Genomic DNA, 72,089 nt, shown 5'->3' on the forward strand with positions numbered 1-72,089 from the left:
TTCTAAGAAGAAAGTGATTGTTAAAAGAGGATATTGACATTATTGGCTTGTGATTAAAACTTTAGACTATGTTTTGTCCAATCATTTTCTTAAGGTTCTTTAATGTTAAGTCTATAAGAGTTTTAAAAATAAATTTTATTTATCAATTTTTTAGTCATAAAATTCCTTTTAAACTAAATACTCTTTTAAAAATAAAAAAATGTTGAATTTATTGAAAATTAATTATCTCATTATAAAAATACAAATAAAAATATATTAATTAACACGAATCTACTTTAATGATTAAGAAATATATAGAAGTATTAACATATGAACATTTATAATTCTATACTTTAAAAATATAAAATTAGTTTAATAAAAGCATTTAAATATGATTTTAAAATATTATATAATATTGATCAAATAAATTAAAATATTAATTATGAAAGATAACATATTTTAAGCTTTTATAATATTGTTTAAAAAGTTATAAGGTAAAATATAATTAATTTAGTTAAAGTTCAATATGTCAATTATTAAAATAATTCAATAAATAGTATTTCGAGAAAATGTTCACATAAGAACGAAAAAACTTAACTTGAAATCACAAAGATTAGAATTAAAATATAAATTAAATTTATTTAAAAAATAGTATTTAAAATATGAAACTTGCATTTCACTATATTATTTAATCATTTACCAATATACTTGATAAATAGGTAGGTACTTAATATGTTGTCAAGTTCAATTCTTTTACCATATAAATGCAGAAGACTTTGTTCTAAGGGCGAAGACCACATTAATAAGTTTTACAGTTTGAAATAAATAAGTCATCATTCATACATGTAATAGGTGAAACATAAAGAAAAATACATTGAACATGTTATGTTATTTGTTACTATGAAATTATAAATATATTATTATTATGGTATTTTAATAGAAGACTCTGCTAACCTAACCTAGTTATTTAGATTAATTTAGTTGAAGTTTCAGAAAAATATTATAAACTACAAGTTTTAATGATAAAAAATAATTAGTCACTATAATCATAAATTTTAGATACTAATTTATAAATTAAAATTTATTTATAATTAAAATAATTTTTAAATTAGTTAAAATTGGTATCTAAATTTATCACTATATTATTAAAAAAGTTTGTGTCTAAATTTATCCTATCGATATTTTTTGTTTATTGGATATATTGTTTCATTCACTATCGGACTGCTATCGAATCACCCATTAATGTATAATCTCACGTCGGCATGAGGGGGATGTGTTAGAAGTTCCATATCAACTAGAGATAAGGTTAATTTAGAGTATATAAGTGAGTGTAAACCTCACCTTACAAGATATTTGTGTGGAGTTTAGTTAGGCTTAAAGTTCACTTTTTATCAATAATTAATAGTAGTCATTATAATTTAAATTATGTAATTATTTGAAAAGAATTATAATAATGGTAACAATAATAATAACAATGGTAAGACGGATGGAAAAAGTATGTGTAACAAAGGAAAAAAAGTAGTAATGGTCTATATAATAATTATGGAGGCAAGGGTGATGGCAACAACATTGATAATACAGAACAATAATAACAACGTTACCAACAAATGCGAAAAAAATAAGATTTTAAGATTTTAAGTTTGGTGTTTGGAGAGGAGAGTCAACTATAAACTAAATTAAATGTTTTTCAAAAAATATAAAAACAAACAACATAATTATAATTATATTTGGTTTCCCAACTTCGCCTAAAAAAAATATATTCATAACTTCTCTACTATTTCTCTTCAACCAAATACATACTTTTATTCTATTATTTTTAGTCTTTCTTTTCTCGTATATTTTATTTCACTCTAGTGTAATTTCTTTCTTTCAATCAAACTCTCTCTCCACTTAATTGAGCATATTGGTAAGCATCAAAATGCAAATGAATAATCAAAAGTACAATGACTATGATTTGTGTTGCTTGAGCACCAACATGTTTTATCTCTCCCAATAATCTTAACTCAAATTAGGGTTGGAGATAGTCAATGAGAAGCTTTAAATTTTCTTAAATTTAATTAGGGTTTCCATTGCCATGCCACATGCTTCATCATATGTGAGTACTTATGGTTCAAAAGAAAGAAGGAAAAAGTTTTAGGTACCTTTAGTGATAGAATAAAATTGTACAATGCAAGAAGAAGTGGTTGAGATTGAACGAAAATGGAGAGTCATAATGCATAGATATGATGTATGATGGTACACATACAAGTCAATGACCATTTTGCATTTGTTGTGGTCCTTGGCTTTTGATGCATAGTAATTACAATGTGTTTAGTTCTAACAAAATAGGTGAAATGATGTGGAAAAGGTAGAAAAACAAAGTTCTCACTTCTTTTTTTCATTTGTATAAACAAAAGTATAGTTCATCCATATCTAATAATTCACCTCAAATTAATCTTGTTTAAATGGGAATAAAATTTAGTTAAAGATTATTTCTGTCAAAGATTCAACTTAAATAATGTTCTAAGACCAAAAATCTGAATTTTTTTTATTTTATTTTGTTTCTCTTCATTTTAATAACCAGTATTTTTGCTTTATTATATGTTTTTCATCTCTTTTTGAACCACTTAAATAGAATATCATAATAGGTAAATGTAATGACCTCAAATAGAATAAATGCAGAGAAAGAGAAAATAAAATAAATGTATTATTTTCAGTGGTAGTGATGATTATTAGCCCAATCGGTATCAGAAGACTTCGATTTCAATACATGTGAACTCATCTGGTGCAGTTGTTTTCTCTTTTTAATTTGCACCAACTGTTTTTGGGTACAGTTATCATTCATTGTAAAGAAATGTTTTTTTTTAGTATCTTTAATATTTCAGAAAACAGTGCACAATAATACTTTTGTGCACACAATTAACCATATTAATTATTCTACAATTTAAAATAATAAAAAAAAATTCGTGATATATAATTTGAATCTATATTTTTCTTATTAGATTATATATATCTTTTAACATAGAAACTAAAAAGAAAAGTAGTATGTATGAAAGTTAAAAGGGGTCATTTTTAAGTATTGTGGGTAAAGATAAGTTTGTAGGAGTGAATGAGTATTTTTATTTCAAATTTATAATAAAGATTTAATATTTTTTTAGTTTTAGAAAAGAAAAAATTAAAGAAAATTTGGAAAGGAAGAATAAAGAAAGAGAAGGAAACGAAAATCACAGAGAAAGAGATTAATAAGTTGTTATATGTGAGAGGGAATTTTATTTTGACTAATTGTAGTTTTTCAATCTTTCAGCTCTACGGACATAAGAATCGTTTTTATTAGTTTATAGGAGAAAATTTAAGGTAGATAAAGAATGACTTTTTTTTATTTAAAATAAAATTAATTTATTTTTTATTCATTTAAAATATTTTATCTCTCTAAGTTATATATTTTTTTTAAGAACATGCGATAGTGTGATAGTTTGAACATGTGTCATATTCATTGGAAATGGATATAAATAGTCAAATCATATGACTACATTTAACTCTTTAATTTATATAAAACCTAATTATTGGGAACTAATGACCTAATTATAGGGAATGATTTTGAACCTAATCATAGAAATCAATTGATTAATTAAGGAAAATAATTCTTATTCTATTACACCTTCACAATGGGAGGTTTATGGACGTTTAAACTAGTTCAGAAATTATCAAAAAGAATTTGAGTTAGATCTTTGATGAATATATCATCTATCTAGTGGTAAAAAGGTACATAACATGTTACCTTTTCACAAATAAAATGAATATTTATCTTAATATGTTTTGTATATTGATGTTGCACAGGATTTTTGGATAGATAAATGGTACTAACATTATCGTAATACACCAAAGTAGCTAAAGGAAGAAGAAAATTAAGCTCCAAGAGAAGATTACAAAGCCAACAAAATCTATAAACAACATTGGCAACACCCAACATTACAAAAATAGCGTACAACGTCGAATATTTTGGGCTTTTAACGGCGAATTCGCGAACGACATCATATCAGGAGACGTTAAATTTACATCGAGTTTAAAAAATTCGACGTTAAATTAACGTCGAATTTTGTTATTATATGACGTTAACTTAACGTCGAATTTTGTCAATATTCGACGTTAATCAATTTTTTTTGATTTTTTTTATTAATTGTGATCCTTTTTTACAACTCTACAAGACCTGAAAAGAAAAAAAAACAACAAATTTTTATAAAGCATAAACTATGAACGTGTAGTGTAATATCAACAGCCAACAATAATAATCAACAACAAACAAGTTCAATCAAACAACAACAATAAACAAGTTCAATTAAACAACAACAACAAACAAGTTCAACAAACAAGTTCAACAAATAAGTTCTTCAAAACGAAAACGAAAACGAAAAAAGGTGGGTTCGTCGGAATAAAGTTTCATCACAATGAGAGAGAAAGCAAAATGCGCCTATGAAGGATAAGAGCACAAAAATAATCGGTTAAAACAAACAAAAATCATACATAAAGTAATTAATTAACATGCATTTGTATATGAAAGAAAGATTACATGTGATGCTCGTCAAACTTGGTTCGAGAAAAAATTGAGAAGAGAAGAGGGTATCGCGTTCTAAGATAAAGTGAATGAATTTTCAATCTCCCGCTCAAATTTTTATTGAATTCGCTAACCTTTTGACGTCGAATTTAAAAGTCATTCGACGTTTTATATCCTTTTATGTCGAATTACAATTCTAAACGACGTTTAATAATTGCATTTATTTACAAAAATGTCACCGCTCATTTTTAACGTTAGTTATCCAGTGGTTCGACGTTGAACGAGTGACGTTATACGTTGTTTTTGTACTAGTGACCTCTGCCTCTACATTAGAAGAGAAGAGAGTATGTTGGCCTTTTGAAAATCAGAAGATGAGGTGGTCACCAAAAACACACAATAACCAGATGTGGAGCATCTAGTGTCAAAACATTCACTTCAATCAGCATCAGTATAAAAAATATGTTTCTCAATATAGGTTGTATAAAAGTGCAAACCAAACTATAAGGTACCTTGAACATATTGCAAAATGTGTTTCAATGCTTGCATGTGCTCGATGGAGAGGCATGCATGTGATGATAGACCTGTCGAACGACATATGTAGGGATGACAACGGGTCGGGTCGGGCACGGATAGTGCCTACCCGCAACCCAACCTGCAAAACAAATTTGACCCGCAACCTGTTCGCTACCCGCACGGGTACCCACTTAGAAAATACTTGCGGGTATTTTAAAACCTGCGGATACTCACAAAAATTTACAAAAATATATTTTATACATTTTTTAAATAAAGTTTAAATAAAATTACAAAAAATATATATAATATAATATAAAATAAATTAAATATAAATTAAAGTTTAATTTTAATTAAATTTAACCTAATAAAATATAAATTAATTTTATTTTTAATTAAAATTAATTTTAAAAAATAAAATTTAATAATTTTTATTATTTTTTGCAGGTAGTAGGTATCCAATAGGCGGATAGTTTAATACCCATACCCGACCCGTTTAAAAGCGAGTATTAAATTACCCGCTACCCGTTACTCGTGGGTAATAAATATCTACGGGTAGTAACTACCCGCAGCGGATACCCGTATCCGCGGATTTTTTTTCATCCCTAGACATATGAAATGTCAGGACGAGTAAAGGTGAGATACTGTAGGGCATTGGCCAAACTCCAGTACAAAGTGGATCCTCATATGGTGTGTCGAAAGATGTATTGAGCTTCTGCTTTGTGTCAACCAAAGTAGCAAAAGGATTGCAAGAGGTCATGTCAATGTGTGCAATGATGTCACTAGCTTATTTTTTTCTAACTGAGGAACAGGTCACATGCATGTCTTGTCATAACAATCCCGAGAAAATAACTCAAAGGACCAAGATCTTTCGTAGCAAATTTAAAGGCAAGGAGTGTCATGATAGATTTTCGAAGGTCATAGGATGAGATGATGAGAATGATGTTGTCAACATAAGAGGAGGATGTATGTTATATCTTAACCATATTGATAGACCAAGAAAGAGTGGTCTGAAACACTATGCTGGAATCAAATGATAGAAACATAGTCAGCAAAGCACTGATATCAGATGCAAGGCCCTTACTTTAGACTATAAAGAAATTTCTTCATGCAATAAACATGATCAGAGTGAAGGGAATCACAAAAACCGAAAAACTAATGCATAGTCTCATGTATATTTTAAACTTTAATATATTTTAGTCTCTAAACTTGAAAATTGAATAAATAAGTAGTTTTTCTTTAGTTGTTAAACTTTGTTCTAAACTACTATTTTAGTTTAAACGTGTTAAAATGATGTAAATAACTTAATCTACTTGAGACACAATAAGATTAATAAGTTGTTAGGTATGAAATATTATATTTGTTTATTTTTAATGTTTGAAGACTAAAAGATAGAAACAAATTTCAATTTTATATGAAAAATTGAAAGATTAAAAACGTATTTCATATTATTGTAATTTAAATTACTCGTTTCGTTAACCCAAAACATAAATTACGTATTTAAATATATGTTTGGAATGAATTTTAATCATAATATAAATTAAATAAAAAAGTATTATATTTTAAAGAAAAAAGGCTGAGAATGTGATGGAAACTGAACCTTATTAACATACCCCACTTGGATCTTGGAGATACATGATGCAGTGTGAAAGGACCTTGACTCTCTCTCTCACACATAAGTGTCAAGTTCAAAGAGGGGCTTAGGTTTAGGCAAATGTCCCTGTTTTAGGTACTTCATAAATACTGTTTTTTGAATTGCCACTTTCATTTGCTTAAGATATTATTTTGAATAATTTTGTTCTTGGTGTTGCCTTTTTTTCTTATATCAAAATATATTGAATTTAATATTTAAAAATATATTAAAAAAATAGGGATTTATATGTTTGTTATTCAAATAAATTATCTCATCTCTAAATTTTATAAAAAGCATATAAAATATTTTTTAAAAACGACATGAAAGTTGTGCTATAATTAAATGTAATTTGTTAGAATAAAGTTCAAAAATAATATAATTTATAATTTAGTTTGAAAACTAAACACAATTTTTTATACTAGTTTATAAGGAAACCTAAAAGTTAATATATTAAAATAAATATATTTTAAAAACACATCAGATCAAATCCAGAAAAACATTTATATTTAACTTTGAAACCCTCAATGGATAATTGGACTTTGATAGCTTCCAATCGCTTTTAATGAGATTCCAGAAACCTAACAAAATAAACCTAACATTTAGTTTAATTGCCTATATGATCACCAAAATATCCTTGCTTCATTTCCTTTAATTTGGATTTTGTTTTTCTGGTATTGGATAATTTATGTGCTATTAGATATTTTAAGGTTCATGGTGTTTATATTTTATTTTTTTTACAACAAATTTTACTTTGAAAAATATGTGTTAAGTTGGGATAAACTTATTCTGGGTGTAGACCAAATAGCTCAAGATATTAATTTCCAAAATTGAAGCTGCATGAAACTCTATGAAAAAAAAATTGTTACATTTAAAACTCAATTACAATATTTTTTATTTGTTTATGAGTATATGTAACAAACTACATGGATTGAATAAATTTTATTTTTATTAACCAATTTTAATCCATTAAAAGTTGAATCATATTTTATCTAATAAAAATTGAATTAAACTCATCTGTTAACTATTCTATTATGGATATAGATCTCCCATCCGTATCTATAAAAATAAGATTTTTAAAAATAAAAAGTGAAATATTATTATTTAAGAGAATTAAAAATTAAAGTATTTTATGAAGAAAAAAAAAGTGAAAGAAAAAGAAAAGTTGGTAGGGAGAATCACGAGAAGGGTAGGAGTTTGAGAGAGAGGAAAACCCAAAAGTAGAAGAAGAGTTGTGAAGTTCGTGAGTGAGTAGTCACAAGATGGAAAAGCACTAAACACGAGACAAATAACTATTTTCACAAAGTGAAAAAACATTTTATGTGCTTTCAATTACTCTCATCTTCTCTTCCATTATCTCAAACTTCCCCATCATACTACTTCTTCTATCTCCTATTCAAAATAAATCCTTCATTCCAAAATTCATATGTTCTTTATATATAATATCTCATCTCTATATAATATCAACTTTAACATTTTTTTTTTCTTAAGAGTGAATCTCTTTTACACTATTAGTGTAATACTTTAATTATGTTTTTTTTATAGTATAATTGAACAAGTTTATCAATAATTTTTTATTAAGAAGACTTTTAATATTATATCATTTCATAAAATTCATTCAATATGATATATAAGTCAAACTCAAATAAATTATTGATGTCACCTCTAATTAAAAACTTTAAATTAATAAATTTATAATTTTTTTTATATAATATTCAACTTTCTCATTTTTGTTTAATTGAAGATTTAAATTCACGTTTAGATTTTTTACGATCTCTTCTTTAAATATACCTCTCGAACTAATCACAAATATGTCACTAATTATCTTTATTTATAGTGTAATTTATCCTAATAATAAATAAAAATATTATTATTATGATACTCGTGACCGCAATACTTGTATTCAGGACAGAGTGTATCAATAGGAAAAAAATTCATTATTGAGGAAGAGATTATTAAAAATTAAAGTAAGTATAAATCCTACATTGATTAAAAACGAAAAACTTGAGCACTTTACAATAAAGTTGTACTTTTTTGAAAGTGATATTAATAAATTATGTGTCTGATTATTTGTGTATCGTTCATAAATATATTTTGTCTTTCATAAATTCATTTAGACAATCAGAAACCAAAAATAAGATAACATCCTTAATAAACAATCTACCAAATTTGATTTAACGTTGTTGTAGAAATTTGGTTGCAAGAAGAGAAGGGTCCATACGATGCACTGAAATAGGAAAGAGAAAGGATAGGGATGTCGTGGATGTGTGGTGTAAGTGACATGTGAGGTTGTCACATACATACTATTAGGATTGCACACAAACAGGTCCAACACCATAAAGTCGTGGACCGTTTTGCTTGTGAAAATGTCACTTTTTATATCACACAAGAATCTAAATCTTAGGCATGTTGGTTTGGTGGTGTCAATATGTGTGTGAGAGAGAGTCATGGGACTCATAATTTCTATCACAATATCCACAAAAACCCACTAAAGCCTAAAATCCCACTAAAGCCATACAAAAGTGCCTTCATCATTTGCTCATTCCTGTTTCACTTGGCCTTTTGCTCTCTTAGTGGGAACTCATGGTGAACAATATTTTCTAGCCTACCTCTCCTCAAACCCTAGAAATCATTATAAAATATCAATTATCATGCAAAAGATAATGACCCAAAGACTTGTGTGTGTATATATATATATATGTACTAAAAATTTGCATGTGAAAACCAAACCAAAGGGGTGTTGAAACCAGAAATTTCAGTCCCTAAAGAGTCTTCTGAATTTTCTTGTTTCTATATGAACCACACGACTTATACTTATAGATGCGTATCCAAATTCATCATTTGTGTGTGGGGGAGAGTTTCATACTACGGTTTCAATGGTCAATGCTAAACCTCTTCTTCTATGCATCTTTTCTTTTCTTTTTTCTATTTTCATATCTTATTTTATGAAATCCAATTAAGTTTAAAATTTATTATTCAGTTATTTTTTCTGAGAATTTCTTGTTGGGAATCCAAATATAAATTTAAATCTCACGGTAAATAGAAATAAAAAAACAGAACAATATATAAAAATAAAGATCCATTAATTTATTAAGTGGTGTCAATCATTTATATAATTAAGATTGGTGTTTGTATCTATTCTTTGTTGATAAACCTAACATATCTCTTTCTCACTTTTCTACCTTTTTAGTTTCTTTTATATTTTAATTTACTATGGACATGGAACTTGTTACTTTGTTATCTAATCTGTCAGTGTCGTTTTCACGTGTTGAAAGCTACGGCCACACCACGAACACACTTTTTCTTCTATTTCGGTAAGTATCGCTTTAATAATATTCTAATCACCTCAAAGAAAAGCATTTGCAGTTTTAGAAATTGAAGAAAAAATAGGCATTTCATAGACCCGTTTTTAGACCTTCATTTCAGTCTCCTGTAATCAAATTTTACTACCAAAATTTTTTAAAATATTTTTATCCTTACATATAAATGTGTTAATTCAGAAATAGTAGCATACCCAATTTGACCCATAATTTTTTTTTAAATTAACTAATTTTATTAACTTTTTGGGTAGATAAACAAAAAAAAAGTTTAACCAACAAAACTTATAACACTCCATATTTAGATTTTAAAAGTACTTTATTACTTTCTAACAAAACTAACTTTTTTCTATCCTCCATCTATCTCTTTCTTCGTGTTGCATGGCATTTTTGCTTACTAGATTCTCATTGACATTTGAAAACCATTAAAAATGTTGTAATAATAGGAATGTGAAAATGGGGTGTAAGAATTCCGGATTCACTATTACATCAAAGATTTATGTTTTATACGCTCCGGAAGATAAATAGCTTTTGGAACATCCTCTTTTGGATTTTCTTTTGTATTTTGGAATAATTGTTCTAAAATATATTTTTGATTCAAAAATACATTTCGAACTCAGAAATATATTTTGAAATAAGAAAAAACATTTCTAGAATAGATGTTTGGAAGACATTTCAAATCTGGGAAAACATTTTGGAACACTCATTCTGTAATTTTTTTCTATATTCTTGAATAACTATTCCATAAGACATTTTGGATCCGAAAATACCTTCCAAAATAGTCATTTAGAAATATAAAAAATATTCCAAAAGGTTTCAGAATATAAAATTTTGTATTGAGTATTTTGAAATATAAAAAAAAAATCAAAATAAGTGTTTTGAAAGACATTTTCAGATCTCGAAATACCTTCTGAAATATTAACTCTGAAAATTTCTTTCTTACATTCAAAAATGGATATTCCAAAAGGTGTTTTCTAAATCTGGAAATATCATCAGAAATCTAATATGAAAAATATTAAAAATAAGGAGGTACAGAAAATTTTTATTATATTTTTAATGAAGGATAGTTTGGAGAGGGGCTGCAAAAGAAAACTTTTATTTGTTTGATTTGGGCTTCTGGCCCGTAAAGCTTTATTTTTCGGGTGTTTTCAAAAAGTTCATGTTGAATCTCATTTCATTTGTTCAGGAAAACTTGTTGGGCGTTGCTTCCTTCACCACCCCAAATGTTCCCTACACCTTCTCATTATTTTTTTATTCCAAAAATACCATACACCTCCCCCATTATCTTATTGCAACGTGCATAGGCATAACCTAACATGATATCTTTGTCTTCCTTTATCTTTCTAATTCACTTATGGAGTACTTTCATTTTTCCTCAACAATCTCTCTTTCTCTCTTCCCATTGATGGATTCACATGGCAACTCCACAGAACCACACGCTGAAGAACATCAGACAACATATTTGCAATGAGAACTGCAGCAATGACACAACAGTTCCCAACCTGCAGAAGAAATCATCAATTCACAAGATTTTTCAGTTAGCCAAATACTTTATTTCCTAGTCAAAACTTACAAGTTTGCTATTAGCCATAAAATGGTCTAGAAAATGTTATCAAATAATTAGAAAAGATTATGAAAAATTAGAAGTTGTCAGACTCCCAAAGCTCTTAATCACAAAATCCATAAATAAAAAAGGTTTGAATAGCTTGATTGAGTTGACTACATAAGGAAACTCTAAGCTCAACTGAGTGTAGATTTATCTATATGGGGAAAAGGTCTTATACAACAAAAGAGTAAAACTCTTGTATTCAATTACTGTTTAAGAAACAAACGCATATTCACATCCGTCATTCGTTTAAACTGAGGGGTGAAAAAGAAATGAGAAGGTGTGTGTGGTGGTGGAGGGAGTAACTCCCAAACTTGTTATGGAACGCTCCTTCCAAAAAAACTCATTTTATAATATATCTTATATATTTTGTTAGTAAATGGGTTTAAACTTACTCAATTCTACAAAAATAATCTGTAATTTATATATTATGAAATTATTTTATTTTTTGTTAATGTTGGATCTCCAACACACTTTCCTCACATTAAGATAAATACATTTCAAGTATAAGACTTGACATTAATGGATGGTGGTCCAATATCAAGTAAAACAATAGACCTAACAAACAAAAAATTTCGTTAGAATAGACTTTAACTTAGAATTATGATACTATGTTAAAAAGTAAACAGTAAGCTTAACTCAATATTTATCATATTTTGAAAATTTTGTTTTAAAATTTTTATTTTTGAGTACTCTTGTAGTTCTATAACTAGAAATCTTTATTTTAAAAGTTCTATTTCGAAAATTCTATTTTAGAAATCATGTTCTAGAAATTATAGAAAGTTTTTTTATGTAGCATTATCCATACTACTAAGGATTCATTTCAACTCCAATTATTCAAATAAGCCTCAATATGTTAGTAATAAGCTCCCATGAATTTTTCATTATTCATATAAACACGTGATACAACGTTGATTTGACATATAAATATTTTTTTAAGTTTAAAATTTTAAAAACTACAAATAAAATAAAAAAAATCATAAATTGATATGTGGTAGACATTATTCATGACCGTTAATTATTTAGATGATGGTAATAAAATGACCCAATTGAAAAATAATAATATTATGACTAATTTAAATAAATTCAACAAAAATAAAGAATAAATTAGTATTTGAAGTTTATGATAAAGTTAAATTTGATGTTTTTGAAATATTTTGAAGGGAATAATTTATTTGGCCATAAATGCAGTAGGACTATTTGGTCATTCACACATATTGGGAGGTGCACAGATGAAAAGCCCAAAACAAAAAAGAGGCTTTTGTTCCTACACCCCTAAGCAGAAAAGATTAAAAAAAATACACTTTCTTACTACACCAAACCACCATTGTTGCCACATGAAGAAGAAAGACAGAGAGAACAAGTGGGAAAAAAAATCCATTCTGGAAAGCTCTTTTTAAAATGCATTTAATATGTTTCGAAAATTTATTTTACAAAACTTATTCTGAAAGTTTGTTCTGCAATACATTTTATGTTTTCCAAAAGTCCAATTTTCAGAATTCTCATTCGGGAAAACATAATTTTAAAATTTTAAAAAGCTTCTGAAAAAATTTCAAAACAGTTAATTCGGAAGTCACTTTTTACGATTGGGGTACACAAAGAAATTGTGGATGTGCATAAAGAAAAAGCCTAAAAGAAAAGACAATAAGAATGTTAAACGGGTCCTAAACGAATGACGCAAGCGCTGAGAGCAAAACCTTCTTCATCATCGTTTCGCCGACCGTTCCTCAATCCTCTTGCTCACGCGTGTGTGTGTGTATACATATATATACACTCTGTTTCTGCTTTCGCCTTTTCAGTTTCATCAAAAAAATCGAAACAAAAAAACATTGTGAACATCTCCGAAGCATGCCAGGGTTAACGTGCAACGCTTGCAACACGGAATTCAAAGATGACACTGAGCAAAAGCTCCATTACAAGTCCGAGTGGCACCGCTACAATCTCAAACGCAAGGTTCTGTTCTTCTTCTCAACTTTCATAATCGATTTCTTTCTTTATTTTTATGTTTCAATCCAGAAAGATTGAAAGCTTTGAGAATATGCAATGAAATAAGGTTTTCTCTGTTAGGGTTGTTATTTTACTGGCTGAATTCTTTGGAGAGATGTGTCGTGGGTTGTGTTATCTATTTGTTTATTTATTTATTCATTTATTTTTTATTATTTCGTAAATTTTGTTTTGTGTGGGTTGTGTTGTAATATGGAATGTGTTTTCGGTGAGGGTTGGCTTGGGTAAAGCTGCTTCGAATCAGTTGTGTTTAGAACATTTCATGGAGCAATTGTTGTGGTATGTTTATGAGGGTGTTTTAGACTCTGTTTGGATAATATGCTGGAGCACTTATGAGAAGAAAATAAGAAAGTAAAATTAGTTTATTTTTCTTGTAAGTTAAAATCAACTTATGTAATTCTTTATTGGGAGAAGTTAGCTGAGAAAACTGATAGTTAAGTGCTTAGGTTGATTGAGTTTAGGTTCTTGGAGTAGTTTACCAAATTATATGAATAGCGTTGTCAAGCTTGCAAATATATAGCAGATTAGGGTATATTGCAAACGGAGACACACACACACATATATGAGATGTCAAGTTAGAGGAGTAAATTTATCTCAGATTATTAGGATTAAGGAGTTATTTAATAGTCACATGATCACTTGAAAAAGAGATGAGTGTGAGGAAGCAAATTTCAACCATGTAATTGAAATGGGTGATTAAGATTGAAACGAATTAAAATAAATTTAACCATCTATGTGATTGTTGTATGACTAAGATATACTTATATAAAGTATATCTTACCTTAACTATATATAACCCTCCAATAAGTGAGGGGGAGAATTTGGTGAATATTCAATTTACCAGGAAGAGCTTGGTTTGTTTCCTTAAAAATGTTAAATTGAAATTAAATTTTTAATACATATAGGTGGCTGGTGTTCCTGGGGTGACAGAAGCACTATTTCTGGCTAGGCAATCTGTGATTGCTCAAGAGAAGAATAAAGTGAGTGAGACCCCAATGCTGTATACCTGCGGTCTTTGTGGAAAGGATTATAAAAGTTCTAAAGCTCATGCTGAGCACCTTAAATCACGTGGTCATATGATGCGGGCCTCTGAAGGAGCTAGTGATGCAGATGAGAAGGCAATAATTAAGCCACTTCCACAACGTGGTGTGAATAGACCTCCTCCTAGAAGAGAGGTAGATAACTCTGAAAATGAAGAAAGTGAAGATGAATGGGAGGAGGTTGATCCTGAAGATGATTTGGTTGATGGGGCTGCAAAGTCCTTGACTGGTTTGAATGTGAATGAGCAAGGTGAAAATGTTGATATGGATGAAGATGAAGATGACAATGATGAGGATGACTTTGAGTTAGATCCCTCATGTTGCTTTATGTGTGATCAAAAGCACAAAACAATTGAAGACTGCATGGTTCACATGCACAAGCATCACGGATTCTTCATTCCAGATGTTGAGTATTTGAAGGATCCAAAAGGCCTCCTCACATATCTTGGCCTTAGGGTATATTTCTGTTCTACCCCTACAGCACACACATACCAACAAAAAAAAAGTTTGGTTTGGGTTTGGTCGTAATTTCTTCTTTTCATTTTCTAGGTCAAAAGGGACTACGAGTGTCTGTACTGCAATGATCGATGTTATCCTTTCAGCAGCTTAGAAGCAGTCAGGAAACATATGGCAGCAAAAAGCCATTGTAAAGTGCATTTTGGTGATGGTGATGATGAGGAAGAGGTAGAGTTAGAAGAGTTCTATGACTACAGCAGTAGGTTAGTACAGTTCCAGCTGCTTTCATTTCAATCTCACCGTTCTTTGTAAACTATCTCTATAAATATGGCAAGGCTTATACTTCAATCTCCAATGTATATTGTTTTTTGGTTCAGTTATGTGGATGATCAGGGCAAGCAGCTCATTGTATCTGGTGAAACAGCTAACAATGTAGAACTTGTTGGTGGGTCTGAGCTCGTAATCACCAGGAAATCTGGTGATAGAATATCAACCAGAACACTTGGTTCTCGGGAATTTTTGCGTTACTATCGTCAGAAACCCCGACCATCACCAGCAAATAGTATGGCCATTACTGCTGCGTTGGCTTCAAGGTTCACCTTCCAAACATTGTGATCTATTTCTTTGTGATTCAAGCAAATCGTAGTCAGATGATGATGAGCGATTCTTTTTTTGTCTTTAATTTCAGGTACAGGAGCATGGGTTTGACCACTGTCCAATCAAGGGAGCAAATTGTGAGGATGAAAGTGCTGAAGGAAATGAATAGGTCAGGTGTGGAGAATATGCGTTCCAAGATAGCAATGAAGAGTAATGTTATCCGAAACCTGCCAAATAATGTCCCATATTAGTAGTCACTGCTTAATTGGTGCTGTATGGTAGTCATTGCTACCAGTTTTCTTTCTGAAGCAGTTTTAAATTTATTGATCTCATGAATCATCCACAACGAATCCAAAGAAACTAGAGTGATTTGATGTCTTCTAAAGAGAAACAGGAGGTACTCTACATGTTTTTTTGTTGATGTTTTCATCAACATCTGGACCATAAGGACACCTTTAATTGGTGTTATTTTTAGTTTGGGGGTTATAATGTCATTTCAAGGAAACAGTTTATTGGTGATATTTGTAGCCATGAAAACAATAGGACCATATTGAGTGGTAATCCTGTTGGAGTTGCAATTTTCAATTTTGATGGTTGTTTACTTCTCTTTTTCTTGTTTTAGGCTTTGAGAATAATTTAGATAGTGTTTCATTTTCATAAAGCATTTATGTATTTGGTTTCGTTTTTCCAAAATATAAGTTGTGATTTATGACATCAAACCATATGGATTTCAAATAGGAAGAGAAATGATTGTTTGGATTCCAAAATAGAAATGAAAATGTTACCGGGTTTGCTTTAAGATGAGTATTTTTTTCACCTGTGATGCTATACTTTGAAACCAATTAATTGTAGTTAAAGAATGAGAAATTGCTCGGTCACATAGCTGAAGAAGTTTCCTTGATTACTTTAATTTTCTTTTAGTAGTAACATAAATATTCTGTGGTCAATTAACTGCTATTATCTAATTACGTAACAATCAATAATGCTAGTGTAATAAACAATTTTTCATTGAGTGCTACTTGAAAATTTATTTTTACCAAAATAATTTAGTTCGTCCTTTTAAAACACACACACACCAAAATGTAGAAATATTTGCATTGGTTATATTAGAATTTGTTATTTATTACATGTGGTGTATAAATATTATACAAGAAAACCATTTAAAACTTTCAACATGTGAATAATAATGACAAAATATCATTTGCAATGGTTCTCACATGTATTTATTACATATATTTAAATAGGATCGAGTATAAATATTATACTATTCTTATTTATAAATATCAATTATTTACAAAAAAAATTAAAAAAAATAATTTATACTTTATTAAATTTAATTTAATTAAAATTAAAATTAATTTATATTTTGTCAAATTAAATTTTAATTTATATTTAATTTAATTTATATTATATTTTATATATTTTTTATAATTTTATTTAAAATTTTATTTTAAAAATTTATAAAATATATTTTTTAAATATTATTAGTGAGTTTTAAAATAGACTCTTTATCATCTTATCTGTGAAAGAATAAACCAAATGTTACATTATAAATCATATTAATTCCCACACCATTAATAATCCAATATAAAATGTGATTTTAAACAATTAGATGATGTTTTTTTTTTCTTTGCACCCATGGTTTCTTCTTTCACCTCTATGAAAGTATATATGTAAAAGTTGATCATTCTTTTTGTGATGCTCTTTCCTCATCCTCCATCGTCGTTTCTCCAGTCAGAATCTCACATTTTACCCGATACTTTAAGTTTCTGAATTACAAGATCCAAAAATATAAATCTTTAAACTAGAATAACAAAGTGAGAATCTTCATATTTATGGAAACGTGGAGAAAAATCATGAGGTTGCAAAAAGAAATCCCCTAGATTATTTCAACCAAAGATTTTGTATTAAAACACGCCAGAGTATGGAGAACTAATTTTCACCTAAATCAGATATGCTCTTACTTGGCCTATTTGTTTTAAAGTTTATTAGAATTCATTTTTAATAAAATTAATTTTACACCATTAAACATGATTGAGATAATGATTGCAAGTTTAAATTAACCACAATCATAGATTTTACATAGAAATGTAGTGTAAGGAATTGATTCTACAAATCTATAAATGATAGCATTTACAAATCTATCAAAGCTATAGGCAAAGACTACACAATTCTTACATCTGCACAAAAACATTAGAATTGGTTTTGCAAGATATTTTGCATAAAGTTCAAGTAGAACCAAATTGAATCCAAACAGAAACTTCCCATACAACGATTATGCATAATTACAAATGTAATTGCTGACATTTGAAGTGACATGGGCAATTAGTAAATGGGAACTAACATACAATACTTTTTCAGTGACATAGAAGCTAGCATCTGTGTTATTCTTCATATCACAATCAATTTACTATATCCTATATGTACAGCCAAAATAAGATAAAAAAAATTCATTATTCCATAGTTATGCAGCAGAATGCTAGCTAAATCACTGTGGCTGCCTATGAGGAAATTAATAGGCAAATGTATAAAAGAAATGAAACTGAGTATGTGACCACATGCAAGTGTCAAATTTACAGAGTCCTCTAATCACCATATCTCAAGCTAAAAGCAACAACAGAGGAGCTAAATGTATTCTTTGCATGACAAATCACAATCTGATTCATGTCCCCTGAAGTTTTGCTTTCACACACTGTCTGCAAACATTGAGAAAATTCCAAACACATATTTAGAGGTAATAAGTAGAACAAAATCCCTCAGCACCATTGTTGTGCACTTTCAAGACAAGGAAATCTACAATTAGCAGTGTGTTTATGTCATAATCAGGAACTTTCAACAATAACAAAATCTTGAGCAGCCAAAACATACCTAATTGTCATAAAAGCGGGACCGACGTCTATGGGATCTGTGAATAACAAGATTGAGATAAGGATATTGAAATTATAATTCAAAGTTCAAACATCAAAATAAAACACTTAATCTAATACAGTTAGTCAGTCCTTAAGTCATATTGAATAACTGGGAAATGATAACATGTGCAAACATTTGAGTCAGATGAATTTAATCATTAACTATCGAAGAAAGTTGCTTCTAAATCCAACTTTGGAAAAAGAAATATTCAGCCCCATACCATGCTCTTTTTTTAATTCAATAGCAAGTCAAAAACTATCAAAATAGCCTGAAATAGCTAACTAGTACATTAATTTACAACTGTAACATTTGAATGAACCACAAAAACTTAGGTTGCTAACAATGCATAAGATCATGTTTGTTTTTCAATTGAGTAATTACAGGCTTTGCAGTAACGCAAATGAAATACCATTCATTTAGAAAGTTAGAGTATTAAAATGGAAACGTAGAAAATGGTAACTTGTTTAGAATGTTAAGCTTCAGAAGAATTCATCTTTAGCAACGGAAGACTACTTATCATGGTACCAGAAGAAACATTGAAAAGGTTATGCACGCAACTTCACCATAAAGACATGAGTTGTAAAGGTGAACAAAGAAAGAAAAGTCTATACACCTGCGATAACCAGCATTACTCCTTGAAGAGCCACTTGTACTAACAAAATCATCATCAGTCTCTTCTATCCTATAATCTGCATACTCCACAGATGCGACAGAACCTTCATCAGAATTTGAAGTATCATAACTTAAACGGCGATTACTCCTTCTTGTGTGACTGACTCTTGCCCTTCTTCTATTTCTCGATCTTCTGAAGTTATCAAAGTACAGAATACACGAGGTCCACCAGTTGCCCTCATCTCCAGGAAAGTCCTCAAACTCATCTCTAGCATCGTCATCCCCGTACTCGATCACATAATCTCCAAGAACCACCCCTCTGGGAATTTCTGAATGAATAGTACTCAGAACATCTATGATCTCTGATGATTGTTGAAAATTCTCCCAATCAAGTTGGCGTGCAGGATCAACTTTTGATGGGCGTGCATGAGGATGTTCAAGCTGAGCATGTTTTTGCAGCTCCAAGTAACTTCCCATGAATGTACATTGCACCTCATCACAACAGCGCTTCTTCTCATCAAGATGACCACGAGCTTTATCGACAACAATCCACCCAGAAACCTCACCTCTACACAAGGGGCAAGTCAGATTGCATTCATCATTGGATTGCTTAGCATTGATATTTTCAGTATTTTCAGCAGAAGCAGTAGAAGACACCAGAGAGGCTGGCACACCACTTGAATTTTTGAAGCGATCCAAACAATTAGAGTGCAATTGATTTGTGTCACAAACAAAAGCACGACATCCGTTATCATAAGATGAACACTGAAGAAGAACACTATTATGAGGAAAATCCAAACATATAGGACAGACTACATCGTCCCAGTTGATCGTCAACTGAATATCCTCCATGCCTTTTTTAAACCCACAAGACCCAAAACCATATACAGCTCAGTTATAACAAAACCATATTTGTGCTAGTCAATTACATGCTCCTTATTCTTCAAAATCAAAACATGGAGATGAAAACTTGAAAATGTATCAAGAAAACCGTATCCTGGAAAGAGACAAAGACAATATAATTTAGAATGTACAACAAAGGTACTTCGAATTTAGACACCTTTGAATATTTAAGTGCGCAACTGCAAGCAAACACATAAAACCAATCAGAACAACGTTTTGACAAAAAAACGTGTTGAAAGTGCCTGTTAGAAACATTTTACTATTGTCTTCTAGAACGTCTTGTAAAGCTATTTTCTGTTGTACCTGTCAATCATATAGGGTCCTAGGGTGTAGGTTTTCTTATCAACCTTTTCTATTTCAGATTGCATAATTTTCTATATTAATACATCGGCTGAGAGGTATGAATCTCACACAGCTCTTCAATGGCATGTGTTACGTATCCGAATAGGAGACGTAACGAAATCACCCTCTCACACACTCACAACAAGCAAAAGAATAATGAAAGAATGGAATTGAACGAATGAATATCTTTTATTGATGGTAATATCTGAATAAAAAAAAGTAAACAATAATTGGGAGCATAACCTCCCTCACAAGACAATAATGTCTGTCACAAAACTCAATAATCAAAAGCATATCCTTAACCCTAGACTCTAGCTTTATTTATACTAATTATTTCCCGCCCCATCTCTTACTAAATATTTTCCTAGAATATATCTGCATTTAATATAAATATCTCTATAATTAATATAAATATCCCCCGTATATTATCCTAGCATATATCCTTAATTATAAATATCTTATATTGAATATTTCCCTAGGATATATATTTATTTACTCTAATTAACTTATACTGAATATTCTCTCCTATTGTGGCTCCTTTTACTGTAATTAGCTCTCGCCCCCCTAACCGCTGTGCAGTTAAGATGGTGATTCTTCAACCGTTCGGCTCAGGTCCTTCCCTGCTTCCCACCGTTCGGCCTGGTCGCTCCCCGTTGTCCACCGTTCGGCCTGGTCGCTCCCCCTTGTCCACCGTTCGGTCTGACCGTTCCCCTTGTCCACCGTTCGACCTTACCTCTCCATGCCTTCCACCGTTCGGCCTTTACGGTTAATACCGTTTGGCCTCACTTCCCTCCTACCTTTCTTCTCCTTCTCATTACCTCCCACCTTATACCCTAACATTACACCCCGCTGCAAAACAACCTTGTCCTCAAGGTTGGAATCGGGGAGCTTGATCTCATGGCTCCTCATCAATTCAGGTCTGGAGGCTCGGGTGGTGGCCATCCCTCCTCATCTTCCGCCAATATCGTGATTCTCAAGCTCCTGTCTGGACAGTGGTGAGCAGGACCGAACAAACCGCCGCATCTAAGTCACCTTCCTTCTTCCCTCCGTTTCACATATTCCTCATAGGGCAGATTCCTCAAGTTTCTTTCCTTTCGTCCAGAACCCCCACTCTGAGTGATTGCCGCTCGGCTCTCCACAATAGTTACCGTTTGGCTCTGGTTAGGGCAACTGGGCTCCAACCGCGTATCCGAACCGTTCGGTCTCTCCTCAGATTGATTCTTGATCATACTTCCGCTCCCAGCCTTCACACCCCCTTGGATCTCCTCCACGTCCCTCGCCATCCTCATAGCTATCATCAACTCTCGCGGATCAAGTAGTCGTACTTGATTCCGAATTCCATCCTGTAATCCTGCCATGAAGTATCCCATCAGCTGTTCTTTGGCCACTCCTTTTGTCTGCCCCACCAAGATTTCAAAATCTTGGATGTATTCTTCCACTGAGCCTGATTGCTTAATGGTCGCCAGTCTTTCAAAGACTGGTCCCTGATTTCTTCCTCTGAACCGTACCACCATTGCCTCCTTCAGTCATGTCCACGTTCGGTTATCTGTTTGCTCCCTCCAGAAGCTTAACCAGAATCTGGCACTACCTTCCATAGTGATGTAGGCCAGACGCAACTTTTCTTCCTCGGACACCCCCTATAACTCAAAGAATTTATCCACCCTATTGATCCAATTCAGCGGATCACTCCCTTTGAAAATGGGTAACTCTACCGTTCTTCTCCAATTCAGATGTTCCTCCTGGTGTCCAGCACCGTTCGGTCCACTGCCCCTCTCACCGTTTGGTCCATCCTCTCCACTACCATTCGGTCCACCATCATTCGGTCCTCCATCTTTCTCGCCCTCCTCTTCATTCATTTTTCCATTAACGGATCCCTGACTTCCTTCTGAATTCCCATTTAGTTGATGGGTTTGTCCTCCCATCATCCTCATCAACTCTTGCAAATCCTTGCAGATTGCCTCCACCTTCGTCTCCACTCCCTCTATGGACAGTTGCATGCTTTCCTGACTCAACCCCACGTGCTCCAGTTTGATTTCGACTCCACTCATTCTTCCCTCCATGATGTCTCTCACTCCTCTCTGTCACTCCAGCTGGCCTCACACTCCTCTCCTTCGATCCGGCAGGTCGGACCAATTGTTACGTATCCGAGTAGGAGACGTAACGAAATCACCCTCTCACACACTCACAACAAGCAAAAGAATAATGAAAGAATGGAATTGAACGAATGAATATCTTTTATTGATGGTAATATCGGAATAAAAAAAAGTAAACAATAATTGGGAGCATAACCTCCATCAATTATTTGGGAGCATAACCTCCATCAATTACTTGGGAGCATAACCTCCCTCACAAGACAATAATGTCTGTAACAAAACTCAATAATCAAAAGCATACCCTTAACCCTAGACTCTAGCTTTATTTATACTAATTATTTCCCGCCCCATCTCTTACTAAAGATTTCCCTAGAATATATATGCATTTAATATAAATATCTCTAATATAAATATCTCTTACTAAAGATTTCCCCATATATTTATTTACTCTAATTAACTTATACTGAATATTCTCTCCTATTGTGGCTCCTTTTATTGTAATTAGCTCTCGCCCCCCTAACCGCTGTGCAGTTAAGATGGTGATTCTTCAACCGTTCGGCTCAGGTCCTTCCCTGCTTCCCACCGTTCGGCCTGGTCGCTCCCCGTTGTCCACCGTTCGGCCTGGTCGCTCCCCCTTGTCCACCGTTCGGTCTGAATTGTCCACTGTTCGGCCTTACCTCTCCATGCCTTCCACCGTTCGGCCTTTATGGTCAATATCGTTCGGCCTCACTTCCCTCCTACCTTTCTTCTCCTTCTCATTACCTCTCACCTTATACCCTAACAGCATGTCTCTTTGTAAAATACAAACACATGCCAAACACTTTGTTAAAGTGGCAAACTTATAAAACCTTTTTTTGTGATTCCGACACACCTTGGATATAATCCAACAAGGTTCCGACACAAACTCAAAAATTTTTTTGCAGTTGAAAAGAAAGAAACTTATTACTGAGTTCCTATTTGTCCTTTCAACAAAATAAACCGTGTATTTCACATTTTATATTTTGTGTTTCCCCTTCTGGATTTAATTTTGTCTTTAGACGAATCTAACAAAGACGGTGTCTTTTTCAGTGATAGTGGTGATCGAAAGGGGGTGAAACATCTTAAATGAATTAGAACCTTTGTTCACTTTTTCGATTTTAGATGGATGGATTAGATCCATTTTTGTATTAGGAAATAACGTATTTAGATTTTTATATTTGACTAACTCTTTTATAGATGATTTTGAATAATCTTGATTTTCAATTTAAATATGTCATAACAATGTGAAATATGTGTGCATGTGTCGCCATATCCTATGTCTTGGAGATTATAAGTGTTGCAAGTGTTCATGTGTGTGTGCATGCTTCATAGGCTCAGAGTGACCTCCCATGCTTCATTTTTCTCCAAAATTCATTATTCTCAACTTGGAACAGAGTGGTATTGGACTGCTCTGCCTGTCACTCCTAGTCATTATTCGATCCATCATCAAGACGTGTAGGTATAGGTGGACATACTCAATGTTTCTACAATAACATAATGCCAAAAATACTTTTCTTCTAAATTCTCTTGCTCACACGGAGTCAATTTGTCCACACACATCATAGCAAAATGGTAGAGCAGAAAAAAAGAAATTTAGTCATGTATCCATCATTGGAGTGAAGTCATTCTTACCACCATTTTTTTTGATAAATAGAATGTCATCTTCATCCCTTGAAAACAAAATTCCTCATTCCGTTCTTTTTTCCAACTTTTATTTCATGTTTCATCATGTATTCTTGTTCCGGGGCTAGATAAACTTTCTGCAAGAACCATCAAATCTGTTTTTCTTGGTTATTCTTGTCTACGAAAGGGGTGCTGCTATTCTTCATAAACAAAACAGTATTACATGTTGACTAGTGTCAACTTTGAAGAAACTCTTTTATTTTTCTTCTTCCAATACAAGATGTTGCCTTTGTCCAACAAGTCTAACCTCTACCATTCCTTGATCACTTCTCCTAAAATTCTCAACTGAATACAACTCCATGTCCTTATCCTACGGATTCCAAGCCTTTACCACCTTCACCATTTCTTATTCCTTATCAATGTCGGATACAAGGAGCTAGGACAAGTTTGCATGGTGATTTTGCTCCATGTCCTTCTCTATCACCCAGCCATAAAACAGTTCCAAGTTATGATCAAGAGTTTGATTGGCCAATTGCTCTTCCCAAGGGTATTCATTCTACTCAATATCCTCCATCTTGTTTGTATGAAGATAAAGGAAATACCCAAATTTCTGGGCATTGTGATGTTGATTGGGCAAGGTCTCCTATAGATAGGCCTTCCACTACTGGGTATTGTATATCTATTGGAGACAATATAATTTCCTAAAAGAGCACAATGGAAGAGCAGGAAACATAACATTGTTGTTTGATCTAGTGCTTAAGCTGGATATAGGGCAATGATTTCAATCACCAATGAACCTCTGTGGATCAAACAACTTCTCCAAGAATTGAAATTGTGACATTCAACCAACGAAGTTGTATTGTGACAATCAAGATGCATTCCACGTTGTCTGTAATCGTATGTACCATGAAATAACCAAACACATAGAAGTTAATTGACATTCTGTTTGAGAGAAGTTGTTGTCGAAAGAAATTAGCACTGAACTTATCAGCTCCGATGATCAGGTTGCAAATGGGTTGACTAAGTCTACAAGGGGTACTCAAATGAAATTCATATGCTCCATGCTTGATGCGTACTTATATTTATGCTCCAAGGAGAGTGTTAGAAAATCTTATTATTGTCTTGTAGAACATTTTCTTGTAAAGCTGTTTTCTGCTGTACCTGTCAACCATATAGGGTCCTAGGGTGTAGATTTTCTTCTCAAACTCTTTGTATTTCAAATTGCATATCTTTTATATTAATAGATCAGCTGAGAGTAATCTCTAAAGCTTCAGTTTTCTCTAAAATCCCTAATTCTCAACTGTGTCCTATCAAAAACCTGAACCTATTCAGCTAAAGATATAATTACATGACTACGTATTCCTCTAAGTTCCTCAGAGAAATAGTACAAAATTAAAATTCAGAGATGAAGTGCGCTAATACTGACTGATTGACCAATAAACTGATATACAGATACAATCCAAAAGCCAGAGAGCACCATCACTTTAAGAGATCATAACCAGTTAAATTCCATAAACAATACTTCATCCAAATCCGAAATTTTACGGAAAAAACCAAAGAAGAACAGCTGTCAACACATCAAATAGCAGAAAAATCACCTACAAAATAAAACAAAGTGACCCCATATTGATACTAAAACACATAATTACCAGATAACGAAGCAGGTGTTTCAGATAGATAAAAAAACAAACCCACCTAACAAATACAACTAATTAAAGAACTCAAACAAAAACCATCCAACATCCATTTTTGATGAAAACTAAAATAGACAACCAAAATTTCAACACAAATGACCAGGTTGACCAATCCGAAATAAGGAGTATCCCAAACCGATGGTAAAAAAATGGTAAGACTTAAACCTGAGGAAGACATATATTGAAACGGACCCAGCAAATAATCAAACACCCATAAAAGAAGAAGAAAAAAAGTGACAAACTTTGACACAAAAGTGATCAAAGTACATTGAAAAACAGGGTCCAAGGAGAAAGACAAGGCCACCAAACCTTAAACACGAGAATTGATAACTGAACAGAGAAACCTCGTACGAAGGGATTGGATTGGTATTTCGGTTCCAAGTGTTGTTGTTGCTGCTGCTCCGATCTTTGGTGCAAATGGGGATGCTAGTTTCAGCACTAGTGTGAAAAGGTACGCGCTTTCTCTCTCTCCGCTCTTTCCCTTCCAAGTACATTTCTTCAATTTCTTCTCTTTTATACTACTATTACTACTACTAATAATAATAATAATAATAATAATAAATTATTATTATTATTATTATTATTATTATTATTATTATATAGAAAAGGGAAAGACAACATAAGTGTATAAGATGTCACTCAAATTTACTGCATTTTTTTTAAACAATCAACTTATTTTGAAAATTTTAATTTTGGTCTGCGTTATATTTTAGAGTTTAATTTTTGTCAACTGTAAAATAATATAATTTAATGAGTATGTTTTGATAGAGTAATATTTTAATAAGAATTAATTAAAAAACATGTTTATATTATTTTTAACATAATAATTATTAAATTTAACATATTTATCTATTATATATAATAGTTTGTAGTTGAATGATGAGATGTTTTGACTAATTTTTCAAAATTTATATTGCCAACAAATAAAACTTATTTTTTATATCATCGTAATTGCTTGCAAAATTAAAATTTGTCATAGAATCATATTTTTAATTAAATAACAATTTTAAAACTTTCGTATTTTCGATGCATGCACTATTTATAAGTAAAATTTATATATTTATCATCATCTATAAATCATACATTGTTATTATGAATTGCAAAAAATTATGTATATATAAAATATATGACTTGCTTAATTTTAAAAGATATGGTACCATATTGATTAAAGATAATTTTAATATTAAATACAAATATAAATTAAGTCTATTTTATTAATTATAACATTTAATAATCTTATACTTATATATTATTTTGAGTATTGATTTTTCAATTTAACTTAAGAATTGATTACTAAGTACTTTTGACTTTGAAAGATCCTCTACATTTATTTTTATTTATTACAAAATTAATCATGGACTTCTTTGCTCTACCTCTTTTAAATTTTTTAACAGGAGTCACTTGACTATTTTCAATGAAATGCGTATTAATAAAAAATAATCAGTGCCAAAAGTACTCTTAAATTAAAATTACTTAATATAATAACTACATTAACAGATAAATTGAATAATTTGTCAGTTTATGTATCGATAGTAAAAAAGTAAAATGTATGATTATAGAATTTGATTAATAATTGCATGTTTAATATAAAAACAAAAGTTAGTAAATAATACTTAAGTAAACTTTAATGTTCTTCTTTCAACATCAATTTCTTCATACCATTTTTTAATTGGATTTGAATCTTAGTCTAACGATTTCTCTTTTACCTAATAAAAGCATTGATATCTTATGCAAATTAAAATTCTATTGTGATCGAATGGTCAAAGTCAAACTAGTTTTTTATTATTTTTAACATACTTCATAATCACGACAAAAATATGGTTCCGTGAATATGATTTCTTCCTAACGAAATTATCAACTTCATTCTATAAAAAAAAAAGACAATATTTAATGGAAAATATATATCATTTTTAAACATGTTATAAATTTAAATATTTTTAACTATTTTTTTTTGGAAAAATATTTTATTAAATATTAAAAATATCTTTTATTTTCATTTAAGCATTTCAATATCTAATAAAACAAAAAGGTTTAAACGTATTATTATTCGCATAGATTTAGTTATTTTATTTTGGGGTTTTATATTTGTTTTTTCTTAATTTTACTCAAATTTATCTGTTTTTAAATTAACTTGCTTCATTAAGTATATCGTAAATTAATCAAATTATTTTATAAGATAATGATACTTTGACAACATTTTTTTGACAATATTTTAATATCATTTACATGTCATTCTATGATTGATCCAAAATTACTCCACAATCAATAATAATAATAATTATAAACACCATGGACCATGACACAAACGATGTTAAAATATTGTCAAGGTATCATTATCCTATTTTATATGCCCAACTTTTGATTGTCATTAGGGTTAAATATGTTTTTGGTCCCTTAACTTTCAACGAAAATTGGAATTAGTCCCTCTTCAAAACTTTGGCCTAATTTAGTCTCCAAACTTTAAAAATGTGTGAATTTAGTCCTTTTAACTAAATTTTGTTAGGTTTATTTGATATTTCAAGTGCGTTTCATGATAGCATTTGAGTTGTTTACACCGTTTGACACATATTTGCTTCAATGTTTACTGATAAATACGTTTGAAACATCAAATAATGTTAACAAAATTTGGTTAAAAGGACTAAATTCACATATTTCTAAAGTTTGGGGACAAAATTAGTCCAAAGTTTTGAAGAAAAACTAATTTCAATTTTCGCTAAAAGTTAAGGGACCAAAAACATATTTAACCCTTGTCATTATTCAATAGCATACATGTAACAAGAGATAAAATGTTTGTATTTTAATAAAATAAAATTATGGACTAATTTAAAAATAATAAAGCTTAAAACCATTTTTCAGTCATAAAATTACACTTTTTACATGAATAAAAAAAGATTGATTTTGATTATGATCGATTGTAATAACTGACTGTATATATAATTAATATTAAAAATTTGACTTCTTTTTTATAGTTTTTCAAATAAACTCTTAAAAGGTTTACCTTTATACATATACATATATATATATATATATATATATATATATATATATATATATATATATATATATATATATATATATATACTTAGATTAAATTAATTGACCTAGTTTAATGTCTTAGAATTTGTTTACCTAACTACCTGCTCCTGATAAAGTAATAGTGTGAAAACCAAAAAAAAAAAAAAACTTGAGATTCTGCATTGTTCTTGGGTGAGAAATACTATTCCTACTTCACAAAAACTGAGTATGCTTCATAACATTTTGCCCACCACATAGCTCAATCCAAGTCCTTCATGTCAAACTCTATTTGTCACTCCGGAACATTCTTCTTGACAAACGTTAAGATTTTAAGTTATCTCGTAAGATCTTCAGTCGATCAAGAGCACGTTTCATGATGTCATGTTCTTCAATTTTCATGCTGATCTCCCCTGTTGACTACATAAGAAACAAAATATAATCAAATAACAGTCATTATATTATAAAATTTTGGGAACTAGATATGCTAACAGAGCGATATCAACAACAATAGCCTCATCCCGCAGATAAAGAACAAGGCAAACAAAAACTGAAAATACATTGAAACGTTAAAAGCCACAACTAGTGAAGAAGCATCCTTTGGGAAACTAGTAATATTCCATTACCAGATTTCAACCCAGCCAAATCTATTAGCTTTACTAGGTATGGTATGGCATGCAATATGCAGTCTACTTGAACTTTATGGAGCCAAAAACACAAAAGAGATACCATATCATGGATTCATGCTAAATGAGCATATATATATATATATATGGTGCAGATTGTAACTATGCTCACTGCATAAGTGTAACTATCTATACAGTGGATTATAGACAATCACAAAAATACTGAACACCTTAACTAAACACAATTTTGATTCATCCAATGGAAAAGATAAGTTATACTAATGGACAGCAACCTCCATAATAAACAGTCAATAGTTTTTCTTGTTCATCAGGGTAGAACCTACCTGTAAACAAATAACTTGCTCTATGACGTCATCAATATTTTTCTTGTATAGAGACATAATCCGTCGTGTTTGAGGATCCCCGTGCAACAAGGAAAGAGCAGAAGTGACAGCATTCACCTTATTCAAGCAGTTCCTTACATCTTGACTACATTTGTCAGATTTTAATAAAACGCTACTATCATATATAACCGATCCCAATTTCTTCAACACAAGATTCATAAGTTCATGGCACCGGTCCAACATGAAAAAACAAGGTACAGTATAATAACACCGGAAGCTGAATGGAAAGGAAGGTGTTCTTTGTCCATCATCTTCTGGAACGCACTGTGGTAAAGTGAAATTTAGAATCAATGAAAGTACTGAAATCAATTCATATCAGAAAAATAAAGATCCATTTCTTCAGAAATAAAATAAAAGAAAACTCATAAATTACAGAAATAGTGATACTTTAGACAGTATTCCCCCATGGCCTTTATTATAATAATTGCCTGCACAGTTAAGTTCTGCATTTTCTTTTGGAAGTTGTCAAATTTTATTTTATATGTAAGATACTATAACAATCAATCATAAAATTTTAAAAACAATGGACATTTCTACTTTCTAAACAAAAATTAAGGATAGAGAAAAAACAGTTAGCTAATTCTGATACAAAGCATCATCTGGTGTATCCAAAAGAATAAGTAGATAAATAGGCAACAACAAAGTCCAAATTTATATCATTTGTTAGTCAGCTTTTGGAAGCATACTTACCTGCACAACATCTATCAGATATTCCGAAAGATGATGGCCTAGAGTGGCAATGCTTTGTTCAGAAAGTAGTGTGGGCTTCGAATCAACTGAAACAACCATTCTCAGGAGAGAGCATCTATTATCCAAAGAAGGCTTTTGTGACTGTGGTACAAACACGTATGAGAAATCATTCTTATAAGAAAATTCTAAATGAGCTAAGAACAAAGCACAAGAAAAGTAAATAGAAAAAATTGCAATGCACAAGAAAATGTGTCAACTTACTATCTGATCAATAATCAATCTCTCTATCAACCGTAGAACAATAGCTTTGTCACCCATCTGTTGAATGCCTGAGTAAATCTTAGCTGTCATTGACTTTAAAGTTTGGCAAAGTGGGTCACCCTTAAAACCAGAGGAACCAAATTCTGCAAAATTAAAAGTAATAAAATTTCTCAATCTATGGTGAATGAAGATTGCCAAAAGTAGGTTTATAAAGATTAAAAAAAAAAATTTCAATCACAAAAGATTACTCAAGCTGCGAACATGTTATGCATACATAGCAATGACAAATATTTTCTTCAATCAAGTAACTTTGCTAGCTAGAGAATGGGAAGAATGCCATACAAATACTGTTATTTACAAGTTACCAAGAAGCAAGATAAAGATGGCAGGAATGCAAAATTGGATGAGTACAGATAGCAATGTAATAGTAACCCATTACTGGTGATGGGTAATCAATTACTGGGCTTGCATTTAAGGAGTTCACAAATAAAGAACAGTGGTAAGAGTGGGATGGAATTGGAAGGAGAGGAAGACAAGAGAACAATAGTATAAACAGAATGGATTGCAGGCAGAAGGAATTAGAGAGGGAGTGAGGATCATGCTTGGGGGAGAAAGAATGATTATGTCAGGGAAGGTAATAGAATGAAAGTTATAACGATTCTTAAGGTAAAATAACTGGCTTAGCTGACTGAAGGAGTTCTTCCCCAGGAAAGGGATTATTCTTATTTCAGTTTCTACATTTACATTTAGTAAGGAGATCTGCCCCAGCTATGGTCTATTTTCCCCTAATTCTTTATTGTAAGAGAAGCTTCCCCTCTGATTAATCAAATTTCAGTATCAATAATACTATACAGTTTTCCTATTCTATTTTTGGGTCATATCACATGAGATATGTTGTTTTGCATTACCAATTTCAACCCCTGCCAGTTCTTTCTGATCCCAACTACTGAGCATTATGGACAAAAGCATTTAATTAGAAAAGTGAAACAAGAAATGGATAATATCAAAAGTTACACAAAAGGTAGTCCAAATAAATCTTCGTAAGCTACCAGGAGAAACTTTGAAACGTGCGACCAAGGTGATGAAAAAACTCAAGTAATCCGCAATTTCTATACACCCCCGCTCATAGGCTAACTGGAGAACGTCTATGATCCAAAATAAGACATAGGAGTCTAGATCATCACCTGCAATAGTACAAAAAAAAAATTAATGTTAAGAAGCTTTAACCTAGAAAATTTTACAGCCTTTATATCATTAGTATATAAATCCTACTTCTACTTAAAAGACAATGGCTACACTGAACATTAAAAACGTTAGTACAGAAAGTGAGGGAAAAATGCTGTACAAAAAGTATACTCCATTGTTTTAAGTTGTTAAAACACTTATTTCACAATAACATCACAGTTTTAGAATTATCACTTCAACGACTACTTTGCCGGGAAAAGTCCAAACTTTAAGAGCAATCTTACATGATTTTAACAAGATAACCATATTTTTATCATAGGCAATAAAATAAATAGAAAATGAAGGCAGTCAAGTCAGAAAAATAACTTATTTTTTAAGAAACAACAATTACAAGAAAAAGGTTGCAACCTTATTCTCCTCAAACAAATTTAAATGATAAACCTTTCAATACCTTAAATTAATCAAATTACTCAACATTAGGTATGCAAATGATAGTAGGTAAAATGTTAAGTGAGGAGGTATGAAGACAAAATTACTAAAAAAGCAAATCATGTCAATGAAATTTTAAATGAGCCTGAAGCTTACTTAGGCAACAATAGACTAATGACTTTAAAATAGGCAGGTCCAAATGAGAGAAATAGTAAATGGAACATAAAGCGAGAACTTGAGATTCTCTAGGAAGCCTGAGAAAAGGACCAAAACATATCGGTCCTGCAACGTGAAAAAAACAAAACAGTTAGAATCCAAAAAGTGACTCACAGGTGTTGTATTATTAATACGATGTCAACATCATGTTCATGTTTACCTCCCTCTTGATATGTACAGTAAAAATCTTGCAATGACTGCTGCATGTTGTTATACATGCAAACAAGTGCTGGATTCCAAGCACGCTGTCCAATTCGATGTAGAAGACGAATCAAAGCCTATGATGAACATAAAATGCTTTAGGTAAAGGGACAAATTAAATTGCAGACTTAAGATCAATGCAAAGGCAGATTAATCTCTCAAAATGCAGTCAACCATGAATTTCAAATAAAGTCCTCCTTATCAAATAAAAATAATAACTACCTGGGAGCAGGCTGGGTGATTATCTCCAAGCTGGATAAGCAACCGAGGGAGATCTCCAGTCCATGCACGTAAAGCCTCTTGAAGAACTATATACTGTGGATTGCTTGTCCCTGTGGAATGCATGCCTTCCATCTATATTTGGACCAAAGACAAAAAAAACACATTAATCTCGAAGGAAGGAAATAAATTGTTTTCGTGAGATTATCCAAAAATCAAGAATTTCATTTCAATAGTGTTCTCAGAAGGAGATGAATCCAAACTCACGTAAGTTAACACATCTTCAATGGCAGAAACACAGGCTTTCAGCAAAGAACCTGGCTTGCATTCCCTAAATGTCAGGGTAAAAGCCTGCAAGTGTCACAAATCTTGCAACATTAAAACCTCTATATGAAAGAAAAAACATCATAAATAAAACATGGCACAAGATGACAACCAAAAAATAAACTCTTTCAATTTCTATTCTAGTTTCAGTAGTTAGTATATTTTCCCTTACAATAACAAAAAATAAAGTCATACTAGTTTATTGTTTTCAAGAATTAGCAAGGCAACTGATGATAAAATCTTGCTTTCACCATGTTTTTCACAATCTCTAGAATCAGACAGAGAACAATTACAAACAGAATTTTGTAATTATTGTGGGAAACCAAATGCCAGAAAATATTACAAGGTCAATATTCAAAATTAATGGCATCCATGTTCTAAAAAAATGAACTAGAATTCATTCAACAAGTCAGACCTGAAGAAGGCGTGATGTCCAATCGCCTACCCCACGTGAAACAATTTTTGGAATAAATGGAAGGAGTAGAACTAAATGCTCTTCTTCCCAGACAGCCTTAGCAGACTGCGTAGTCCAGAAGAACTGTATAATAAAATTCCAGCCCAATTCAGCTATAGAATGACCACAATTTTCAACTTAATAAAACTTCAAAAGGATAATGTTAGCATATCTATCAAACCTTCCCAAGCAGAGCATTTTCAAAAAATTCAAGAAATCTCTCCAACAAATGTGGAGGAAGACACATCCATTCATTTAATTCAAAAAATATTTTGGTAATGACCATGTTCAAGTCAAGCAACCTACCACAGTCCTGCAATGAAAAAAAGAAAAAAATTAGTTTTTATGAAATTAGAGGAATATCACAATCCTGCTGCTCCCTACTCCACCTCACAAATGGAACCAGATCACAATAACACAACAGAAAAAGGGTAATCAATCACAGGACATTGACAAGGGGTAAAGTATATTTATCTTTGGAATGTAAACTTGACCTTAACAAACCAAATTTGAGGGCTGGTGACCAAAGCAAAACACACAAATCAAGATCAACTCAAGAAAGGTTGCAACATTTAATACTTCAATTAATACTCAAAATATTGATAGAAGCTTTTGGTTAAGATATAAATGTATGTTCTTTAAAGTATACGAGTTGGAACACTAGACAAGCCTTGCCAAAAGTCACATTCTGTCAATCTAACAGTTCAATGGATACATGATACAATTGCTTCTCCTCAGAGAGGAAACGAAAATATTTAAGAGACAAAAGGGAACATAACAATGAGAACTATATATCCTCCTTGGACCTAATTAGAAAAATAACATGACTTTTGTAAGGGAAACCTCCTTGGCAGGTGGCAAAGAAGACTGGGAGCTATGCGTCCTCCTTCTGGGTACTTAATGTTATCTTCTTATAAAATTCTTTTTTACAGACATCAACCAAGCAGTAGCAAAATAATCAACTTAGCAAATCAAATTTATGTTGATCGGGTTATCAAAGAGGGAAATAGCTAATCCGAATGGTTCCATATCCTCTTTAGACGACAATTTTACAATTAGTTTCTACTCACCAGTCCCCACTAAAGGGTTTAAAACAGACACATACCCTTGCTGAAAGATGATCAGTGGGATTGAGTGGAAAACGAGGAAATAATTTCTTGAGGAGTGCGGAAGAGATGGTAACATCAGCCACATCAGGTCCACCTTGAGAACTTGGATATTCTGATTTCTTGTCACTCCCATGAGTAATAGACCTAACTATAAGATCTATGCTATGCAGAATGGATATCATACAAGCAAAAGACTTCCCTTCAAGACTTTCCATCGAATGAATCAATGGAATAAACTCCAGAAAAATATTCATTAATGGTGGAACTAGATCCTTCAAACTCTTCACGATATTAGAAAAACCTACACAAACAGATAAAGCATAAAATGGGACAGTCAAACAATCAGTGAGAACATAAAAAGCTTGACAAAGTTTTTAGAATTATGCAAACTCAATCAACGACATTCACTTAGTTATGTGCTTTAAAAATTGCAGTTTTAAGTTATCATACCATTTGAGTTCATAGACATTTCATCATCATAGGCAAACAATACCCTTCGGCCAGTATCATCCTATTAAAAATAGAAAAAATTAGAAAAAATTGGTGAGCAAAAAAGATAGAATAAAATTAGCATTAACCGCAGTGAGACCAGGACCGAAAAGCAAAAAGTTTAGATCATAAATTATAACTCATAAATATGTACTTATCCAGATAGTAACGGGTTAGAATCTGTGCAAATTATAAAATACATAATGTATTCTGAGAAAAAGCTATAGGTTCCAGAAGCACATAAATCGTCAAATTTAAGCACAACACTGAGTATAAATGGAATGAAAAAAAAAATTGCTAAAATAAAAATGTAGAGTGGTTTATACATAAAAATACCAAAGATTAAATTAAAAAAAAAAATGAACAGAGCATCTATACTTGTATTTTTTATACATATAATGAAGCCTTAACAGCTAAATGGAAATAAAATACCTTATTCGGCAAATCAGTTTGTGCTTTATTCCATGGAAGGAGTGACAAGCAGCGCACCAACCCAGAAAGAGCTTCCTTTAGTTTTCCTTTATCTTGTAAATAGTATTGGTTCCTCCTTAGAATATCCTCATAATTCAGAAAAATCTGTTGACCACACAACCAGCAAAGTGAATTTTAAGCATCAAATACAAAAATACAACAATTACAATTAGAGTGGATATAGAACTCAATTTCAGGAACAATTAAAGAATAGAAGTATACGGACAAAGAATAGAATAAAATGGTGGGCTGGGAAATATATAATACAATGATGGCACAGAAACCAATCATGAAAAAAATGAGAGATAGAAATGTCATAGATCTGTGTTTTGTCAATACAACTAAGAAAAAATATTGCCACAGCAATTTGTGAACTACATTTCCTAAATTCCTCGGACAAGTGTTCAATCAATAATATTGTTAAGAAGCGAATTTTAAGCTTAACTCAAACCTACCAAACCAGCTTGTTATGTGAGGTTTGCACCCACTAATTGGCCTTAGTTATAGCCGATGTGAGACTTCCAACAAACATTATATCATCATAAAATTTCAGAATACTAAAAATATTTAATGTACAGAAATTTCCCTCAGTAAGTTTCAACCTATTGTCATATCTGGATCAAAGTTCTACAACATCCAGATATATTGAAACATTCACTCATGTTTCTCTTACTATTGTTGAGCAACATTTCAGACAGAAAATAGCATAAAATAAAAAAAGCATTGGCATTAAACTGTATGACCAAAGTTTTGACATTCGGTCAAATATAAGCTCCATTGCAGAGGTGGATGTAAAATCCAATTACAAGAGCATCAGAAAGTTTAAGGAGCTCAGAACTGCCACTAATGCAAGAGAAAAATCCCCTTCAACCCCACTCCATTTCCCCACCCCTATAATCACCATAAACCAAAGAGCTGAATTTTAAAAAGAAATCAATTTCAAGGAGCAATCCTAACATACAGATAAAGAAATTTAGAATATGGTAAATAATATCACCTTTTCTGCATACAAGGGTGAAAAGGAAGGAGGATAGAACTCGAGAATGAGATCAAGAAAATCAAATGCCATCATCCGAACATCAACCGAAAAATGAGTCATTGCATTAAAAATGTAAGGCATCAATAAAGAAACGACCAGCTCTTGATTGTCCTACAAAATATAGGGAGAATAAAGCAAATGAAGTCTCAAAAGAATCAACTTTAATGTAATGATGTAGTAATATAAAGATTACTGGATACAGGAAAAACAAAGTATATCCTCATAATCAGAATTGAGGAACAGTAAGGATAACAATCAGCTCCAAAGTATTACAGCCAGTCATCTTGATGCACGATAATATAGATTAATAACCAGAGGCAATATAGCATAAATCATGAGAAAGAAGCAGCATCATTTACTTTTTCATAACTGATAAAAAGATAGAAAAATTCATCCAAGTGGTAATGGCATATGAGTCTATCATCCTAATGGGTTAGAAAAGTGATTCAAGCAAATAAAATGGAAATACCTCTTTACAGCAAGGTAAAATCACAATTTTGAAGAGATCATACAATGATTTCCGAACCACTTTATCATCATCACCAATGCGCTCACGAAGTTTTTCTACCGTGACATACCTGTGCAACTTCTGTTCAGCTGGATGCCTGGTGAATAAATCCTTAATACCCATCAATGCTTCTGTAGTTTAGAATGTGAAAAAGAGAACATTAACATGATGATGACCAAATTTAAATGAATATTCAAATACTTAATTTTCATACAATCAAGATATGCCATTAGACTAACTATTATAGATCCAAACAATATAATTAATGGCTGCTTAATTATTTTTGACAGGTTTGGAAAATAATTACAAATATTGGCAGCGTTCATGATCTTCATTTAATGGCTTCAGCCTTAAATTCAAACCAAAATGAGCTATCATTTCTAAAACTTTTAAAACAAAAACAGAACCAAGGGTTTACTTTGGTTCTTCAGCTCCAAACCAAGGCTCTTGCTATTTCAATTCATAATAATGTTCTGTGGGTTATATTAAAACAAAATATATTAAAATTGTAATAAATAACTAGAATTACCTAAACAGTTCATATATCAATCATGTTCCCTCCACATGTTAGTAGCAAGCACACAAGCACAAACAGACCTCTAACAAAGGTTAATAATATCTATTGCACTAAAAAAAAATTCCCTAGGTAATCAAGATTAATCTTTTTGAAAAAATTATTAGTTCTAAACATACAAAATTTGTTTGATAGAGAACTAACGATACTAATATACACATTGAAAGGCAATCACATAATTACAATATAATAAAATAAAAATATACCTCTACGAACTTTTGGATTGTGATGAGATGTTTGCTGGAGAAGTTCTTTTAAAGTCAAACCCTTCTTGTTTACAGCCAAACCAGCCTTCTCTGCTGCCACACTCTGTTCCGGCAGAACAATTGCTGTTGGAGATATGTTGGTTAACTTATTTCATGACATTAAAGTCATTCATAAATAAAAGTTATAAAACAATTAAAAAGAAATTCCAAACCATGCATCTAGTTTTAATTTAGATTGGTTTTGGTTTTCAAACCAAACTATTGATAAATAAACATGTCATGAACAGAACCTATTTTAATTTTGGAGGAAGGTACCTTTAGATTTAATCTCAGTATTTGTTGTATTCTTAGGTGGTGGCAGTTTCCTCCCAATCTTTCGCCTTATTTTCTGAAAATTTTGAAAAGTGATATGTTAAAAATGTTTCAACAAGAGTCAGAGTTACAGAATATAATAAAGTTGGGTCAGGGCCCTAGAGGAAACCTTAAAGTCAATGCCATGCTGTTTCTTCGAGTTGGCTTTAGAACGAGTCATCTTGCCCTAATAATGAGACTAAAGAAGAAAAAACAATAGGTGAGTTAGATTCTATTGTCATTCACTTTAATTCAAAGAAAAGACAAGAGATATGAAAAAAAACATGTAATTTGGCCTGGGTGGTTGAGAGTGGATGTGAGATGAGATAGTGATTTTTAATATATTCACAATGTTGTGCCTCTGCTCCTTGTTAAAGGACATTGGCAAGAGTGAAATATAGCCCAATCAAGTTTTATGGATTTGGGAAAATATCGGAGACCTGAAATTCCGTTGTGAGAAATATATTGAAACCATAGCGGTTTATGGCAATAACATCGCCACCGCCATGTTGTGGCAGCAAGGCATGCCTCCACCACCGATTTCCACCGAAGTGAAGAATGAGAATGGAATGTTACCAGAAGATAGGGTATTCTTCTATGGTGACGCTGGTAAATTGACGAGAACTGCAAAGGCTCCGTCGGTGATTTTGTAGCTATTTTGCGAGTTTGAAATAGGGAGAAACCAAGAAAGAGGACGTCGTTGAGTTTAGGGCACCGTCGCGTTTCGTTTGCTGCCGTTCGTTGTCGCGCTTTGTTGCCTCGCTTTCACGCTCGCCGTTCGCCTGGTTCGCGCTCACCGTCGTGCTCGCCGTCGTCCTGCTTTCCTTCCTTTGAGCTTTGCGTGTAGTGAGTGAAGCTTTTTTTATTTTAACGTTACAACCCTAAAGAATATATTTTTAAAACAATCAACTTATTTTGAAAATTTTATTTTTGGTCTGCGCTATATTTTAGAGTTTAATTTTTGTCATCTGTAAAATAATAGAATTTAATGAGTATGTTTTGATAGAGTAATATTTTAATAAGAATTAATTAAAAATAACTTTTAACCTAATAGTTATTAAATTTAACATATTTATCTATTATATATAGTTTATAGTTGAATGATGAGATGTTTTCACTAATTTTTCAAAATTTAAATTGCCAACAAATAAAACTTATTTTTGATATCATCGTAATTGCTTGCAAAATTAAAAATTGTTATAGAATCATATTTTTAATTAAATAACAATTTTAAAACTTTTGTATTTTCGATGCATGCACTATCTAGTCTATATTTTATAAGTAAAATTTATATATTTATCATCATCTATAAATCTTACATTGTTATTATAGATTGCAAGAAATTATGTATATACAAAATATATGACTTGTTTAATTTTAAAAGTTAAGGATACCATATTGATTAAAAATAATTTTAATATTAAATATAAATATAAATTAAGTGTATTTTATTAATTATAACATTTAATAATCTTTTACTTATATATCATTTTGAGTATTGACTTTTCAAATTAACTTAAGAATTGATTACTAAGTACTTTTGACTTCAAAAGATCTTCTACATTTATTTTTATTTATTAAAAATTAATCATGGACTTCTTTGCTCTACCTCTTTTAAATTTTTTAACACGAGTCACTTGAATACTTTCAATGGAATGCTTATTTTGGATTATTTAAATTAAAAGAGTTTAATAAATAAATGTTTTACTTAGTTAAATGATAAATTTAGTTTAATCATTCTATCATGTTTTTGGAAATTAATCATTAGTAAACACAACATTTTTCAAATATTTGAAAGTACCAAATAAAATATATTATTCAGAATTAAATTAGTGTTAATAAAATTAAGGTCGTAATTAACTAATACACAAAATACTAGAGGCTAAAGTCTTATGACTTAAGTATTATAGATTTTCAAATAGAAGCAAATTATTAGAATGAATAGTTATTATGAAATGTTTACAAAGGTTTCTTCTTCCATACTTTATTCACTTTCACTTCTTATGTATACATCTTCCTCGTCTTCATCATCTAGATTTTGATTATCTAGTTTTTGCTGAATTTTCGCAATGGATTTTTCAATTTTATGAAACCTAACAGTGTGAAGTTGCATTTGATTAACCATGTGTCTTTCAAAATCAACTTTGGGTTTGAAGGCAGGTCTAACATTTGAAGCATTCACATAAGTCACTATACATCTTCTCTTTCAATTGGTTGATGTTCGTCCTTGAAGGCCCATCGAGTTTCACTTTTTCTTAGTTTCATATGGCATAGAGCAAGCTTAGAGATGAGATTGGTCTTGTTATAGCTTCTTGTTATTTCATTTGTGAGATCAATGTTGTAATGATGCATAACTTTTAACAGGAAAACAACATATGGAAGACAAGTCATATTCTATTTTGCGACCTTGATCATATTATCAGAGATAGTTGCAGCCTAGTTAGTTTGAAGTTTTCCTTCCAGAGCATGAATCAGGTAAATGTCTTATGTGGTCAAATAAGCATGGTTGCTCCCCCTAAGAATTAGAATTAATGCTATTATGAATGCACATAAACGATCATCTCTTTTCAACCCTCCTAAATACAAACTTAAGGTGAATGTGAAAAAAGTTAAAAAAGAGTGGACGAAAGAGAATCAGTTAAAAGAAAATGGATTAATTTAGTACAAAGTGAACTAAAGAGAAAGAAAAAGAAATATACATTTATTTTCTTTTTAGGCAATGGAAAGAGAAATCTATTATTTTTTTTATTCTATTATTCATTATCTATTCATAATTATTTTTATTTATATTTTTATATTAAGTGATATATCACTGAACTCATTTAAAACTATATTTGTCAATTATTATTTATTTAATTTATATTTAGTGGTCTTATCTATTTAATTAGTTATAGTATATATTTTAAATATTTATTATTTTAATCGCTTATGACATCAATAAATTTAGATTTGATTATTGTAGTTTGAGGTATAATCTTAGATATTTAAATGAGTAAGTTTTACTCAAGACAAGATGTTATTAGGTTATTCTATTTAAATTCGGTATTTACTTTTGTTGCGATCTGAGACATAACCATCTTCATAAGAGACATAACCATCTTCATAAGAGAACCTGATCACCTTCTTTATGTCACTCATAGTTTATAGTTTATGTTAATCCTCTAATTAATTTGTTTTCTCCTATCGACCGAAAGTAATATGTACTCGAGTAAGAAAAATAATAAATAAATAGCATTCTTTCTCTTTCGAGTATTAAAAAAACATGGAATGTAAAATATAAAATGTGAAAAGTATTGTAAAATAAATATAAGGTTGTTGTAAATTATTTGGTACAACATTATAATAAATAAACATATATATAATTATATTCTTAATATTACACGTATGTTTTATTATAAAATAATAATAATTAAATTAATTATGTTAGACAAACATAAAAGAAATATGTATAAGTTTTTCCTTTAAGTTTACATTTTCGTTTTATTAAAACTCAAGTATAATCTCTATTAGTATCAAGCTTATATGATTCAGAATCCTTGACGGACTCAGCTTGAAGGGCGTACATGGTTGTTAATTTTAATTAATTTCATAATATTATAAATATCGAGTTTAAAAGTTGAAATTTGTTATCATTCTAGCTTTTATGATTTATAACTTTTGAAATTGTATAAGGTTAATATATCTAAGAAAATGATAAAAAAACACTTATTATATGTTTAAACATTTTTTTAACTGCATCTGCAATAATAATTTATAAAGGGAACTTGTCAGAACCCATTTAAAATGCACCCAAACCCCATCTGAGTGGACGCCAAGTGTCAAGGGAGGGGATCTGAAAATCAGAAAGTGAAAAACAGGTATGAGCAGCTGAGTGGACGTTCGTCCTTGACGGTTGTAGTAAAACTTAGTGTTTCAAAATTCACGTTACTCTCTACATGCAACCATCTTCTTCCAAATTATGAAACTTCATTTTTTCCTCCATCTCTCTAAAAGCTCTTACTTCTCTCTACAAAATCTCACTCTTTCTCTTCTTCGATCACCACTCAGGCACCGTTGAAACACTTCTGGCGTCAAGAACTTTCAGTTGAACCGATCAGTTTTTGGTTCTGAACTGGTAAGTTACTTTCTCTTTAGAACGTTCGTTCTTCTTACACATGCAAACCTAGATTCTTGGTTGCATGAAGAGGGGGTCACTTTATTCTGAGTATTTCTGGTTTTCCCGTTGGGTTTAGTTTATAAGGGGTGATCGTCGAACTCTAAGACTTCAGTAGTGAGGAGTTATATTTCTGCATTATTGAACGTTCGGTCACGCTTAGAGGTAAGGGAAGCTTATATAATTTGATTGTATGCTAGTTTCTACGTTCGTTTTTAATGGATGCATGTTTGTTGAGTTGCTGAATGAATATGAATTATGATTGTTGATATGTTTTGACTGTATGATGTATGAATATTTACTATGATATGGATGTTTGATTTTATGAAAATAGATGTTGAGAAATGAATTGATATAAAGAATTATAAGTATGAAATTCCCTATGAAAGTGTACGTTCGTCACTAAATGGTCCTTGATCGTTCGGTTTTTCTAGTGGACTCGGTTGGAATTGGATTCTTTCATTTGGGAAGAATCCTAGCTGAGGACGAGCGTCTTCGTTTTGTAAAACTTGTACATGAGCGTTCGGTCAAGGGTAGTCGTTCTTTGGTATTTGGTTATAAACTCAAGTATATCTATATGTATTTGTATATTTCGGTTGCTCTTAAACACTACTTAAAATGGTATCTATTACATTTATCAATCCTTTTCTCTATAAGATTAGTAGTGTTTGGTCTTATACCAAGTGCTCGTACTAAGCAAGTGCTTGGTCTTACACCAGGCACTCGTTCTAGTTCTCGTAAGCTATCTTTATAATAAGAGCGTTTGTCCAAACCCAACAGGGTTCGCTCGCTATGGTGTTCAGTCTTTGATTGAAATTCTGATTTTCTTGATGTTCAACTCGTTCAAAAGCTAAGTATATATTGGCGTTCGGTCTCTTCACCGGATCTAGTTAAGTACCATTATTTGATGTCCCACATTGTTTGTCTCAATTGGTTTCAGCCTAGAGTTTTAGTATTCGGTCTAGGCTGGTTGGTGTTCGGTTTAACTCTCGTGAGTCAGTTCATTCAATTGGCTCACCTAGTAAATAACGTTTAGTTCTATGCGTACTCGAGAAATATTATGGTGATCAGTTTTTTTTATAACCCGATATTCACTCCTCGAGTTTAATACGTTTTTGGAACTGGAGACCTTTGGTCTCACTCCAAGCGTTCGATCTTGTTCAGGGTTAAAGTTCAGCGTTCGGCATTTTGATATCCTAAGAGATATTTATTCAAATTGATCTCATTGAGGTCTTATTAATGAAAGATGATGAAATATGATATGAATGAAATGAATTGGATTATGAACGAGTATTCCAGGGAGGAATAGCTCATGAATGTATATTGGAAATTGGTAAAGTATGAATGTGGACATGCTAAGTTGGCGGTTCATCCTGATATTCGTGATTACTCGTTTCTCATGTAGAGAAGGGTAAGTCATGTGTGAGAATGGCAGGAGGTCCTCGTCCTTATGGTTAATTTGGACGGACGGACTAACCTCGGGTGGCAGCTGTTGAGGGTATCCCAGTTACTACATCACCCGGGTGCACGAACGTCGTAGCTACACAGAATTCATACAGTCCAGACAGTCAGAGTCTAGTATTAGGCTTTGCATGTAAAAGTGAATGAGTTATCATGTTTGTATGAATTGTGTGAAATATATGTTGATGATTGAATTAAATTACATAAGCTTACCTTATTTTCCTGTCTTGTCCGTTTTGTGCGTTCGGTGGTTGTCCTTCTGTTGCAATGATCATCCGTGTGGATGTGAGCAGAAGGAGAAGCTTTGCTGGAAGAGGCGCTGGAAGAAGAAAGTTTGGTCGAGGTTGAAGTTAAGGCCGAACCTTGAGAGCGTTCGGTCTTGAGTGGTTAGCTTTACTTTTGTAAGGCCGTTCGGTACAATTTAATTTGTAACACCGTTCGGTCTAGTAATAGTTATAGTAGTGTGCAGTTTAATTTTCCCGTTATTTTGTAAGGCCTTTCGGCCATAACCGTACGTTCTATCTTTCGTAAGACTGATCTGTAATATTATTAATTTGTGATAATTCTATTATATGGTTTTGATACTGTATTTTTGGGATGTTACATTTAATGGTATCAGAGCAGTTTTGTTCTTAACGAACATTGTAGATTATGAGTATACTATGTTTTTGTTGTGTGCTCAACGTTCGGTTTTGTAGTTTCTAACTCTTTCAATTAATCTGATGGTTTTCTTTTCTCTGTTCTCATAGAAGAGATGGCTCATAGACCTCCTCCTCCTGTTTCTGCCGAGCGTAATACATCTGACAACACTAGGTTGTTAGAATCAGTGATAGAGGTTCTTCAACAGTAGAACACTGTCTTAGTACAACAGAACACGGCCGCTTTACAGAATTTGGAAGCCGCACGAGCAAACTCAGAAGCGATCCAAAGACAACCGATGAAGATCATATCAGTTACAAGGCTCTTCGGTTTATTTTTTTTTATAACCTTTCATTACTCTAGTCTTTCTTTGTTTTTTTTTTATATATAGAAATTCCACTTTAGTTCATCTTTTATTAATGATAAAATAAATTATGATCTCTTTCGAAGACCAACAACATCAAGTTATTATTTTTAAGCTAAGATTACTATGAACTATAATTTCTTCAATGTTTAACTTAATTATATATTTATATTCAAACTCGAGGTCAGAGATTAACACTCGTATATAAATTGATTTGTCGAAGCAACAAGAACGTTATAATATAAACTTTCAATCTTAATATAAGTTTTGAAAAAATAAAATTCAAATAAAAAATTAACCACAAAAATTAATATATATTTAGAATACAACTTGAGGTAAAATTACTTCTAAAAATATTTTGTATTGGTCATGGTAGGGAAGATTTGCAGCTCTAAAAGCCATTCTTAGTTCTCTTATTTGTACATTCAAAAAAAGAAACCAACATAGTGTCAAATCAATTAGAAAATTTGTGTTATTTACTATAGTTTTTTATACTAGGTTATTAGTAGAGAATATTTTATCAATTTAGTTGATGATTACTTTTTACCAAAATTACCTTTATCAGAATACCACACTTTAATTATTTTTTCTTATATATAAAACTTAAACTCCAAATCTAATGTAAGGATACTAAATTCAGTTAAACGTGTTTTTATTTTCTTTTAAATATCCAAAGACTAGTTTTCTCCCGCTAATTTTAAATAAATATACCATTTTATTCCAGTATACATTATCCAAACCATGTTCTTGTAAAGTGTCAATTAAACCACAAATATATATATATATAAATTTAAAATTAAAAGAACTAAAAACTAACAGAAAATAAATAACGAACTAAAAATAAACTTTAAAAAATTAGAAAGTCAAAATCTCTCTCTCTCTCCCTCCAAAAGAATAAAGTTGGAATTTTTTTCTTGGTAGGTGTGTACTTATGTACTTTTTTAGTTGATTTAGTATGAAATGTATGGACATAGTAGTGAAGTGTTGATGTGGCTAAAGGGATGCATGAATTGTATTTTGTTGACTTTGTGTTGGTCAATTTTGCTACCATGTGAATGTGTTAGTTTTATTTTTTGCTACTTATATCTTTGGAACAATGATTCTTATCACACCTCATCTCATCAATAACGTTGCATTTTGTATACAATTATTTCCCTTTTTGTCAACGTGAATCTTAATATTTTTCCCACTTCAGCCTAAATGGAATACACTTTATAACAGTACAAACTAATTAAAGTAGCAATCCTTAAAATTGTCCTAAAGCTTGTTCTTTAAAATTGTCCTTAAGCTTGTTCCTCCTGTATTTGAATCAACAATGTATGACCACTCAGCTAGGTAAGAACCAAGCCACGGACCATTCAGTTAGGGTAAACTAAATATAATATTTATAAATATATTTTTAACGAAAAAGACTGATTATCAATTTTTATTACAATATTATTATACAAAATCACTAACTTGAGTGGAGTGTCTTTTACCGACATCCTTTCACACAACTTGAATAGAAAGAGGAGAGAACAAACAACGTAATTTGAATAATAAAAGATTATCGATCAGCTTTGAATAAGAGACTTCAACCTCTTACCCAAAACAAACAATAAAATTAAAATAAATTTAGAAATATTTATCTCATGTTTTAAGTCTATTTATTTTCATGTGTCACACTTGTAGCAAAAGTGTGATGATAAATTGGTCATCTGTTCTCGCGTTTGTTTTCATAGTTTCACGTTTATTTTTACAGTTTTGTTCTCGTGTTTGTTTTCATAGTTTTACGTTTATTTTTATAGTTTTGTGCGAATTTGGGGATGTAAATTTGCATGACAAAGGGAACAGTTAATTCTTGCAACATATTAAAATAAAAAAATATTGTATTCCAATTTAAAATGTTTATCATAAATTAAAAATATAATTTACATGTTAAAAGTGTTTATTTCTTACAAATTTTAATTATAATATAATTTTATATGAAATATTTACTATAGAATTTATTTATATAAAAATGAATATCTATCACGTGCATCATACATGAAGAATTACTAGTAAAAAGGTAAATAATTAAATACTTCTATGGTGACTGAATCAGTTTTAAAAAGCAAAGAATAAAATTAAAAAACATCCAACTGTTACAAAACTCACTGGTATGGTGAAAGGCAGAGTTTCTTGCTGATTCAATGCCAACTCAATCGATAATGAGTTTAATTAGGTTATACTTCCTAAATTTGATTAAGTTAAGTTGGATTTGAACTAATCACTTAAAATATTTAAGCGAAAGCATTTGAGTCGGTCAATTTGGGTTCTTGCAAGTCATGCCAACTGAATGACCATATAAAATTGTTTTAGCAGTGGATAAACATTAAACTTTTTCTTTAAGTCATATTCATAATTATAATGATTTTTATTTACTGATGTTACATTTCTTTTACCAATAGTATTTAAATCAAACATTAGCTAGATTTATACAATAAATAACGCTGAAGGAGGCTAAACGATTGTATCACTCTTTTGGACTTTTCCCAGTTAAATTACAACTTAATATTTACTGAACAAAATATTGTTCCCTAGACAAATGTAGAACTGATTTTCTACACATTTATTCAAAATTTTATATATAGTAAACCTTGGGCACTATAAATAAGAAAGAATTGAGAGAAAATATAGAAGATGTGTAAAGTATACTCATCTGACTATGTGCAGGCAGCCCAGAGATTTAGCTATCTATCAGACAAGATTGACTCACTCCATGAAAGTAGGAGATCCCTCACAACTGTTGGTAAGTCTGCACAGTTTTGGTAGATTAATTGTGTTAAAAGATATAGTCCAGTCTTCAAAGAATTTTTTTCATACAATTTTTTATCAGGCTTTCGTCAGTTTGTTCATACAGTTATCTACCATGACTTTTACATGTTTACAACGTAAATCTTTTATCACATTGTCATGGTAAGTTTGTTGACCTTTAAAATGACCATCTCAAAAACTTTTTACCATAATTTCCGATAGGTTGAGAGTGAAATCTTAACAATGGTGCAAAGAAATTAAATTTATTCTCAAGTCCCTTTAAATATCACGACAAAAAACTACGAGATCAATGAGGGAGCACTTGATAAAATCGTTATATTTTTTAGACATGATTAAAGTTGAATTAAGTCAATTTTTTCAAGTTTCACTAGATCTTACCTCTAGCTACTTCTACGGCCACAGAAGGGATGTCTATCTGATCTTCAACCAACCTATACACATCGACAAGCTGTATAGAATACGAGTCAGAATTCTCCAGAACAAAATTAAGGACCTTTAAGGAAGTGGAAAGGGTCATACTATTAATACAAACCTCTTCAATATGAAGCTTTGAATCCTCAGTCAAAGCAAGAAGAAGCTGTCTACGTATTCCTTCATCAACAAAGAAGAGGCGAGCTCCATCTTTGATTGTGTCAGTGAGGTCCAATTTTCTTTCAACTTTCAAGTCCCTCTGGATTTGCCTGTATGGAGGTGCCTCTAATGAGTATTACTGAATGACTTAAAAGTAAAACAAACATGCGTGTTTTTTTGCCAATGATAATGTTTTAAGAAATACGAACGTGTCTTTCACTTTCAATGCTGGATTGTTACTCATTTTCGCCACATTTTCCTTTGCAAGAACAATAAGGTTTTCAAGCCGTTTCCACTGGAAAAGTCCATCTTTGAATAGAACCTGAAACAACAAAGTATATCAAGTGAGGAGCAACATAAGTTTACAATTACATAGCAAGTATGATTTAGTATTCAGCCTTAGAACAAGACAGAATCTCAAAAATACTTTGAATGGAATCTGGATTAATTATTGTCGCTACTTAATACTTGCTAAAGATATCTCTTAGACAGTGTACTGAAAATTTCACATAGAGGTCCTGAGTGCTTTGACCCTGGTAGCAGAGAGAGGGAAGACAGAAAATGGACAGAACTTTGCCGCAAAACATGCTTCTAGCATAGCTTACAGAATTGTATTAACATTTAAACAAAAAGGTGGAAAAAGAAAGACTTATTGATTCTGTTCATATATATTATGCGGTTAGATCCATAAAAAGGATAAAGTTAGTATTTCTCACTCAGACACTGACTGAAAGAAAATTTCACATAGGAGTCTGCTGTGCTTTGACCTAGGTAGCAGAGGGAAGAGAGAAAATGGACAGAACTTTACAGCAAATCAAGCTTATAGCATAGCTGACCCAATTGTATTAACATTTAAAGAGAAGGGTAAAAAAAAGAAAGATTTATTGATCCCATTCCTATATATTATGCCGATAGATACATAAAAATGTAAACTTGGTATTTCTCTTTTTTGCACTATCAAGGCAAGGGTTGCAAATCAGTGCCAAGAAAGATAACCACCACAGAGGCTAGAGTAGCTAAAGCGTCTTAAAAACAGTTTTGATAGGTAGTGGAACTCAAATCTTTGAATCGGGATACCACAGACTCTTGATACTCACGATAAGGCTATAACTTTTAAATCAAGAGTCCTATACTTCCCTTTAATTTGACTAGTGATCAAGGTAAAATATCTTCCAGTAGATCAGCGGGCATTCATACCTGGCTAGCTAACCTATTTCATTCTGTCCATCTAGGTAGTTCATCATAGCATGGGTGTAACAGAGAATACAATACAGATTCACTATTGCATAAGCCAATATAACAAAATCACCTTTCACCACTTAACACAGATGATGTAAGATACCAGACTAATGACACCAAAAGACATTATGCCAGTGTACAAATCTAGCTATCTCCATCAAAATTAAACCCATCGTGCCTAACTAGCATTTTCTCCAGTGGTCATTATAAAGCAATATCGTTTACTTATGAATACAAAAATATAGAAATTAAATTGGTTTTACTTCATGGAAGTATGTCACTATGGGGCCCCTTTGTCATCTGTCATCTCCAACCTTCTTACCCCATATGATAATTGAAATTGTTTCAAAATTTTAAATATAAATTGGCACACAAATTTTAAATATAAATTGGCACAAATTAACTATGAGGATTGTAAATTATTCAGAATAAAATTTATGTGCATAAAAGTTTCTGCGTTTTGAACATAATTACTAACCTGTATGAGGCGTTCACGTAGAGCTGGATTTGGGTCAGTCAATAGTCGCTTAGCCACATAAGGATAGGCAACCTATTTGAAATACTGGTGATCATATTAGACTGGAAAATAAGGTATCATAAGGGACAACAGTTTTGACAGTTTCTCAAACTTGTTCGTTTACAATAATGAATCACAAAAGTATTTAGAACTTTATTATTTTTTATACCATATAATACAGCTTCCTTTCTTCTAATGCAACTTAAAAAAAGTTGCCTTCTAAAAATAAGTAGCACGCAGTTATCAAATGAACTTAAAATCTGGACAAGTCATAAAAATGGAGTCTTTACCTCAAGAAATTTGAAGTCAGGTTTCAGCGTAAAACAGATGCCTTCTTGGGTCAGTAAGGATCGAATTACAAGTGAAAACCTTTCTGGAATTCGAATGGGATAATTGTAAACCAACTGGTTAAACTTTCCTGCAGTGTATTTCATTAAAATTTGATCAGGGCGTGAAAAAATTGAAGTCTAAATGCAAATAACGTGTTCCTAGATTACAAGAAATTTGAAACACCAAACTAAATCACAATAGAGATGTTTGAGTGCATATTTGGTTTAACGTTCAAACAAACTAAATGTGGATCCACAATGATATATATATATATATATATATATATATATATATATATATATATATATATATATATATATATATGCCAAACCAAACATGTACTTCAGAATAAATAAAAAGTCACTAGTTTGTTATCCTATATAAGAGAAGAGATTTAGTCCTCCATAAATATGTTGACAACCTCCATAAATTCCACTGAGGGAAAATGTGGCATTAAGAGATAAGAATAAGATGGAACGACATAGCCAAACAACTTGCAACTACGAGTCCATACAATTTCTTCATGCTCCGACAGAATTCATTGTGGCTTTTTACTTTAACAATCCCATTCAACAACACAAGAAAATTCACCCAAATTAGAAAATTTATTTCGTCAAGCATTGGAAGTTAGATCAAATGGTCACATTATAGTAATTGTTATTTATATTAAATAATCAAGGAAAATGCCTACCAGTGACACTACGAAAATTAAAATCTGACAGTCCTTTTCCTGCAGAGTTCTGCCAAATTGCTTCCAAAGCAGGAATTATAGGATTGACATCAGTTCCCGGTGACAGGAAGCCTAATCTGGTGAAATCATTAGCCATTTCAGCATAATCCTCATTCACAGCGTGGACAACAGCATCAATTAAAATCTGTTTATTTTGCTGAAGAAATGGAAGCAGATCAACATGTTGTCAGCCACAAAAAAAGTATGAAAAGAATCAGACAAAATTCCATGCTCAAGATTATAATGAAAGCCATCCTAAAAGCAAAATATTTTCCATTTGCATAATAGATCCTTAAAGGGGAAGTGGAAAAGAAAATGAAAGAAGTAGGAAATAAGGATGTTTAAATTGACTGAAATAGTTATAGTAGACGTGATTGATGTAATAAAATAAATTTTTGGTATATATTTTAAATATTAATTTGTAAAATAAATTTTTAAAAATAATTTTATATAAAAATAATTTTTAAAATATCAATTAGAGCTAAAATAAATTTTAAATTAAAATTAAAATTATTATCAAATCAAAAGTTATATTTCAAAAAAACAATTATTTATTTATTTACTTATAATTTTTATTTTAATTATTTTTTTTATAATATATATACATATATATATATATGTGTGTATGAGTGTGTCTGAATAAAATATTAAATTATTTCATTTTATTTATTATTGTAATGTTTTTATTCTAATTATTACTATACTATAGAAACATAAACTTATAAAAAATTAAATTATTTTATTTTAATTATTTATTTTATAATACTATAAAAGTATAATAATAATAAAATATAATCAGAAAAAAAAAATTGACAGCGCAGAAAGTTTAAGGTTTGATATTCTTTTCGTTATTTGTTTTTTGCCCTTTCCCTCTAAATACGTCTTGGTGAACAGAAAATCAACCGAAGCAAACATAAGGTAAATGTGTACCCACTAGGGGTATGTGCAACAGTTCAGTTGGGCTCCATAAACATATTCTCACAAACCCTTCTCATGTAACCAAAAACAGAAGCATTGAAACTTGTCAAAATATAAAAACACCCTCATAAAAGGAATATCTATCAATATTGTGCACTACACATGTCAAAAGCCATAGGGAAAAGCACGTAGTTTATAGTTGTATTTGTACTTTATTAAGGTATAGGATGTTGCTAGGCAAGGATCTTCAATCGATTGCAACTTATGCTTCTGGGGTTAATTCATTTAAGTTTGAAGCACTCACAAGACAGAAATCAATCAATTAGTCCTGTTGTTACGTAATGCAACAGTAGATATTAGAGCCGAAATTATTGCTTATTTTTCTTTCATGAAAGAATATTGAACGGGATTTATTAGACATAACGATGTATTTCATTGGTAGAGTATAGCATTCATTGTATTTTATTTTGCCTTCATAGAATAATATATAATCCCTTAACTTTCATCTTTCTCTCTCTCTAATATACATTTTACATTTATTAAAAAACGAAATCTGCAATAAAATCTGTTCTACTTGAAGGAAAGTTATTGACTTTCACGCGAAAGTTAAATCAGGATAAATTTGAGAACTATTAATTTCTTTCAAAGATATAACAAATCCATTATTTGTCCCGCATTCAAGTTAGACCTTTAAACAATGCAGCATAAAACTATGTATAGGGGGGCCCTAATCCTATAATGGAACAAAATCAAATGAAAAGGCACAGGCAGTATGAAAATCTTTTAAAAAATTTGGTAATTATATCATTAGCTACTTCACCTTAAAGGTCTTTCACTCTGCAAAATCAGATAATATAGCTCATGATGTTAAATTACTATTTTTAACTCAATATTCAAAGACAAGAAAAAAAATAAAAAAGGACTGTATGGAGGTCACTGTGGGGGAATGGGGGAAGTATAGAGAAAAGAAAATATTAACACGATTTTACAGCAGTTTTGCATCAAGACAAATGATATTCTTCTCTCACATCAGAGAAAGGTAAGGGAGATCATATTCATTACAAAAAAATAACATGTACAGGAAACATGTGGGTTTAAACTAACATGTATGACAGCTTTAGGCATTTGATGCAATGACAAACATTATCAGAGATGAACAATAAACAACGGCATGGTTTATTACTCCACCTACTTTTGTGTGACCTAAATCCACACTCGTGTTATGGATGAATGCAACTAAACATTTCATTATATGCCATTATTTTGTAGCACACCAAAACAGTAATTGACTGATCAGAGAGTGAAAAAAGTAATGGTCATTGCCCTACATGCTTGCCATATGAAGAATTACCTGACTGAGAACAGCGACATTGCCAAAGTCCACATATGCAATTCGCCCATCACGCATGGCAAAAATATTTCCAGGGTGAGGGTCTCCATGAAATAGTCCAAATTCCAACAATTGTCGTAGGGCAGCACTCACTCCAATTGTTAAAAATCCATCTACATCAATACCAGCTTCTTTGATAGCCTGATTCACGGGAGAATTATTATCCACGAGACAACAAACGATGCTACTTCAAAAAGATACAACATATAGTATTATCATCCCTAATCCAAATAAACAAACCTGTGGATTGGTGCACCTGATACCATCAATCCATTCCATTACCAGTACACGAGGACCAGAAAATTGTTTGTAAACCCTGGGAATTTTGACAGTAGGGTCATTTTTAAAATTCTCCAGGAAGTCTTCAAGATTTCGGGCCTCCTGAAATAGATAGAGAACTCGGTAAATTTGTCTAGAACAAATACAAAAGTGAAAGACACTAAAAATGCCAAGACACACATATTGGGTGCATTGATGAGTTCAAAGCACCCCATTAAACTACCATGACAAACTCAAGGCAGTACATAAAGTTACCAGGGTGTAATCAAGCTCTTCCAAAAGCTTTTCACCAAATTCATCAACAATCAGCTCAGCATTACATCCCAGCTTCTGTATACTGATGCCATTTAAGAATGAAGCCAGAGTGCGGAATAAGAAAAGATCTCGATATATAATGGGCTCTATCCCAGGCCTCTGAACCTGCAAGAACATAAATGTCTTCAGAAGTTGATTTAATATTGATCTAAAACTTCATGTTTTCCCCTTCGTTTATATTTTAGCAATACACTTGAGCACTTTAATTATAAAACCCATATAAATATTTCAGTTAAAGCCATATTTGACAACAGAAATTAATAAAATACGAAAACAAGAGGAAACTCAAGAAGAAAAAGTCATAAATCATACATCACTAATTGCTAAATATTGACAAAGAGTCAAATACAATTGAAAATTAAAAAGAAAGAAATAAAGTCTACTGGTTGGGAAAAGTATGGACAAAAACAATGAATCAACCCAACAAAATAAACATGTAAAACTGTTGTAAACACAATGTTTTTAGCACAGAATTCAGGTCACAGCAGGAAATTAAAGTGTTATAACGTAAAGGCAATGGCTTAGATGCAGCAAAAAGAAGATTAGCAAAATAATTTAGCGGATAATTTGAAAACTATTAGCTGATCAAACAATTTACATTAAAACTGAGTTATAATGCAAGGTGAGAAAAACAAAAACCTTGATAGCAACATCTTCACCAGTGGCACGCAATGTTGCTCGGTAAACTTGACCTAAACTTGCAGCTGCTATTGTCTCTGATGAGATTTTGCTGAAAACAGCTTCAAGGGGTTGACCCAGATCCTCCTCTATGATTCTGAAGGCAATCTAGGACATTTTTAGGTCATTCATCAGAATTATAATGTCCAAGTGACTATGGTATCTAAATGCTTAGCATAAATAAAATTAGAAAATACAGTTGATGCACAGTGGTAACTTTTACTTGATTGGGAAATGAAGGAACATCATCTTGAAGGATGCAGAGTTCATTCATATAATCTTCTCGAATGATATCTGGCCTGTTTGCAAGGACCTGTCAAACAAACGATATCAACTACCTAAACTAACCCTTGCTGGCATGAGAACAAAACTAAGAAACACACCTGACCAGCTTTAATGAAGGAAGGCCCCAGATCACACAAGAGGTTCCTAAGCTGTCGAGCACGATATGGAACAACCTCTTCATCCCTTCCAACCAAGAAATCATACACCAAATTAGACCAGTACAAGCCCAGATTCCAAACTATCTCCACTCCCCGCAACATAAGTGACAAAGTGGATCCTCTTGATTCCAACACATTATTCCTCACCTATAAACCACAAGGAAAATGTCATCAAATTTAAGTACCTTTAAATTAGAAATAATCATCCAGCATACTGGCATGCTTTTTTTTTTCTCTGGCTTCGAAAAGCTACCATCCCTCTGCAAAACGGGATACTGAACCCCATTTATGACAAAACCTATGTCCATTTTATAGTAGCATGCATAACATACTTGTCAGTTGTCATGCAGATATCTGAAGTTTAACATCTTATGCCATACAGTATAGTCTAAAATAAATTACTTTAACACCTGCTAAGTTAGGCAAATACCCCTTTTATTTGGATTTGTATTCTCAAACAATGTTTTAAATCCCAAATAGCAGCGGGCAGCAGCTGCTCCGAAAACACACACTGAATTATTTTATAATTTACATATTGTATAATATATACATAAAAATTCCAAAAAATGACAAAAGTTACTTAAAAACATTTGTTATTAACAATAAAAAGTCATAGGTGTCTCAAACAATACATACAAGGAAATGCCAGTAAAAGTCAAATACAAGATTCTTAGATAGGAAATATAAGTCATAATCTTCAAATCCAAGTCCTCTTTATCAATTTCATTATCATTTACTTCTATAATATTTCAATTTTGGAAATTAAAATCCCAAAATAGGCTTCCAAAAAAACCCTGATGTCCCTGTTCTGAGGTATTTCTTGGAATCAATACATGGTACCACTACACTAAAACGCTATGCTACAGAAGCCCCTGTAGTGGGCAGGGCCAACTCTGCACCTCTATATGCGTTATTTAAAACCTTGTTCTAAAAAGAATGAAAAAGGGTGTAATTAATAGGGAAAACAGGTGCAAAGTTGACATTCATATGGATAAGATAAATAGATAATAAGAATCCACCCCGTTGATTAGGGGTTGTCATTTCCGCTTTATAACGTGCCCTTTAACCATCTAAATCCAAGGCCTCAGGGCACTAAAATAAAACAATTCTGTCTAGCACCCAAACAACTAAACTAAAAACTTTTACAAAATGCAAAAGGTATGCAGAGGCATCACTATCAGAAGGGAGATCCCAACGAAGCTAGCACCTCCAACTCTATGAATCATGGCATTAAATAAGCATTCCTAAAATTAGGTTACTTTGAACCAGTTGCAACTGATTCCTGGACTGTAACTGATTATAAAGGGTCACTCGTCCAAAGACACAAATGTAATTTAAGCGTCGCATACATTGAGTAATAGATGCACGCGTCCATTTAAATTCTAAAATTACAAAAAAAAATACCCTAAGAAATAATCATGACAGTATTTTATCACATGACCTTACCAAACAGTTTAAATTCATGAAGTTATGAAAAATAAGACGAGCAATGACAGATTTTTAATAACTTTACTGCTATATTTTTGTGACTAATTAAACATGTGTTGGTAAGTTGGATGACAATGTTGATTGCTAACATGGCTAAATATTGTATAGGGAGCAACTTTTGGAATTGAGTTAAACTCAAATCAAAATAATTAAGATAGTCTCAGTGGTTAGTGTTAGGCCTATCAGAACAACCGTTATTAACTCGTAATTGGACCACATACACATGTCTAGTCTTGCAAACTTCACGATAAAAATGTCCGGTACCGAGCATGAAAATCCCACATTAACCAGTTCAACTCCTGGACTAGGTTTTAAAATTGAATCAGGTCAAACCCAAATTATAAAAGACTGGTTTAATGAATAGACGAGATACAACCCAAGTTGCAAATGAAACAAAAAAGGCGGAATCAGCGATGCGTGCCATAGATGCTTCAAAACTAAAGGCATGTCTGGAGACCAATTTGATCATGTTGAAAGGAAGTTTTAGGCTATGTTCGGATTAAAGTTTGAAAAATACATTTACAAATTCAAATGCAGCAAATGAAGGAGAAATGAGTTAATTTGAGAGTACATAAAATACGGCTGCAGTCTCCCGACTTTAATTCAAACATGCACCTAAACTTTCCAGCGATGACACGGGTTTAGTTCATCCTAACTGATATCCAAACACACTAAAACGACGACGAGACACTTAAAACACATGCACAGAGAGAGAGGCTTAATGCGTACGTACGATCTCGGGCGAGTACTTGCGGAAAGGGATGCAGACGCCACGCTCGATATCGAGCTGCTCCAGCGCAGTGTTGGTCACTCCCTGAAGCGCCCTCGAAACGGCGCCGTTCGTCGCGGCGGAACTCGAAATCCGCACGCGCCGCGCCCTTTTCGTCCGCTGAAGCGCAGATGAAGCAGACAAATTCAAGGTTCGCGGCAGCAAGAGCAGAGTGTCGCGACGAAGAAGGTGGGGAACCGTGCACGAGGAGCTCGCGTAGATGGAATCCATGGATGAGGGAAATTGAAACCCTAAATCGAATCTGAAATCCTTAAATTTGGAGCATTTGCAAGTGATCAGAGAGTTGAGATTTCAGAGTCAATGAAGAACCGAATTGAGCTCTGAAACGTTGGTTTTCCATTAAAATACGCATGTATCAAGAGAATGTGGTGTTGCCAAGAAGAGAACAAAAACACTTTGAGAGCTGTGTGGTCCACGTGGCACAACCAAACACAACCACATCCACCATTTTTTTCTTTGAAGGGAAAGTGTAAATTTATGTGGACACTTTTTGAGCTGAGTTGGCTACTTATCTCGCTATATTTTTTAGTTTTGATCATTTTCATTTATGTAACTAGTGGGATAAGGAAGGTGATAAAACTAGGTCACCGCAATGGTCTTCTTGGATTAGATTTGGATCCGAACTTATCAACCTTTTATAATATATGTGTGGGTTATTCAAATTTGACTTTTAGAAGACCAATATTTAAAATAATAATATTTTTTTAAAATTAAAATAAATTAAATAACTTAACATAATTCGGTAAAATATTCAAAAACAAATTATTATACTAAAAATAAAATTTAAACGTTTTGAATAACTTAATTTGTAAAATTTAATAATTAAAATAACTATATAACCCTTACAAACTACTAGAGATTAAGACTTTAAAAGTTTAACTAGATTTTCTAAGATATTCTCAATCTAACATCAAAGTTGTAGCCTGGTAGCTACTTGATTTCATCTATAAGAAGTATGGTTACATATATTTGTATTTAATTATCAGTTTGTTTGCAATTTAAAATTTGCATAATAATAAGAAGACACCATTATGAAAAAAAAAGGAGAAAGATGAAAAAGATATATTCTTTTATAGACAAAAACAAACTTATGATAACGTTTTCTATACTATATTGTGTGATGAACAAAGTTTTATAAACATCGTCTAATGAAAAAAAAGTATATTTATTAAAGAATCATCTAATAGATTATATGTGTAACAAATAGTGTTTCACAAACTGCGTACAAACGTCTAAACAGCCAACGTCTTACAAGACAATGTTTTACAAACAGAAGCATTTATCTCATTATTAACACTGAATCTTAAAAGTATGTTTTATTCAAAACAATGTTAATTTAAACAAGCATCTCACAAAATGTATCGTCTAACAAAAGTTCGCTAAACACTGCATATCTCAATTAGCTTTTGATAAATCCTCTAATGTTTTACACCATTTGATGATCATATGTTTTTTTTTTCTAAATGATGCATTTATTAATGAGTTGATAAATGATAAAATATTTTGAATATGCAATACAACTAAACGTTCATTAACGTTCAAAATATTTAATGCATGTACGATAAAGTGTTTTGATACTTGTATACCTTGTTCTTGATATTTGTGCATAACACAAAAAGTACAAGACTTTATCAGAATCACTACACCTAAAAAAAGACGTTGAGAGATATGAAGAACATTCTATGAATGTTTCCCTTGAAGACCTTTGCTTTGACGTATCATACAAGCTACGTTTTGACAAAACTTATGGTAAAGCATTGTACCTCTGCAAAGTAGACTTGAGTGTGATTTCTCACCTAAAAATGCTAACAGCTCTACATGAAATCAACCTCCGTTAACGATAATCTCTTAAAAAAAGCTATAAATATATGAAACCTTGAAGAGAAGAAAAGAAAGATAGTAGAGAGACAGTTTGAACTCTAAAACAAACTTGATGTTAGTCTGCTCTTATATCATCTGAATCCATATTCTCTAAAAGAGAAAATCCTTAACAATATCATTGATTTCATTATATTGATTTTACACTCTCTTTGAGAGTTACCAATATGTATATGCTTATAACACTGATTATGTTATACATTCTGAAGAAAATTAAAACAAATGGTGTTTAACTCAGTTGAGTTAAACAATCTAGACAGTTTGTCTATGGTTGAACAAAAAGTGGTTAGAATACTTGTATACTAAAAGTGGTTAAACTTGGACTAGTCGTATTGACTAGGTGAACCAGGAGTGGTGCTAATACTCGTTGTAAACCTAGAGAAGTAAAACTCATGTAATCTTCATAAAGATTAATGGAACCCCTTATGAGTTCTTAAGGGAGAACTAGACGTAGCTCAGGTTGAGTGAATTGGTATAAAATCTATGTTTTATTACTTTGCATTTTAAAAACATTTTCCTTTAAACACCCTTCATAAAAACCAACGTCTAAACATCTTATTTAAATCATCTATCTTTTGAGAATCTATTAGACATTGCTTTGTGAAAAGTTTTAAGACATTATTCACCTCTCTCTAGAGTTTTTCTGTGATTTCAGGTGGTATTAGAGCTAACCTCAAGGGTTAGTTCTGAATAGGACTTGATAAAATGATCCAGATCGCAATGGAAAGTGAAGGACATGTCATCAATCATCCTCCTCTATTAAGGAAAGAAAAATTCCATCTTTGGAAACAAAGAATGATTACATTCCTTGAATCATGTCATGTTGACATGTGGAATATTGTGAAAGATGAAAATTTCATACCTCTAAATAGAGAAAGAATGGCCACAACCAGAAGCTCTTGTTCAAAAGATCAAAAACCAAGGAATCTCCTGAACTTCAAAGCCAAAAATATTCTAATGTGTGCTTTATGTGAAGATATCTATGAAGAGATACAATAATGCAAAAGTGTTAAAGATGTGTTGGATGCACTGTTTGCCACGTATGAGGAAGATAAAAGGAACAAAGCAGATAAGGCAGTAAGCATCTTAGAATATCCAAGCTCATATGAAGATGAAGTTAAAGAAGTCAATATATGCCTAATGGTTGATCCAACGTGTGATACGTCAGACGACTCCACTAGTACAAAAATCACGTATAACGTCGAATATTTTGGACTTTTAACGGCAAAATCGCGAACGACTTCATATCAGTCGACATTAAATTGATGTCGACTTTAAAAAATTTGACGTTAAATTAACGTCGAATTTTCTCAATATAGGACGTTAACGTCGAATTTTGTCAATATTTGACGTTAATCATTTTTTTTAATTAATTGTGATCCTCTTTTACAACTCTACGAAACCTGAAAAGTAGAAAAACAATAAATTTCAATTTTTGGTATTTTATAAAGCATGAACTATGAACATGTAGTGTAGTATTAACAACAAACAATAATAACCAACAACAAACAAGTTCAATCAAACAACAACAAACAAGTTCAACCAAACAACAACAACAAACAAGTTCAACAAAAAAACAACAACAAACAAGTTCAATACATAAGTTCTTCAAAACGAAAACGAAAACTAACTTTCAAAAGGTGAGTTCATTGGAATAAAGTTTCGTCACCAGTGAAAGAGAAAGTAGAATGCGCCTATGAAGGACAAGATCACGAAAATAATCGGTTAAAACAAAAAAAGTCATACATAAAGTAGTTAATTAACATGCATTTGTATCAAATGAAAGAAAAATTACATGTGATGCTCGTCAAATTTCGTTCGAGAAAAATTTGAGAAGAGAAGAGGGTATCGCGCGCTAAGATAAAGTGAATGAATTTTCAATCTCTCGCTCAAATTTTTATTGAATTCACTAACCTTTTGACGTCGAATTTAAAGGGCATTCGACGTTTTATATCATTTTACGTCGAATTACAATTATAAACGACGTTTAATAATTGCATTTATTTACAAAAATTTCACCGCTCATTTTTAACGTTGGTTATTCAATGGTTGGACGTTGAACGCATGATGTTATACGCTGTTTTTGTACTAGTGCTCTGATGATGGAGTAGACTTTAATGATATCCAGTCTATTATTAAAGCATATGACAAATTAATGTTTAACTCTTCTAAGTTAGCTAATGTATATCAAAAATTGAGAAAACAAGATAAAAATGTGTCAAAGGAAAACAACATTTTGAAAATTGATTTAATATCGTCAAAAGACGATATGATGTGTTTACGAGTAACTTAGAAGGAAGATTTAATGTTTTAAAGCTAGAAAATAAAAATCTCATTTTAGACAATGAAAAAGCTTAAAGAAAACACTAAACGTGTTGAACAACTTCAGCAAAACAAATGACGCTTTAATCAAAGTGTTAAACAAAACCTATAAAGGAAACAAATGTTTAAAGGTATTAATAAACAATAGCAAATGTCCTTTGGATAAAATAAGATTATGATTTAACGAAATAAACTTGTTGATCAATTGTGTTTATCAAAATTTATTAAATTTGTTAAGGCTGAGAAGGAAACTTTCAATGATAAGTCCAATTCTGAAAAGAAAAGGAAAAACAAAAGTAACAAGGTGGATCCAACTATAGATGGGTATCAAAGAAAAAAATTATCTCTCTTGCAAATTTAATGGAGGATAAAAGATAAACTCTTATCATGATGCCAAGACAATGGATATTGACTTATCACAAAGGGAGAAAGGTTTATATCCTAAGACTTGAGGAAGAAAAAAGAAAGAACCAACAAGATTCGAGGAAGACCACAAGAGAATAGGCACTAGAAAGATAAGTATAAACATCCTTCCATTTATTGATCACACGTAACATCTAACATAAAATATCATAAGACATATCATCTAATGATATCATGCTTAATTGTATGGTCTGAGACACATCGTTTGAAGATACACCACATTGCATGCATAACATATAAGGAATATTGTCAAAGAAATCATAATGTTACATTGTCTAAGATAAATCGTCTATGGACATTGCAATCATGCATAAGGTCATATGTACAAGGTCCAACTAGGTGGCCCATTAAAGATCATATAGGAAAAGCATAAATTCAAAATTGACATGTTAGCATAACCATACATGCCACATTTAATATACCATGATTACTCTTAAAACCTTGACTATTCGAATTCCAAGAAACCACATTTATTCATTACGCAAATATCCGCCAAAAAAACTAAAAGTCTTTGTGCCCTTAAAGTTATCTCTGAAATCATGTGCCCTCTTACTCTCACTTCCAAGTATTGTCCCTCAGAACCTTGAAAGCTCTCAAACTTCCAAAAACACTTACCTTCTACCATGATCACCAATCTGAACTAAGAAGTTTCCATCATCATTGAAGATGTTTATGATGTTGCTTGCAGAGTCTCAATTGTTGGTCCAACAAAAGACAAATCAACAAGGCTCTACCTTTAACACTAGGTTAATCTTCAAGAGCTTAAGAGTATGGTTATGATGTTCTCACTGTGGCATCCACAACTACTTTGATTGGGATACCCACCTGCTGACAGAGTTGGTCGTACCATTTTGGAACAACTTGTAATTTCAACCGAATGACCTTGTCTCGAAGGTCATTAAACAAGAGGTTATGGTCAATCTCCAAACTATTGTTGTTGCCAAACAATTATGCTCCTTAATTGCTTAAAATGTTAGAAAGCTCTATAATTAGTTTTCAAAATTCAATTAAAATAATTGATTATATGTTTCAAACAATCAATAAAAGCGTAATTTTTTATTTTAAATAAGTGTTTTAAAAACTTTATAAATAAACATTCAGTCTCAATCTTTGGAGTAATTTTGCAATTATTTTGACTGAATTATATTAAATTTAACAAAGTTGTTTCATATTTTCAAAAATATTTTCTAGCTTCAAATAATCAAAGTTGTGTTGAGATATAAAATCTTTATGATTATTTCTATTGTCTTGACAAACTCTTTTTGATTTGTTATCATTTATTTGTTTCAATGTTATCTTGTGGTAGTTGTATTAAGAATTGATAAATCATATATATTTTTTAAAAGTTGATGGAGGCTGATATCTTTTTGAAAATGATATCTTCTTGGGTGTTTCAACATTCAACATTGATTGTTGTATTGTTGTATTGAATTTGTAATTATTGTTTGCTTTTTACAAACTCAATTTGATAGTAGAACAATTTTTTCAAGAGTGAGAAACTAAGGATTAAATATCAATACTTTGTGCAATATTTTCTATTATTATCAAAAAGATACATCAATACTAAGTCTATTATCAAAAGACACATTAATTATTGATTGTATTCATTTTGTAGCATTTTTTCTCATACAAAGTAATTTGGTTTTTTTTAACGAAAATGAATTAAAAACATAAAACAAAGATTGAAAAATATAAAATAAGAAGATAAAAAAGTCAATTTACAAATTGAAGCTCCATACAATTCATCTTATCATAATTATCTACAAATTTAGATATAAATTGAAACAATTAACCAATTAAATTAATCAAATTAAAATATCATTTAATCTATTTTTTACCTAATTATGAAATCAATATTCAATTGATTTCTAAAAATAAACAAATTAGATTACAATCTCATAGCATCAATTGATTGATGCAAATTTTAATCTGATTTGTATATCTTGAATTCATAAATTAGTTTTCAGTAATTACTTTTCCATATATAAAGAAATAATATCACAACAAAAGACAGAAAATGGAATAACAATTCTAAATTTGAGAGAAAAGGAAAGAAAAAAAAACAACTTTTAAAATTATAAAATTAAACAAATGATTTATGTCTAAATGTTTAGAGTACATTTAGGCTGTATATGACATAAGCCTATAGAAGGAATCTAATGAAGTCCATAACTTCAAATACAAAACTTCACCTTAATACAAGAAAAATCAAACACATATAAGTTATTTTATAGAAATTCAACAAATTTGTCTAAACTTCCAAAATTTATAAACGAGACTTCAAATCCAATAACTAATATATTCATTTTCAATCCTTTAAAAATGTAGATTTCAATGTAACTAAAACCAACAAATAAAATAACATCTAAAAATAATAATTAAGACAACATTTATCTGGCTCAAAAAATATGTTAAATAACATTGCTCGTCTATTTAACACTATTCACCTGATATGGTTAATAATGTTTAAAAATATATTTGTTAGCTTAATTATAGTATATTAACAAAATATGTGATAAAATATTAGTAGTTTGATTATATTTTATATATTCTTAATATTATATATCAACATAATATAATATATTTTATTAGTTTATATTATCTTTTTTATTACTAAGTATAGGATATATCATAAGTTATTATTATTATTATTATTATTATTATTGATATTATGATTTTTTTTAAGTGATGTCTTAAGGACTTATAAACATTATAAATACATGTTATTTTTTTAAGGAATAATATTCATTTTCATACACTCGTATAGACTCAAACTTTTTTATTAATTTGTAAATTAGAGAATTTTTTGTAAATGAATATTTTGTTTATGTTTCGATAATTAAGAACATTCATGAAAATTTTCAAACCATTCAAATCTTGTCACAAATTAAAAATAATTATATTCAATTCAATTTATTATAACTAAAATAAAATTGATTTATATTAATTATTTTAAATAATATTTAAAAGATATTGATGTGAACTTTATTAAATATCCTTTTCATAATAAACAAGTCACTTTAGAAAAGGAGTTATTTAAGTAAACTATTAATTAAAATGATTTATATTTTTTAAAGAATATAGTTAAGCCTTTAATTAATTTTATTTCTTAAATTTCTTAGAAAACAAACGGGGAGGGTTCGGAGCTGAAAGTTGAAACCTATACGGCGGGAAAAGAAAAAGGGAAACGTCCTTGGCGGGAATCAAAATAAAAAACAACACGCAATTTTGGTTAATTCATTCAAAGCATAACATAACCCACAACACATATCATCAACTGTTTCGCTTCCCTCTATTTCTAGGGTTTCGAAGATGTTCTCTAGCTCCCAATTCGATGCCACCGCCGGCTTCTCCGGCGGCGGATTCATGTCCTCTCAGCCGTCTAACTTCAACGATTCATCTCCCGCACCACCAAAAGTATGCAATCGATCTCTTTTTTGTAATTTTCCATTTCTCTGCAAAATAGAAACCACCAAACAAAGCACGCACGCACTCAGGATAATTTATTTTGTGAGAAATGAGTCGAACGCGTTGGTGTTAACCTAATTTCAGTAGTTGCAACTAATTTTGTTTTTCGTTTTGAAAGCGAAACACTGTGCTCTACTAACTGTGTTGTGTGTTTCGGTCGTTAAAGAGTCGCGAAACTCAGGGTTTGGTGCCGGTGACGGTGAAGCAGATTAGTGAAGCCTCTCAAACCGGTGACGAAAAATCGAATTTCGTGATCAACGGTGTAGATCTGAACAATGTATGCCTCGCGCTTTTATTAGTCAGTTTTGAATTATTTTTCTTTCATTTTGTAAGAATTGGTATGCCGTGCTTTTTTGTTTATTACATAGTGGGGAAAACCATATATCAGTAATGACTGCGTAACACTTCTTAATTTTATGGTACCCTTGTTCGAAATATGGAAAAGTATGTCATGTTTTTGTTTGAGTTTAATTTTTTGGTATTGACTGCGTAACACTTCTTAAATCATTGGATGCATGTGTAATATAAAGTTGTACACTCACAATGACTATAATTAACATTTATAAACGGTTCGTTTATAATTTTTAGTGTCTAATTGGTCAAAGACTTGAAAGTGGAGTCATCTTTATATTGGCCATGCATGAAAATTAAACTCTTACTTTACATACTTTAATGTTTGCTTTAGTTTGGAAAATATATGCATTGACCGCGTTATTGTCATCTATTGTCTGTTTACTAATTTCATAATGACTACTTTAAGAGCACAATCTATGAAATTTTTTGGTTGCCTAATAATGTACAATACTTTATGTTGACAATGCCTTCTTATTGCTTTACATTATTTTGGTTCAGGTAACACTAGTGGGGATGGCGTTTGAGAAAGTTGAGAGAAACACCGATGTCAATTTTGTTTTGGACGATGGAACTGGACGAATAAAATGCCGAAGATGGTATTCTGTGCACTATAAATGTTATTTCAGATTAAATTAGTTTTCAAATAATTTGTGTTGTGTTGCTTTGCTTTCTATTGTGGAAAATCTTCCCCAATAAATGTTTGTAAAATGTGGTTTGAGTTTTTGGTGTTCTTTTATCAGGGTTAATGAGACTTTTGACACGAAGGAAATGGAGGAAGTAATGTAAGTTCATGAATATGTAATACACGAGTCTGTGATTGTTATATTTCTAAACTTAATTTTTTTTTTCAATGATAGGAATGGTATGTACGTCCGTGTTTTTGGGCATTTGAAAAGTTTCCAAGGCGTTAGGCAACTTGTAGCTTTCTCTGTCAGGCATGTGCTCTACACCCCTTTTTGTGTTATGTTGTAGCAATTGTGCAGTGGCTGTTTATTTACTAATTTGATATGATATCTTGGTATGAATACGATTTTCTTGAATCTTCAATGAGAACAGGTTCAAATCACTTATGGAGAAGAGTTATCCTTTCTCTATGTCATTGGTCATTACTTTAGGGATCTAATTATGACTTGGAGTGAATTTATAGAATGTGTTATACACACCTTAATAAGCACAGGTTTAAGTCAGTTATGGAGAAAAGTCAATTCTTGTTTATTTCATTAGTCATTACTTTAGCTATCTAATTGGAAGTTGGAGTAAAGTTATGGTTTACTATATCTAATGTTAAGGGTGTTTGATATTGAAGAATGGGGTGGCTGTCATTGTGGTTTATCAGGTTCATCAATGTTGAGACACTATTATTATATATTAGGAAAAGATGCCGGATTATTCAACAAATGTATATGAATCCTTTTTGGGGGCTCTGTCACTTGCTCCCAGCATGAGGCGCTTCAGTCATGACTTGCCACTATATACGTTTAGATACACTTTTACTAGCTGAATGCTTCCACAATTAAAATTGAAATCGGGGAAGAGAGTAGAGACAGGCAAGGATTTAGATTAATAGTGGGTGTACCTACTCTAAAATTGACTCAACAACTTACATCCTCCCTTTATTTCTAGTAAAACAGTTGCAAAGTTGTTCTTCCTGGGCTTAGAACCATTGCATATAATAGAACATCACTGATTATTGGTTTTGTTAACGATTCAAAGCACCTTTGTTGTGTTGGATGTATTGATACCTTGCTATTAGTGGGTTTTCTTGCTTAGCTTGGGAGCTGTTGCTGATATGCATTTGGGTGTTTAATGGACCGCTTTTTCTCTGGGGTGTGTATGGCTGTTTTAAGAGGTTTCACATAAACCACTTGGGATGTATCGGAGGTTCTTATTAGATGGTAGTTTCTTCTGCTGTATTCAACATTTAAGCATGTACTGTCGTGTATTCAGTTATATTTTTCTTTTGTCAAAGCAAACCAGAAAACAAATGGTCGTGCCTGCAAGTTGGTGATTACTGTTATGTTTCTGTATCTTCTCGTCATTGTTAAACTTATCTAGTACTTATAATTTTTTGGAGGTTTTTTCCCTATTATTTAATTATAAATGTGAGCGATGTCAGGTTTTTTAGCCTCACGGAATTTGTGGTTTTGATTTTCAATATTGATGTTTGCTTTATTTAGACTTCAATCTTAGTTTTAATTGTCGGTGATGGGTGCCCAACGTCCTGGAGGTAGCATTTGATTTTCAAAATTTCCCCTAGAATAGTGTATCTTTTGATTGGAGATTCAGAGTTTGTTGAATTGAGAAATTTACACGTGAATTACAAAGTGATAGTTATATCTGGTTGTATAAAAATGATTTTTTTCAAATTGTGATTTGTGCAGTTTTCCATGATGAGAAAGTGTCTATATTTGGCAAATTGTGTAGCTGAGTTTTATCGTATGCTTATTTCATATTCATGGTGTTTTTCACAGGCCCGTGACAAATTTTGAGGAGATCCCTTTTCACTTTATTGATTGCATACATAACCATCTGCGCTCCAAACTGAAGGTGCACACAACTTTCATACTTTACCTGAATTCTTTTAGATCATAGTATGATGGTTCATGGCAGTGGATAGTGCATGGATATCCCACGAATTCAGCAAATTTGAGAATCGTCTATAATCCAGTCATTGGACCATTAGAAGCTTTGACTGTTAACATTCCCAGCTTTGTGCCTTGTCAAGTGGACATACCTGACATGTATATTTTCGTTTGGATCGTAGTTGGAAGGAATCACTTCTACAAATCCTTCATCTGTCTCATCTTTGAACACTCCTGTCAAAAATGCCCCAAATGGATCTCAGCCGCCCACGTCAACTCCAGTATGATATTCTATATCACACATTTGCTGTTTGCTAAAGTTTAATTGGATTGATGATACTATTTTTCTAATCTCAGGCATATGCACAGTATAGCGTGGATGGACTTAAGGATTGCGATAAATTGATTATTGACTACCTGCAGCAGCATTCAGATATGTGAGTTATAAATTTAAAATTTTATTTTACTTGATTTCCATTAATTTAATATTTGATATTTTCAACAAATGTAACATTTGGATTCTCATCGCACAAAATTCACCTGACTTGTGATTCCGAATGATTTCAAAACTGGATTTAAATTGCAGGTCAGATGAACGGGGAATACATGTCAATGAACTATCCCGGGAGCTCAAGCTTCCAATGGACAGGATCATGTCAGTTCTGTTATACGTATCTTTCTCTTTACGCAAATCATTTGCTGGTGATGTAACTCAACTGTTTATGTTGTTAGGTTGTCGCTGAAGACTCTTGGAGACGATGGTTTAGTATACTCTACCATTGATGACTACCATTACAAACAAGCTTGATATTTTATGTAACGAGGAATATAGGTGAGGATCGAGCTGGATACTGCTACTAGGACGTGAACCGTGATATATTTTGACTACAAGTTTCGAGTTGTAGATATGTTTCTGAATCAATTGATCTATTGTATGCTAAAAACAAAAAGAATCAGCTCTGTTAACACTTGTTAAATGATTTTAGGCTGTATGAAAAAAAGTTGTATTTTCGCGTTTTTTTTTAAATTTCTTGGATGCCGTTTTTGTTTCCAAATCTATACTTTCTGGAATTTAGGTACTGTTCTTAATATCATTTATGCTCCAATTGCCCGTAAACACAGAATAATAATAATAATAATAATAAGTATTATTATTATTACAATTAAACCATTATTTTAGGTCTAGTGTTACGATTATGAAATTTCTAATATTTTTAGGTACAATGTAACAATCATTCATGTGAGGTATCTGCAATTCAGTAACACCCACTACTTCCACAAGGCCGAGGAGTTATAACCTGTTGTTGGATTTGAAATATTCTTGTATGACCGTGAACACGGCTTCGCTGCCTTTGCATAAATTACGTAAAAAATTAAGCATTTTATAGTTTGGAATAATATAAAAATAAAAATAATATAAATTGCTTATTATTTTTATTTTTTAATATAACTATTATAAAAATATAAATTATATTTTAATAATTATTAAAATATGAAAATATATGAAATAATATTTAAATTTTAAATTAAATTAAATAATTATTAAATTTTAAATAAAAAACAAAATTGTAGAAAAAAATGTTAATCGAATTATGAAATCCGTTAATGTTTAATATTTCAAAACCATAAAAATTAGATATTTTATTTTTGTTTAATATTTGGAATAATATAAAAAATAAAAATAATGATAGTTAAAAACTAAAATGAAAAAAATGACAACAAGACAAAATTGTGTCTGTTATATATATTAATTGAATTTAATATCTGATGTTAGTTTAGGAAAATCGGATAGTGTGGGATCTTAGGATGTGTTCTCTTATACAACATGCATAATAAAGTCTTACAAATTAATAAAGCAAGATTATTAATTGTACACCATTAAGCAATAGTGTTTTATCTTCGCAACACTTTTTTGAAACAATTTTTCTTATAATTTTTAATTGCTTACTGACACTTTACTGATATGTATTTTAAACCTATTAAACGTATCCGTCTCAGATACGTGATTTCCAGGGATATGTAGGCCTGATCCACGTATTGGTTCATTACAAACAAAAGATTACAAAGTTGCTACAAACAGATTTCATCCCAGAAATGTCATTTTCATCATGGTACAAATAGACTTCAGTTTCTAAGATGCTTACTCAGAAATGGTTAGATCCAAATGCAGGAGTGAGGATAAAGAGAGAACGACTTTTATCACTGAGACAAATTTATGCTATGAAGTAATTTCTTTCGATTTGAAGAATGCAGAAGTTACATTTCAGAAAGTATTGGACTAGATATTCTGAGAGCAGATAGCCAAAATCATAGAGGTGTATGTTGATAATGCGATCCTCAAATTTAGACAATAAAGCAACATGCCACCGACCTCGAGAAGATAATGTGATCCTCAAATAGTTTTAACACTGTTTGAGGCTTAGATGATACCTTCATCAAGATTCGTTACTCTTGATACAAAATTAAGACACAAGTAAAGATGCAGAAACTCTGTTCCCTGCTGCACAACCTTCACTAGAAGACAAGGTTATAAAGAACCGTTCATGACATATTAACGAAACCAGCAGGGTCAACACCTGGATGTACCAGAAATGGGAAATCGTTTACATTTTCTACTGAAGCCTACATGCATTGTAAAAATATCCAAGTGAACTTCCAACATGTGAAATTTTTTTTATGCATATTAAATTCAAACAAGACATCATAAAAGAAAATGTTGGATAGTTATATATATATATATATATATATATATATATATATATATATATATATATATATATATATATATATATATATATATATATATATATATATATATATATATATATATATGTTATGGTTGAAGAATAATCTTCACTGTCCCAAATGGTTAAGCAGTGGTATTTTCAGATGGCTCCATCGGAAATGAACGGAGGGGTAAATGGTGAACCAAGAAAAGAAACAGTCAAATAATGTGTTTTAAAAAAATAACAAAAAGGAACGACCAAAAAACAAAACAACATATAAAGGAAAAAGAAAAAAAAGGTTTGATCATTAAACTAAGATGGGTAAATTCAAAATTCTACATTTCACACTAAAAACAACCTCCCAAAATAATTTGCAAAATATTAAATAAATAGTCTCCTTTGACAAATCACAATATTGCAGGTACCAAATCACCGAAGACTCCTCTTGCCTTTAACAAACTAAATGGTTCAACTCAATCATTTTTACAAACACTTTAGGGGCATCTATATATACTTTCTTAGGTCTAGTCCTTTTGAAGTCATTGGTCACATAAAATTCCCAAGCTGTAATCATCCTTGCTTCTATTTCTTACTTTCCACATA

At 31.4% G+C, this 72,089-nt stretch overlaps 5 protein-coding genes and 1 long non-coding RNA gene across 12 annotated transcripts in view; 2 read left to right on the top strand and 4 right to left on the bottom strand.

Annotated features, from left to right (window-relative positions):
* Positions 1–13,238: 13,238 nt before the first annotated feature.
* LOC108336187 (cytoplasmic 60S subunit biogenesis factor REI1 homolog 1) lies at positions 13,239–16,273 on the top strand. The gene is made up of 5 exons (XM_017572526.2): positions 13,239–13,526; positions 14,483–15,073; positions 15,167–15,336; positions 15,451–15,666; positions 15,762–16,273. The coding sequence occupies exons 1-5, from the start codon at positions 13,422–13,424 to the stop codon at positions 15,919–15,921; spliced, it is 1,242 nt and encodes a 413-aa protein (XP_017428015.1). The 5' UTR covers positions 13,239–13,421; the 3' UTR covers positions 15,922–16,273.
* Positions 16,274–17,869: 1,596 nt separating this feature from the next.
* LOC108338367 (uncharacterized) lies at positions 17,870–26,368 on the bottom strand. Of its 4 annotated transcripts, none has more exons than XM_052880152.1 (4): positions 26,175–26,368; positions 19,194–19,760; positions 18,539–18,575; positions 17,870–18,366 (listed from the first exon to the last, which is right to left on the bottom strand). In XM_052880152.1, the coding sequence occupies exons 1-3, from the start codon at positions 26,357–26,359 to the stop codon at positions 18,539–18,541; spliced, it is 789 nt and encodes a 262-aa protein (XP_052736112.1). In that variant the 5' UTR covers positions 26,360–26,368; the 3' UTR covers positions 17,870–18,366. The 4 variants fall into 4 exon arrangements, with proteins under 4 accessions (XP_052736112.1, XP_052736113.1, XP_017430691.1 ...); XM_052880153.1 differs by having other exon boundaries at positions 17,870–18,463; XM_017575202.2 differs by lacking the exon at positions 26,175–26,368 and having other exon boundaries at positions 19,194–20,187.
* A 2,670-nt stretch (positions 26,369–29,038) lies between these two features.
* Positions 29,039–39,514, bottom strand: LOC108338446 (uncharacterized). 2 transcript variants are annotated; one of them, XM_017575334.2, is made up of 20 exons: positions 39,210–39,514; positions 38,764–38,832; positions 38,598–38,670; positions 38,283–38,405; positions 37,464–37,633; positions 36,953–37,105; positions 35,917–36,060; positions 35,446–35,506; positions 34,992–35,296; positions 34,068–34,199; positions 33,848–33,970; positions 33,376–33,459; positions 33,112–33,243; positions 32,849–32,966; positions 32,629–32,754; positions 31,908–32,042; positions 30,859–31,001; positions 30,598–30,738; positions 29,848–30,171; positions 29,039–29,297 (listed from the first exon to the last, which is right to left on the bottom strand). In XM_017575334.2, exons 2-20 carry the CDS (start codon positions 38,812–38,814, stop codon positions 29,202–29,204), a joined length of 2,634 nt encoding a protein of 877 aa, XP_017430823.1. In that variant the 5' UTR covers positions 38,815–38,832; positions 39,210–39,514; the 3' UTR covers positions 29,039–29,201. The 2 variants fall into 2 exon arrangements, with proteins under 2 accessions (XP_017430823.1, XP_017430824.1); XM_017575335.2 differs by lacking the exons at positions 38,598–38,670; positions 38,764–38,832; positions 39,210–39,514 and having other exon boundaries at positions 37,573–37,633; positions 38,283–38,345.
* An 8,208-nt stretch (positions 39,515–47,722) lies between these two features.
* On the bottom strand, positions 47,723–58,087 carry LOC108338557 (protein ACTIVITY OF BC1 COMPLEX KINASE 1, chloroplastic). 2 transcript variants are annotated; one of them, XM_017575506.2, is made up of 14 exons: positions 57,677–58,087; positions 55,396–55,602; positions 55,236–55,325; positions 54,974–55,120; positions 54,275–54,439; positions 53,981–54,121; positions 53,702–53,881; positions 51,394–51,589; positions 50,663–50,790; positions 50,334–50,405; positions 48,826–48,938; positions 48,579–48,726; positions 48,425–48,494; positions 47,723–48,026 (listed from the first exon to the last, which is right to left on the bottom strand). In XM_017575506.2, the coding sequence occupies exons 1-14, from the start codon at positions 57,941–57,943 to the stop codon at positions 47,962–47,964; spliced, it is 1,989 nt and encodes a 662-aa protein (XP_017430995.1). In that variant the 5' UTR covers positions 57,944–58,087; the 3' UTR covers positions 47,723–47,961. The 2 variants fall into 2 exon arrangements, with proteins under 2 accessions (XP_017430995.1, XP_052736114.1); XM_052880154.1 differs by lacking the exon at positions 57,677–58,087 and having other exon boundaries at positions 55,401–55,531.
* Positions 58,088–65,565: 7,478 nt separating this feature from the next.
* Positions 65,566–69,787, top strand: LOC108337352 (replication protein A 32 kDa subunit A). The gene is made up of 10 exons (XM_017573857.2): positions 65,566–65,773; positions 65,991–66,101; positions 66,677–66,774; positions 66,919–66,960; positions 67,036–67,113; positions 68,650–68,725; positions 68,943–69,041; positions 69,118–69,197; positions 69,347–69,415; positions 69,493–69,787. Exons 1-10 carry the CDS (start codon positions 65,669–65,671, stop codon positions 69,566–69,568), a joined length of 834 nt encoding a protein of 277 aa, XP_017429346.1. The 5' UTR covers positions 65,566–65,668; the 3' UTR covers positions 69,569–69,787.
* A 1,176-nt stretch (positions 69,788–70,963) lies between these two features.
* Positions 70,964–72,089, bottom strand: part of LOC108337769 (uncharacterized) — a 1,470-nt gene continuing 344 nt past the window's right edge. The window contains exon 2 of one of the 2 annotated variants that reach the window (XR_001832938.2): positions 70,964–71,336. This is a non-coding gene — a long non-coding RNA (uncharacterized LOC108337769). Of the gene's footprint in view, positions 71,383–72,089 lie in introns of both variants that reach the window. The other variant, XR_001832939.2, reaches the window with a different exon arrangement.

This window comes from Vigna angularis, chromosome 7 (assembly GCF_016808095.1).
Source record: "Vigna angularis cultivar LongXiaoDou No.4 chromosome 7, ASM1680809v1, whole genome shotgun sequence".
Classification (NCBI taxonomy): Eukaryota; Viridiplantae; Streptophyta; class Magnoliopsida; order Fabales; family Fabaceae; genus Vigna; species Vigna angularis.

What these genes read in the sequence shown, in the direction of transcription:
- LOC108338367 (XM_017575202.2), bottom strand. Translation starts at nt 20,044, where the DNA reads ATGGAGGATATTCAGTTGACGATCAACTGGGACGATGTAGTCTGTCCT. An exon ending in AGTAATGCTGGTTATCGCAG is followed by an intron (nt 18,576 to 19,193) that starts GTGTATAGACTT and finishes TGTTATTCACAG; the next exon opens with ATCCCATAGACGTCGGTCCC.
- LOC108337352 (XM_017573857.2), top strand. Translation starts at nt 65,669, where the DNA reads ATGTTCTCTAGCTCCCAATTCGATGCCACCGCCGGCTTCTCCGGCGGC. An exon ending in CTTGTAGCTTTCTCTGTCAG is followed by an intron (nt 67,114 to 68,649) that starts GCATGTGCTCTA and finishes TGTTTTTCACAG; the next exon opens with GCCCGTGACAAATTTTGAGG. An exon ending in AGCCGCCCACGTCAACTCCA is followed by an intron (nt 69,042 to 69,117) that starts GTATGATATTCT and finishes TTCTAATCTCAG; the next exon opens with GCATATGCACAGTATAGCGT.
- LOC108338446 (XM_017575334.2), bottom strand. Translation starts at nt 38,814, where the DNA reads ATGACTCGTTCTAAAGCCAACTCGAAGAAACAGCATGGCATTGACTTT. An exon ending in TTTTACCTTGCTGTAAAGAG is followed by an intron (nt 37,106 to 37,463) that starts GTATTTCCATTT and finishes TATATTTTGTAG; the next exon opens with GACAATCAAGAGCTGGTCGT. An exon ending in AGCAAGTTATTTGTTTACAG is followed by an intron (nt 29,298 to 29,847) that starts GTAGGTTCTACC and finishes TTTCTTATGTAG; the next exon opens with TCAACAGGGGAGATCAGCAT.
- LOC108338557 (XM_017575506.2), bottom strand. Translation starts at nt 57,943, where the DNA reads ATGGATTCCATCTACGCGAGCTCCTCGTGCACGGTTCCCCACCTTCTT. An exon ending in TTCCTTCATTTCCCAATCAA is followed by an intron (nt 55,121 to 55,235) that starts GTAAAAGTTACC and finishes AAAATGTCCTAG; the next exon opens with ATTGCCTTCAGAATCATAGA. An exon ending in TACGTGAACGCCTCATACAG is followed by an intron (nt 48,939 to 50,333) that starts GTTAGTAATTAT and finishes TTGTTGTTTCAG; the next exon opens with GTTCTATTCAAAGATGGACT.
- LOC108336187 (XM_017572526.2), top strand. Translation starts at nt 13,422, where the DNA reads ATGCCAGGGTTAACGTGCAACGCTTGCAACACGGAATTCAAAGATGAC. An exon ending in TCACATATCTTGGCCTTAGG is followed by an intron (nt 15,074 to 15,166) that starts GTATATTTCTGT and finishes TTCATTTTCTAG; the next exon opens with GTCAAAAGGGACTACGAGTG. An exon ending in ACTGCTGCGTTGGCTTCAAG is followed by an intron (nt 15,667 to 15,761) that starts GTTCACCTTCCA and finishes CTTTAATTTCAG; the next exon opens with GTACAGGAGCATGGGTTTGA.